Genomic DNA, 71,585 nt, shown 5'->3' with positions numbered 1-71,585 from the left:
AGTATTTCATTGTGTAGATGTACCACCGTTTTTTAATCCACTCATCTGCTGATGGCAGTTAACACTTGGAGTGGGGGAAACGAGTTAAGTCGGCTGGCGTGAATTGCGCGTACTCCGAGGGAGCCGTCTTAACTCGGTCCATATAGATTTGAGGTGGAGTGCGGGAAACGTGTAAACTCGGGCCGATTGTAACTGCATATTACCAAATATTTGTTTGTTTGCCGTTCACAAAGATACCTACCTGCGTATGCGAACCGTTTCATACCCATTGGGGTAATAGGTATCATAAAAATCCCTGATTTTGCGCGGGAAACCTAAATAATTGCCCGCGCCATCTTATATTTTGGCGGGAAATTCACCCCACACCGGAGTGTTAAGCTGTATCCAAATCTTAGCTATTGTAAACTGTGCTGCTATGAACAGAGGGGTGCATATATCCTTTTTGATTGGTGTTTCTGTTTTCTTGGGATATATTCCTAGAAGTGGGATTACTGGGTCAAATGGGAGTTCCATTTTTAATTTTTTGAGGAAACGCCATACTGTTTTCCACAGTGGCTGCACCAGTCTGCATTCCCACCAGCAGTGCACGAGGGTTCCTTTTTCTCCACATCCTCTCCAGCACTTGTCATTTGTTGATTTGTTGATGACAGCTATTCTGCAAGTGTGAGATGGTACCTCATTGTTGTTTTGATTTGCATCTTTCAGATGATTAATGACTTTGAGCATGTTTTCATATGTCTCTTGGCCTTCTGTATGTCCTCTTTGAAAAAAAAGTGTCTATTTAGGTCTGTTGTCCATTTTTTTATTAGATTGTTGATCTTCCTTTTGTTAAGTTGTATGAGTTCCCTGTAAATTTTGAGATTAAACCTTTATCAGATGTAATATTGGCAAATATGTTCTCCCATGCAGTGGGCACTCTTGTTGTTTTGTTGATGTTTCTTTTGCTGTGCAGAAGCTTTTTATTTTGATGTAGTCCCATTTGTTTATTTTCACTTTAGTTTCCATTGCCCTAGGAGCTGTACCAGTAAAGATTTTGCTACGACAAATGTCTGATATTTTACTACCTATGGCTTCTTCTAAGATTTTTATTGTTTTCCATCCTATGTTTAAGTCCTTTATCCATTTTGAGTTTATTTTTATGTAGTGTAAATTGGTGGTCTAGTTTCATATTTTTGTACATACCTTTCCAATTTTCCCAACACCATTTATTGACGAGACTGTCTTGACTCCATTATATGTTCTTGCCTCCTTTGTGAAATATTTATTGAGCATAATGACTTGGGTCAATTTCTGGGTTCTCTGTTCTGTTCCATTGGTCTATATATCTGTTCTTGTGCCAGTACTAGACAGTTTTGAGAACTATGGCTTGGTAATATAGCTTGATATCTGGTACTGTGATCCCTCCAACATTGTTCTTCTTTCTCAAGATTGCTGCAGCTATTCGGGGTCTTCTTTTGTTTCAGATGAATTTTTGGAGAGTTTGTTCTAGGTCTTTGAAGTATGCTATTGATATTTTAATGGGTGTTGCATTGAATCCATAGATTGCTTTGGGTAGTATGGGCATTTTAATGATGATGATTTTACCAATCCATGAACACGGTATATTCTTCCATTTGTTTGTCTTCCTCTATTTCTTTTTTCAATGTCCTGCAGTTTTCTGAGTACAGGTCTTTTACCTCCTTAGTTAAATTTATTCCTAGGTATCTTAATTTTTTTGTTGCAATGGTATATAGGATTGTTGGGTTTTTTTTAGTTTCTTTTTTTGTGAGTTCATTATTGGTGTATTAAGAAAAAACCATAGTTTTCTGGGTGTTTAATTTTGTATCTTGCTACATTGCTGAATTCATTTATTAAGTCTAGTAGTTTTTTAATGGAATCTTTGGGATTTTCTATGTACAATATCATGTCATCTACGAATAATGACAGTTTTACTTCTTCTTTTCCAATTTGGATGCCTTTTATTTCTTTTTCCTTTCTGATCACTATGGCCAGTACTATGTCGAACAGGAGTGGTGGAAGTGGTATCCCTGTCTTGTTCCTGTTCTTAGGGGAAATGATTTTAGTTTTTGCCTATTGAGTATGATGTTGGCTGTAGGTTTTTCATATATGGCTTTTATTATGTTGAGATGTGTTCCCTCTATTCTCACTTTGCTGAGAGTTTTATTTTAAAAAGGGTATTGGATTTCGTGAAATGTTTTTTCTGAATCAATTGATATCAGTATGTGATTTTTGTTTTGCAATCCATTTATGTTATGTGTCACGTTTATTGATTTGTGAATATTGTACCAGCCTTGCATCCCTGGAATAAATTCCACTTGATCATGATGTATGATCTTTTTAATATATTGCTTGATGCGATTTGCTAATATTGTGTTGATGATTTTAACATCTATGTTCATCAGGGATATTGGCCTATAATTCTCTTTCTTTGTAGCGTCTTAATCCTGGTTTTGGTATTAGGATAATGCTGGCCTTATAAAAAGAGTTAGGAAGTGTTCCATCCTCTTGTTCTTTCTGAAATAGTTTGAGGAGTATAGGTATTAGTTCTTCTTTGAATGTTTGGTAAAACTCCCCTGTAAAGCCATCTGGCCCTGGGCTTTTGTTTGGTGGGAGTTTTTTTTTTTATTGCTACTTCAATTTCCTTCATAGTTATCAGCCTATTCAGATTTTTTTATTCTTCCTGATTGAGTTTTGGAAGGTTGTATTTTTCTAGGAATATGTCCATTTCTTCTAGGTTGAACAGTTTGTTGGAATAGAATTGCTCATATTATTATTTTATGATTCTTTGTATTTCTGAAGGGTCTGTTGTTATTTTGCTTTTTTCATTTCTGATTTTGTTTAATTGGGTCCTCTCTCTTTGCTTCTTGGTGAGCCTGGCTAAAGGTTCATCAATCTTGTTTATCCTTTCAAAGAACCAGCATTTGGTTTCATTGACTTTTGTATTTTTCTTTTGTCTCTATTTTTTTTGCTCTAATTTTTACTATTTCTTTCATTCCACTCACTCTGGGCTTTTCTTATTGCTATCTTTCTAATACTTCAAGTTGTAGAGTTAGATAGTTTATTACCAGCTTTTCTCGTTTTTTTGAGGTAGGCCTGTAATTCTATGAACTTCCCTCTCGGGACTGCTTTCACTCTTTTCCATAGATTTTGGGTTGTTTTGTTTTCATTGTAATTTTTTTCCAAGGTGTTATTTATTTCTTCTTTAATTGCTTTGGTAACCCAATCATTGTTTAATAACATCCTATTTAGCCTCCAAGTATTTGAATTTTTGTGAATTTTTAATTGTAGTTTATTTTTAATATTGTGCCATTGTGATCTGAAAATATGCTTGATATCATTTCAATCTTCTTGAATTTGGAGAGACTTTGCCTGTGTCCTAATATGTGGCCTATCTTTGCAAATGCCCCATGTGCTCTTGAGAAGAATATATATTCTTTAGCTTTGTGTTGGAATGTTCTGAAATTGTTGATTAAGTCCATCTGATCTAGTGAGTTGTTTAGGATTGCTGTTTCTTTGCTGATTTTTTATCTAGAGAATTTGTCTAGTGATGTTAAAGGGGCATTAAAGTCTCCTACTATGATTGTATTGCAATCAATCTCTCCGCTGATATCTTCCATTTCTTTTATGTATTTGGGTGCTCCTGCATTGGGTGAATATATGTTTACCAGAGTTATATCCTCTTGTTGTATCGGTACCTTTAGAATTATGAAGTGGCCTTCCTTGTCTCTTGTTATGGCCTTCACTTTGAGGTCTATTTTGTCAGATATAAGTATTGTTACTCCAGCTTTTTTTTCATTTCCACTTGCCTGAAAGATATTTTTCCATTTCTTCACTTTCAGTCTGTGTGAATCCCTTGTTCTGAGGTGGGTCTCTTGTACACAGCAGATATATGGGTCATGTTTTCTTATCCATTCAGTCACTCAATGTCTTTTGATTGGAGCATTTAGTCCATTTACATTTAATGTTATTATTGACTAGAGGCTCGGTGCATGAAAATTCGTGAACTCAAAGGGGTGGGGGTCCCTCAGCCTGCACCCTCTCACAATCTGGGACCCCCTCAGGTAGTGTCCCTAGGTCTGGCCTGAGATCAGGGCCTATCAGGGCTTTCCTTCCCCTGGCTGTAGGCAGCTGCCCCACCCCTGCTGCTGCCACTTCTTGACATCTGTGCAGCGCTGCTCCCCCGTTTCCCCTGCCACTGGTTGCCTCCCTCTGCAGGTGTCAGGTGTGGAGTGTGATGGCTTGGCTGGCTTGGGCCTCCTCTGCAGAATGATCACTGGCCACCTGCACACCTGCCACAACATTGCCGGCCAGTGACCTGGGCCTCCCTCTTTCTTTCTTTTTTTTAAAGTAAGAATAATGTTTACAGAGCAATACAGAACTGAGTACTATTAAGGGTTTACCAAGATGGAAATGCATCACACCCTGCCCCTACCACCCCCAACACCCAGAGACTACAGTACTTAGAAGTTACACGAAATGGCCATAACTGTTGAATATCTGTCTGTAACAAACAAACCATAGCATATTTATACAGTATCACATTGAGTGATTATAGAAATCCATTTATATATTGCTTGTATACAATTTTTTTGTAAAAAATATTTTTTAAAAACATGTGCAGTTGAAAGCCCTGCCAGGACAGCCAGTCTGTAAACATTCAGTGAGTATGTGCTTTGGAAGGGTGCCCGTGCCTCATGCCCACAGCATCTCCAGCAGGGCCAGAGAGGGTGTGCCCTGGCTGCCACTCTGGGCAGGACTGAGCTGGACCACAGTGGGTGGGTACAGCAGGGCCTGGCATTGTGCCCTTCTCCAGCTTTGCATCAGGATCAGTGTAAGGATCAGGGTCAGGGCTGGAGGCAGGCAGATTGCAGTTTCACTCTGAGTTCCATACTCAGCCTAATTTTTGTGGCAACTCATGGCTTTTCCTGGCTGCTCGGAGGTCCTTTCGGTGTGCCCCAGCAGAGATGCTGGAGAAGTGCCCACAGCTGCCTGGTTGGGCATCTCTCTGGCCCAGAGCCTCTGTCCTGCCTCCTGCATGCCTGGCCCCAGGCAGAACAGCCCCCCTCAGGACTACTTTTGTCTTAGCGCTTGGTCCTGGGTTTCATCAGCCTGGATTTCTTCCCCTGGTGTGACTGATCTGAGTTTCACAAAAAAGCCCGGCCGATGCTGGCTGTGCTGAGCCTCATTGAAGAGTTTTTAATGCAGCAAGGAAGAGCCCTCTGAGACCCTCCTCCTCCCTCTGCTCATCTCCTCCTCCACCTCTTCCTTCTCCCAGTCCATGGTCACTTCTTCTCCAGCTGCTCCAGGAGTGGTTTGCCTTCTGAGTTGGGGGCCTTAACGCTGCCGGGCCTGACGATGCAGGTGCGGTGATGCTGGTTGAGCATCAGGATGAGCTGCTGCTGCTCCTGCTTCAGCTCCTCCATCTGGGTTTTCAGCTCCGCATTCATGAGCTCCAGCCACTCAGATTCCTGCTGCAGAAATTCCTTCTGCTCCTTCTTCTTGTTCCAGCACTGGGATGCCACCACATTGTTCTTTTCCCAGTGCCTTTTCCTCCACTACTCTTCCTCATCTATCTCACTTTTCACAGGTTGAGGCCTCTTGCCCAGTTTCACCTCCAGGAAGTGCAAAGGGGCGATCATGGCCCCAATGTTGTGGATGTCAGCATCCTCTGCAGTCAGGGCTGAGCTTGGGAGTCCAGTCAGGGGGCCGAGTTCTGACAGAGAGCCTGCAGTCATGGAAGGGTCCAGGATCTGCCCAGGTATTATAGCAGGAGGCGTGGCAGTCCAGCCCTGCAGAAGCTGCGGGGAGAGACTGCGACCCTGGGGCCTGGGCCAGGCTGCAGACACCATGCCCGCTTAGGAGCTGCATTGGTGCCAGCTCTGCCCTGCAGCGTCCACCACCGCCAGTGCCTCCCATCGCAGCTGCCCAGCATTCTTCCTGCTGGGTCTCGCTCTTTGAGGCGATCAATCTCAGGGCTCTGCCTGCCTACCTGATCACCCCTAACCACTCGTCTGCCTGCCTGGTTGCCCATAACTGTTTGCTGAGGGGCAGGGCCACCTCATCCAGGGGCCATAGTGGTTCTGGTCTCTGGTCATTCTGGTTGTTACGCCCTTATGGTCACTGGGCTTTTATTATATAGGACTAGAGGCCCGGTACACAAAAATTTGTGCACTCAGCTGGGAGGGGGGGTCCCTCAGCCTGGCCTGTGCCCTCTCACAGTCTGGGACCCCTCGGGAGATAACGACCTGCTGGCTTAGGTCCGCTCTTGGGTGGCAGAGGGCAGGCCCAATCCCTAGGTGCAGCCCCTGGTTGGGCTCAGAGCAGGGCTGATTGGGGAGTTGGGGCTCCGCCCCCTGTCATGCACAGAGCAGGGCGGATCGGGAGGTTGCGATGCCACCCTCAGTCACGCTCAGGGTAGGGCCGATTGGGGCGTTGGGGCACCACCCCCTGTCACACTCAAGGCAGGGTCGATGGGGAGGTTGCGGCGCCACCCCCTGTCACACACAGAGCAGGGCCAATCAGGGGGTTGGGTTGCTGCCCCCTGTCACTCACAGAGCAGGGCCCATCAGGGGTGTTGGGGCTCTGTACCCTGTCACGCACAGAGCAGGGTCGATCAGGGGGTTGGGGAGTCCCCCCCTGTCATGCACAGAGCAGGGCCGATCAGGGGGTTGAGGAGCTCCCCCCTGTCACTCACAGAGTAGGGCCGATAGGGGAGTTGGGGCACCGCCCCTTGTCACACACAGAGCAGGGCCGATCAGGGGGTTGGGGCCCCGCAACTGTCACACTCAGGGCAGGGCCGACGGGGAGGTTATGGCTCTACCCCATCACACACAGAGCAGGTCCCGTGGGGGGGGGGGGGGGTTGGTGCGCCGCACTCTGTCACACACAGAGCCGCAGGGCGATCAGGGGGTTGGGGAGCTCCTCCCTATCAGGCACAGAGCAGGGCCGATCAGGGGGTTGGGGCGCCTTCCCCTGTCACAAACAGAGCAGGGAGGATAGGGAGGTTGTGGCCCCGCCCCCTGTCACACACAGAGCCGCAGGGCGATCAGGGGGTTTGGGCGCTGCCCCCTGTCATGCTGATCCCAGTGCCGGGAGGCCTCGAGGCTCTGCTGATCCCAGTGCTGGGAGGCATATTACCCGTTTACTATATAGGATAGAGGCCTGGTGCACGGGTGGGGCCTGGCTGGTTTCCCTGAAGGGTGTCCTGGATCAGGGTGGGGATCCCGCTTGGGTGCCTGGCCAGCATGGGTGAGGGGCTGAGGGCTGTTTGCAGCTGGTCACACCCCCTTCAGGGTGGGGGTCCCCACTGGGGTGCCTGGCCAGTCTGGGTGAGGGGCTGAGGGCTATTTTCAGGCTGGCTGGTGACTGAAGCTCCCAACCACTCCTTTTTTTCTTTTTTATTCTGGGCCAGCTTTAGCTCTGAGGCTTAGCTCCAGCTCTGAGGCCTCGGCTGCTGAAAGCAGGTATCTGGTTTGTTTGGGTTCTATAATTGAAACACTGTTTCAACTCCAGCTCTGAGATCCCGGCTGGCTGAAAGCAGGTTTCTGGGGTTTTGTTTAGCTTCTATATTTGTAACAATGTTTCAAACTGCAAGCTCAGAGGCTGGCAGCGGCAGGCGGAGAACGTTGGCTTCCTCCGTCACTGAAGCAAGCAAGCCTCATGTTCACTTCAAGCTGCCTGGCTGCCTGCCGCCATCTTGGCTGGCAGTTAATTTGCATATTGCCCTGATTAGCCAATGGGAAGGGTAGTGGAGGTATGGCTAATTACCATGTTTCTCTTTTATTAGATAGGATAGGTACTTGTTTATAGCCATTTCTATTCTTTATGCCTGTGTTCCTTCATCTCTTTCTATTTCTTCTCTTTACACCAGTCCCTTTAGGATTTCTTTCATTGCTGGCTTGGTAGTGATAAACTCCCTTAGCCATTTTTTGTCTGCAAAGCTCCTGATTTCCCTTCAATTTTAAATGATAGCCTTTCTGGATAGGGTATTCTTGTATTCAATCCCTTGCTTTGCATCACTTTGTATACTTCATTCCATTCCCTTCTGGCCTGATGTGTTTCTGTTGAGAAATAATTTGATAATCTGATGGGATATCCTTTGTAGGTAACTCTGTCTCTCTTGCAGCCTTTAAGATTCTCTCTTTGTCATTAACATTTGCCATTGTAATTATGGCATATCTTCATGTGGGTCTTTTTGGTTCATCTTGTTTGGGACTCTCTGTGCTTGTGTGACTTTTTCTCCCCCATATCGGGGAAGTTTTCTGTCTTTATTTCTTCAAATAGCTTCTTGCTGCTCTTCTTGTCCTTCTGGAACCCCTAATGTTATTGGTTGACTCAGCGAGATAGACCACCGACTCAGAAATTAAACTTAGGAACCTTTATTAAGCTGGCCAGCTGTCTGCAGTTCAGCCTTTGCTTAGAACTGCAGCCCCTGACTGCAAGAGTTATAGCAATTTATTTGCAAAAACTACAAAGTTACAAAGCCATGCTTACGCAATTTGTTCCCGACACAGTATAGCATTATCACCTTCCTATCTATGTTTTCCGGGAACAGAGAGCACAGTATATATTGAGGAGGGACCATGAGACCATATCTCAAGGCCTGACCTGATGTCAGTACCTTCCTATCTGTCTGTTCCAGGAACAGACAGCACAGCGAGCTCCGATATGCAGCCCAGTACATTCCCTACTGGTCTTACTGGGAATCAAATCTTTGATTCAGCATCCTCCTCTAAGATTCTGGAGTATTGGGTGTATAAAACCATTAACTTTACAGCCTGTATTTGATTTTGTATGAAATTGAGGAGGCATCTGGCAATGCAGGGGCCAAATATGAGCCCTAGGAGGAGCAGAACGACTGGTCCTGCCAAGGAGGAGAGCAGGGTAGTTAGCCAGGGGGACCAGGAAAATAAATTCTCATACCAATTGCCTTCAGCCCTTCTAGCCTCTTCTCGGTCAGCCAGCCGTTTTCGCAGCTGGCTAAGGCTTTCCCTGATCACCCCCGAGTGGTTGGTGTAGAAACAGCAAGACTCCCCTAAAGCCAGACAGAGGCCTCCCTGCTTCAGGAAAAGCAGATCTAGGCCTCGTCTGTTTTGTAATACTACCTCTGCGAGTGAACCAAGGGAGTCCTCCAGTTGGCTAACAGATTTTTCGAGAGAGCTTAAATCTTGATCTATCTGCCTACTTAACTCTTTATAATTCTGGTGGCTGGTTGCTAGGGCGGCTGTTCCGACGGCCGTGGACCCTGCTAGTCCTATTCCCATAAGGAGGGGGACTAGGATGGGGGCCCTTTTAACCCTTCTGGGTTCGAGGTTTAAATGTTCTCGGCCCCCTTCTCCCGGATAGTAATATACCTGTGGGAGGATATGAGTTAGAATGCATAGTCCAGGGTCCATCGGATTCTGGAGGACTGGAGAGAAGATGCAAGGGGTTATACCAGTTGTACATGCCCACCAAGTCCCCTCCTGAGCTACTAAGTAGGTGGGAGTCTCTCCTGTATAATTCTTTGGAAGTATGATAGATGAATTACATAGATCTGTATAGGTGGAACTGCTAAGGGGGTAGTTCATAGGGTACACACAAGTCCCAGGGTTTAAGATGTCCCCAAGATGCCAAAACCGGTTTGGCTCAGTGGATAGAGCGTCGGCCTGCAGACTGAGGGGTCCCGGGTTCGATTCCGGTCAAGGGCATGTACCTGGGTTGCGGGCACATCCCCAGTAGGAGATGTGCAGGAGGCAGCTGATCCATGTTTCTCTCTCATCGATGATTCTAACTCTCTATCTCTCTCCCTTCCTCTCTGTAAAAAATCAATAAAATATATTTAAAAAAAAAAAATAAGATGTCCCCAAGAGTAAGTCCTTGGTGTTTGTGTCCCCACATACACAGTCCGTCTGGCAGACTTTCTGCCGAAAGGTTTCTGATGGCAGAAGCGTCCTTCCCAAGCTGGGCCCCTGCCCCTATCCAAACATAATAAGGGGGTTCAGGGTTGAGGCACAGCCAGCAATCCGCGGTCAGGTTTGGGCAGGTGCAATTTAGGAAAGAAAACATTAAGTCCAAGATTCCCAGCAGCTTCTGGTTTGGTTTTCCTGCTCCTGTATCCAAAAGCTGTTGTAGGTCCCCAAGGGCTGGCGAGGTCGTGGCTGCAGGTGGAGTAGGGCTGGGACTCCCAGAGCTTTGTGACCCAGGGGAACCAGGAAGTTTAGCTGGGGCTGGGTGCTGTGGCTGGCTCAGCCTCTCTGGCTTGTCTAGGGGACGCAAGGGGCCAATCGGGTTGAACCACCGGGGAAGAGTCCAGCGTTGAATGGTGAAGAGCTGGCCAGGGTCTCGGCCACTGACATAGAGTCTTAGTCCCCACGTCTTTCCCCCTTCCCATTGGTCAGTCCACCAGGCGAGAGGCATGAGGAGGATGGGGTTACAATTTCCGATCATGCAGTTCTTCTTCGGGGCCCCAGGTCGAACCTCTCTGTTCAGACGGAGGAGCTTGTCGGTGGGAGGTTTTTTCCATGGGGCTAGGGTCTCACAACCCCAAGAGGCACAATAGAAGTCACCCTCTCCTCCACAGTCACTACCCCCTTCCCGGGGGCAGACATAATGTCGAGTGTGCCACAATTCTTGCGCTAGGGCTAGGTCTCCGCACCCGAAACCCCTGGCTTTGGTAACCCGGGGATGGCCCCCCGAGCCATACCCAGTCGATGCAGTTTTGCTACGGGAATTTCCCCAGTTTTCTCCAAACAGTTTACAGAGATCTGTCAGGATGACAGGCGCCCCTATTCCAACAACAGAGCCTATAACAGTCCCATCAATAGTACGTGTGACCTCCCAAGAGTAATTTCTGGCCGAATGGGGATTTCCCAGTCCCAGCTGCAGGCAGATGAGGAGAGTTAGGAAGAACACCGAGTGAGTCTGACCTTCAACTGGTCTCCGGTCTTCTGGACCCGCCATCCCTCGATGCTGTCGTTCGTTTTCTTAACCTGCGTACGATGGATCCAGTGCCTCTTTCCTGTGACTTTGATGGCGGTTGGGGTGCTCAGCACCACCTGGTAGGGTCCATCCCATCTAGGTTCCAGGCTGCCAGGGTCATGACGCTTCACCCAAATGAGATCTCCCGGAGAAAAGGCAGGCTGTGTTGGACTGGATCTCAGCACATCCTCCTCCCGTACGGCTCTCACCACCCGTTGTGCCGACGAGGTGCTGCTCTGCAAAGCCTGTAAGGACTTAAGCAAATTTCGGGTAGACAGTCGGGCAAGCTCCTCCTCCCTTAGGCGGGGAAGAAGAGGTGGTGGCCTGCCAAACATAATTTCAAAAGGGGTGAGTCCCTTTATGTATGGAGTGCACCTAGCTCTGAGGAGAGCAAAAGGAAGGAGACTTACCCAGTTTTCGCCAGTCTCTAATTTTAACTTAGTTAATGTTTCCTTTAAGATCCGATTCATCCTCTCTACCTGTTCAGAACTCTGTGGCCTATAGACACAATGCAATTTCCAGGTAACCCTCAGGGCCTTAATTATGGATTGTGTAACTTTGGCGATGAACGCTGGGCCATTATCGGATCCCATGTATAGTGGCAGGCCAAACCGGGGGACAATTTCAGTGAGGAGTTTTCTAACTACTACCTGTGCTGTCTCTGCCTTGGTTGGGTATGCCTCAGGCCAGCCAGAGAAGGTATCAATGAAAACCAGCAAGTATTTATACCCTCCTTGTCCTCCTGGTATCTCGGTGAAGTCCACTTCCCAGTGTTCTCCAGGGTTCTGTCCTCGGAATCACTGCCCCGGCGCAGCCACAACAGGCACACACTTGGCACCTCCTAGCCAACTCTTGGGATATTTTCTGGAGCCCTGGGATGTAAAATTCTCTTCCCAGTAGTTCTGATAGCTTCGTTCCCCCAAGGTGGGTGCTCTGGTGGGTCTGGGAAGCGATGGTCCACCCCAGGGCTTCTGGCACTATAGGCCTTCCATCTGGCAGGATTAGCCATCCAGCCTCTCCCTCCTGGGCCCCTAGTTTCACAGCTAGCCTCTGCTCCCCCGTCACATAAGTAGGCTTCTCTGGGAGCCTTCGTGCTGGCAGGGCTATGAGAACTTCTAGGGGCCCTACTGGTCTTTTAGCCACATCCTTGGCGGTTCGGTCTGCAAGTCGATTCCCCTGTGCTTTGGGATCATCACTCTTCTGGTGCCCTCGGCAATGAATTACTGCCACTTCTTTTGGCCCCCATATGGCTGCCAGGAGGTTAAGTATCTCAGAAGCATTTTTAATGTCCTTTCCTCCTGAGGTCAGGAGGCCTCTTTCCTGATATAGGGCCCCATGCACATGTACAGTGGCGAAAGCATACTGACTGTCTGTGAAAATGTTCACTCTTTTTCCCTTTCCCCAACGGAGGGCCTGAGTGAGTGCTATAAGTTCTGCCTTTTGGGCTGAGGTGCCTCGTCCTAAGACCTGTGCCCAGAGAACCTCCTTTTGTGTCACCACTGCCGCCCCCGCATACCGGATACCTTCCTCTACGAAGCTGCTCCCGTCCGTATAGAGGGTCTCATCTGGATTCTGCAGGGGCTGGTCCACAAGGTCCTCTCGGAGGGAAGTAAGGGCAGTCAATGTCTCCTTTCAGTCATGAGAAGGGGGCTCTGCCTCCTCGTCAGGGAGGAGTGTGGCTGGGTTCAAGGCAGCTGTTTTCAGGAAGCTGACTCGTGGTGGGTCTAGCAGTAACACCTGGTACTGGGTAATGTGGGCGTTGGACATCCATCTCTCCGGGGGGGTCCTTAATAAGGTCTCAACTGCATGCGGAGCAACTACTTGGAGATTTTGGCCAAAGGTCAGCTTTGAGGCTTCCTTTACCAGGAGGGCGGTGGCTGCAATGGCTCTCAAGCTGTTGGGCCATCCCGAGGCCACCGGGTCAAGTCTCTTAGAGAGATAAGCAACGGGGCATTTCCATGGTCCTAGGGGTTGTGTGAGGACCCCTTTTGCCACCTCTTTGTTTTCAGCTACATATAGCTGAAAGGGTTTGGTTAGGTCTGGCAGGGCGAGTGCCGGGGCGCTTACCAGGGCTTCTTTCAGTCTCTTATAAGCCTCTTCTTCCTTTTCTGTCCAGACCAGGGCAGCCTCCTTTCCCCCCGTTGCAGAGTATAGTGGTCTTGCAATTTCTGCAAAACCTAGTATCCATAGCCTGCAATAACCCACTGCCCCAAGGAACTCCCGGACTTGCCTTTTGGTGGTAGGCCTGGGGATTGACAAGATGGCCTTTATTCTGCTACTGGATAAAGTTCGCCTACCCCCTTCTATGTTGTAACCCAAATATGTTACTCGGGTAGTGCATAGCTGAGCTTTCTTGGTTAAGACCCGATACCCCAAATGATCGAGGGTGGTCAGCAACTCTCAAGTGGCCTGTCTACAGTCCTGTTCCTCCTCTGTGGCCAGTAGGAGGTCATCTACATATTGGAGCAGAGTCACCCGTGGATGGTCCTGACGGAACTCCCAGAGGTCTTGGTTTAGGGCCTCATCGAACAGAGTGGGTGAGTTCTTAAACCCTTGTGGGAACCTAGTCCAAATTAACTGTCCAGACTCTCCCTCTGTCGGGTCAACCCACTTGAAGGCAAAGATAGGTTGACTCTGCTTTGCCAGGGGAAGGGAGAAAAAGGCATCCTTTAGGTCTAAAACAGTATAGAACCGGTGTTCTGGCTTGAGGAGGCTGAGAAGAGTGTAAGGGTTCGGAACCGTGGGATGGATAGTCTCAACCCTCCTGTTTACTTCCCTTAAGTTCTGCACTGGCCTGAAATCCCTGGTTTCTGTACTGGCAACAGGGGAGTGTTCCAAGCAGATTGGCAAGGAATCAAGATTCCAGCCTCGCCGAAACCGGTTTGGCTCAGTGGATAGAGCGTCGGCCTGCGGACTGAAAGGTCCCAGGTTCGATTCCGGTCAAGGGCATGTACCTGGGTTGCGGGCACATCCCTAGTGGGAGATGTGCAGGAGGCAGCTGATTGATGTTTCTCTCTCATTGATGTTTCTAACTCTCTCTCTCTCTCTCCCTTCCTCTCTGTAGAAAATCAATAAAATATATTAAAAAAAAAAAAAAAAAAAGATTCCAGCCTCTTTCAGTCTCTTAATGTGCTTGGTGATTCCCACTCTCGCCTTCTGGCTCATTGGATATTGCCGGACTCTGACTGGGGTGGCACTGCTGGTCAGCTGGACTACAACTGGAGGCCGGTGTTTAGCTAACCCTGGTGGATTGTCCTCCGCCCAGACTCCCGGGATAGCCTGTATTAATTGTTGGAGATAGGCATCTGCTGAGACTTCCCCAGGCTCCTCCTCATGTAGTAAATATTCCTCCTGTAAGGGCAATGTCAGGAGATAGATCCCCGCAGTCCCTGGGTCTTGCAACTTGACCTCTGACCCTGGCTCTTCAAAAGAGATTGTGGCCTGCAATTTACTCAGCAAGTCCCGGCCTAGCAGAGGGTAAGGGCATTCTGGCATTACTAGGAATGAGTGAGTCACTGAGCCATTTCCTAGGTCGCTGATCCGACCTTTAGTCCATGGGTAGGATTTCACTTTTCCAGTTGCCCCTTTGATGGGGATTTTGGTCTTAGAGACCGGACCCACTGGCTGTTGCAGGACAGAGAAGGTGGCTCCCGTGTCCACAAGGAAGTCCACCTTTTGGCCCCCCACTGTCAGAGTTATCCTGGGCTCTTGGGGGCCAGCTGAGCCCTGACAACCTTAATCCACCTCCTCCACCAGCATGGGAGTCGGTTCCCCCGCACATTCAAGGCACTCCCTTTTCCAGTGTCCTTCCTTTTTGCAAAGTGCACACTGATTTTTTCCAAGCCTGGATTGGACTCCTTTTCTCCCACGAGGCTTTCTTTTATTCTTATTGTCACTCCGGCCCCTTGGGCCTTTATCCTCATTTAGGGCCAGGAGGACCTTGGCCATCCGGGTGTTTAAACTTGCCGTCGGGTCCTCCCGATTGTTAAAAACCTTCTGGGCTACCTCAACCAACTCAGAGATTGATTTCCCCTCAAAGCCTTCTAACTTCTGCAATTTTTTTCTAATATCTGGGGCCGACTGGGAAACAAATGCAATAATGACAGCCCTCCGATTTTCTGGGGCATCAGGGTCAATGGGTGTATACACCCGATAGGCCTCGTGCAGCCTCTCGAGGAAAGCTGCCGGGCTCTCGTTAGGCCCCTGGACTGTCTCTGTCACCTTAGAGAGGTTTGTGGGTCTCCGAGCAGCAGCTCGGATGCCCCCCAATAGAGTCTGGCGATACTGATCGAGAGCCTCCTTTCCCCTCTCACTATTGGGATTACAGTCAGGTCGCCTGGAGGGAAATACAGCCTCTAATCTATATTGGTCAGGGGTAGGCTGCTCATCCGGACCCAGTACAAATCTCCTCCCTTCCACCTTGACTCTTTCTCTCTCCTCCGAAGTGAAAAGAGTTTGCATCAACTGTTAGCAATCATCCCAGGTAGGTTGATGGGTAAAAAACACAGACTCTAAAAGAGAGATTAACCCCTATGGGTTCTGGGAGAAAGAAGGATTCTGGTTCTTCCAATTGTACAGGTCACTGGTAGAAAAGGGGACATAGACCATGAAAGGTTGCCCATCTGGACCCAAATCTAAAGGGCCTGCCTGCTGTAGTGGCAGCATAGGAACTGCAGGACTGGCGGATGCCACTGGGTCCTGCAGGTTCTTCCCCTCTCCCTCTCTCCATATGCTGTCCCTTGCCTAGTGTGAGGAGGGGAGAACGAAGCCAGGTCCTGGACTGGTGTTTTCAGAGGAAAGGAAACCGGCTGTGGAGGAGGCAGAGGTTCTGGGCCAGGGTCTTTAGCCACCGTCGGGCTGGCGGGAGGGGGAGCATACAGGGGAGGCCTGACCCTGGGGAGTGCCTCCTCACTTGGATCCTGGAGAACAGGGGGAGTCTTGTCCTTCTGGGCCGAAGCCAAGAGGACTGTCTGTCTCTGTTCCAATTTCTTTTTCTTATTCTGACAACTCTTTAACCACCTTGGTTTTTCAGCCAAAATATCGACCCACACTTGAATATAGGGAATTTGGTCGGGGTGACCCGGCCGGCCATAGACAACATGGTGAACCCGAAAAGCGGTGGTTAAATCATAAGTCCCTACGTCCGGCCATCCCACCTGGAAAGTGGGCCACTCCCGTTCACAGAATTTCTGCAAATCAAAAGCATTAACATCATATCAGTAGCCTCCGGCTCTCTTCTTGAAGTCCTGAAAATTCTTAAGAAAACATTGCAGTGGGGTGCACACAGAAGCAGACGACGACCCCTGACCCATTTTGACAACAAACACCAAACAACAAATATCAGACAGACAAACACTAAACAGACAAACCTGTTGGGGTCCAACCCCAATGGGTCCAGGGGTCCCCAAAGGTGTGGACGGAGTCGGCGAAGAATGAATGACATGGAAACTGGTTTCAGTTCATCAGCATAGCGAGGTTCTCCCTCCAGGATCTCCAGTGAAGTTCTGGTTAGGAACTCCAACCAAGTTCTGGTCAGGATCTCCAACCAAGTTCTGGTGCCATGTTCTCTCGCTAGGTTCTCCAGCTAGGTTCTCCAGGTTCTCCAGCCAGGTTCAGTCACCAGGTTCTTTAGCCAGGTTCTATCCAGGTTCTTTTGCCATGTTCTGTCTAGGTTCTCCAGTGAAGTTCTGTAGCCAGGTTCTGTCCAGGATCTTTTGCCATGTTCTCTGGCTAGGTTCTGGTTAGGATCTGACGTTTATTGTCTTGTTACATCCGTATTTATACCAGCCGATTTTAATCCTGTCAATTTCTATTACAAAGGTTAGGGCGTTTCTTATCTCCATTCCAGGGAGTAAAGATTATGTAGCTTAACTACCCGCCTGGCACTTAATTAAGGGGTTGTATCCCCTCCCTAACCTCAGGGAAAAATTCCTACCTGGGAAAACAACCTTTCTCGGAGAGGTGACCTTGGTTAAAACACATAGCGCTAAAGGGAGCAAACATATTAAGAACAGTATGCCATATACGCCAGGTCCCTTGAAACATATGCTGTGCAGATGTTTCTTCTCTGCAGCGACTGTGTTAAGCAGCAAGGATGGACTGGCTCCCGGCACAAACCCGGTGCAGCCTAGAGCCGCACAAACCAGGACCCCGGCCACCGTCGTGGCTGAGGGTCAGGACCAGGAGTACCGCTGCGTCCAGCCCTCCGTATAGGTCCTTCCGTGGGACATCCCAATTCCTGTTTAACGACTGGTCCTTACCTCTCTCGAGAGTCCAGGTGGCTCGGTTTCCGAATTGAAAGTTTTGGGTGGACTGGAGGCCTCCTTGATAGTCGTTCTCCACAGGTGTGGGGTATCTTGCTGAGTGCCTGGCAACAAGTGGGGGAGAGCCTCCTGCCTTGAATAGGGGGTCCCTCTCCTCCCTGCTGGGTATCTCACTGGGGCCTCCAAATGTTATGGGTTGACTCAGCGAGATAGACCACCGACTCAGAATTTAAATTTAGGAACCTTTATTAAGCTGGCCAGCTGTCTGCAGTTCAGCCTTTGCTTAGAACTGCAGCCCCTGACTGCAAGAGTTATAGCAATTTATTTGCAAAAACTACAAAGTTACAAAGCCATGCTTACGCAATTTGTTCCCGACACAGTATAGCATTATCACCTTCCTATCTATGTTTTCCGGGAACAGAGAGCACAGTATATATTGAGGAGGGACCATGAGACCATATCTCAAGGCCTGACCTGATGTCAGTACCTTCTTATCTGTCTGTTCCAGGAACAGACAGCACAGCGCACCCCGATATGCAGCCCAGTACACTATTATGTGCATGTTACTTCATTTCATGTTGTCCAAAAACTCCCTTAGGCTCTTCTCCTGCTTTTTAATTTTTTCTACAATTGCTCTTCCAATTGGGCTTTTTTCTCTACCTTATCTTTTAACTCACTAACTTGATCCTCTGCTTCTCAGAGTCTACTGTTGAAACCTTCCATCATGTTTTTGACTGTAGCTATATCACTTTTGATTTCCTCCTGATTTTTGCAAAGTTTGTTGATTTTCTCATCCATCCGCTTTATGACCTGAATGACCATTACTCTGATTCTTTGTCTGACCTATTGCATGCCTCCATTTCATTTAGTTCCTTTCTTGGTGATTCGTCATTTTCTTTCCTTTGGGAGCACTGTGCAACCCAAGCATCACTGAAGAGCTTAGGCACTGAGACATGTGGTTGCTGTGTGTTGATGAGAGCAATGCATGTTGAGAGTCGGCGACTCAAGAGTTGGCCTGCTCAGGGGCAGGTGGGGTGGCAGCTGGGGGTCAGAAGTAGCTCCCCCAGGTGTGTGTGTGCCAAGAATCAGAGTCCCCTTGTGCCTGCCCTGAGAATCAGAGTCACGGGCACTCGGTTCAGTTACCTTGGGCCAGCAGGCGGCCTCTGCACTGAGAACCAGAGTCCTTGTGTGCACACGCACTGAGAATCAGTCACAGGCTTGCTAGAGGGCCAGGTTGCACTGCTGCCCTGTGTCTGTGGGAGGTCCACTTGTGTGCTGTGGGTCGCGTGGGCCCTATGCCACTGCAGTGGGCCAGTGGGAGGGGGTTGTGCTCTGTGACTCACAGGAATCTGCAGCCAGGATGGCTGGAGTATCGGTGTCCATGGGTCTGAAGCTGTGGTAGCAGGTCTTTGTCCAGAGTGGCTGTAGGGTCCCAGTTTGTGTCTGAGGCCAGTCTGGGTGGTGTTGAGGCTGGGTTCCCAGTCACCGCAGTTCTGCCTTTCAAGATGGCGTGGTTTCTGTGCTAGTGCTGGCCGCCTGGGAGTGCTAGCAGCAGAAGCAGGGTCTTGCAGTCTAAGACTGCCCAATCCACCAGCCCCCAAAGTCCTGCAGGATCTAACTGTCCCTAACTCACACACACACACACACACACACACACACACACACACACACCACACATGTCCACACACTCCCCTTTCACTTCCTTACTCTCTCACACTCTCGTCCTCACTGCTGTCCTGGCATTCACCATCTTCCTAAATCCGCCATTTCAACTTTTGTTTTCTGGTAGCTCTGTGTTTCCATTGATTTTTTTCTTTGTGTTTCTGTCTGTTGTTTTGTTTAATGGTATTATATTATCATTTTCTTCCAATTTCCTTTTTTTATGTTTTGTATCAGTTTTAGATTTTTTGAGGGGTTTCCATTAGGTTTATGCAAAAGAAAGTTTCATATATACAGTATATGAATGGTAGTGCTTTTTCTTCTGAATGCAACTTATATCCATTTACCTGTGCAAGTTTAGTTTTTGACCCTCTCCCCTTTTATGTTTTTTTTGTGACAAATTATCCCTTTTATGCTGTGAGTTTATTTCCAAATTTCAGTAACTGTTGTCTTTTTATTTTCAAAAATGTTTTTACCTCCTTAAACTTTTATGTTATGGTATTTAAGTGTTTGATACTCTATTCTGATTAATGGTTGAAATTTCCAAGTTTTGTCAGTTCATTAGTCATCTTTCTCATTGTTTTGTAACTTTTTGTCTTTTTGTTTTAGGTAGGAGAACAGCTAAATGTAACTCTTGCAGTGGTAAATTCCTTCAGCTTCTGTATGTCTGGAAAAGTCTTTAGTTCCCTTTCATACTTAAAAAAAAAAAACTTTGTTGGATATATTATTCTTAGCTGGTGATTTAACTTTTTCAATAATTTTAATATTTAATTCCACTTCCTCCTAGGTTGTAGTGTTTCTGCTGAAAAATCTAATGACAATCTGATGGGATTTTTTGGATGGGTTATAGTCTTCTTTTTCTTGACTGTCTTGAGAATTCTTTCTTTGTCATTAATTTTTGACAATTTTAATATTATGTGCCTTAGAGAAGTTCTTTTTGGGTTGAGATAATTAGGTGTTCTGTTAGCTTCTTTGAAAGGTTTGGAAACTCTTTGTCAATTATTTCTTTGAATAGGTTCTCTGTTCCCTTCTACTGTTTTTTGCTTTTTGCTTATTTGTTTTGTTTTGTTTTGTTTTGTTTTTGTTAATCCTCACCTGAGGATATTTTTCTTTTTTCTTTTTTTTATTATTAAATCTTTATTGTTCAGATTATTACATTTGTTCCTCTTTTTTCCCCCCATAACTCCCCTCCTTCCAGTTCCCACCCCACCCTCCACCCTCACTCCCCACCCACTGTCCTCATTCATAGGTGCGCGATTTTTGCCCAGTCTCTTCCTGCATCCCCCACATCCCTTTCCCCCACCAAGAATAGTCAGTCCATTCCCTTTCTATGCCCCTGATCCTATTATAATCACCAGTTCATTCTGTTCATCAGATTATTTATTCACTTGATTCTTAGATTCACTTGTTGATAGATGTGTATTTGTTCATAATTTGTATCTTTACTTTTTTCTTCTTCTTCCTCTTCTTAAAGGATACCTTTCACCATTTCATATAATACTGGTTTGGTGGTGATGAACTCCTTTAGCTTTTTCTTATCTGTGAAGCTCTTTATCTGACCTTCAATTCTGAATGATTGCTTTGCTGGATAAAGTACTCTTGCTTGTAGGTTCTTGGCATTCATCACTTTGAATATTTCTTGCCACTCCCTTCTTGCCTGCAAAGTTTCTGTTGAGAAATCAGCTGACAGTCATATGGGTATTCCCTTGTAGGTAACTGAGTTTCTTTCTCTTGCTGCTTTTAAGATTCTCTCTTTGTCTTTTGCTCTTGGCATTTTAATTATGATGTGTCTTGGTGTGGTCCTCTTTGGATTCCTTTTGCTTGGGGTTCTCTGCGCTTCCTGGACTTGTAAGTCTATTTCTTTCACCAGGTCGGAGAAGTTTTCTGTCATTGTTTCTTCAAATAGGTTTTCAATATCTTATTCTCTCTCTTCTTCTGGCACCCCTATAATTTGAATGTTGGTATGCTTGAAGCTGTCCCAGAGGCTCCTTACACTATCTTCATATATTTGGATTCTTTTTTCATTTTGCTTTTCCAGTTGGGTGTTTTTTGCTTCTTCGTATTTCAAATCTTTGACTTGATTCTTGCAATCCTCTGGGCTGCTGTTGGGAGTCTGTATAATATTCTTTATTTCAGTCAGTGTATGCTTAATTTCTAGTTGGTCCTTTATCACAACATCGAGGGTCTCATTAGATTTCTTGAGGATCTCACTACATTTATCAGCGGTCTCACCAGTCTTTTCGAGGGTCTTACTAAATTTATCGGTGGCTACTAGACAGTTCTTGAAAAACCTTAAAATTGTGGTTTTGAACTCTATATTCAGCAGTTTCCTTTCCTCCATTTCTGTCATTTGTGTCCTGTTTCTTTGTCTCCACATTTTTATGCTTCCCTGTGTTGATAAAGTAGTTTTCTGTGCTAAGTGTCCTCTAGGGCCCAGTGGTTCAGCCTCCCCAATTACCTGAGGAGGAACCTCTTGGTGCACCCCCTTGTGGTCTTTGTGCACAGTCTTGTTGTAGTTAAGCCTTGATTGTTGTAAGTAACACTGGGAGGGATTCACCTCCAGGCCAATTGGCTGTGAGAATCAGCTGTGTCTGCAGTGGGAGAACTTCTTTCCTGGATCTCTAGGGAGGTGCTAATCTAGCCTCTGCCTGAGGCTATCCAGCAAATGCCTCCGTGCAAGGCTTTGATGGGGCGGGTCCCAGGGGATCAACAGAGCGGGCGGAGCGAGCAGTTATGGCTGCTCTCAGTCCTGCCTTCAGAGGCCCCACTTCTCAGTGTCCCAGCAATTGCTGCAAGTACCTCCGAGAGAAAGCTGCCCTCGAATTCTGACCGATGCCAGACAGTCCCGCTTCTCCCGTATGAGTCTGGGTCCCCAGAGACTCGCCCAGAACTGGAGCTCAGAGCCTGAGACTCCCTCCTGATTGAAAAAGATAACCGCGCCCTCAGCCACCAGCCCGCTCCACGTGCGCCTCTGTACCTTAGTATTTTACTTCCGCACTGCACCTCCTCTGAGTGTCGGTATGCTTTTCTCTTTCCTTCTAGTTGTAGAATTTCCACTCAGCCAGCCTTCCTGTGGTTCTGGGTGATGTCCGTTCCATCTTTTAGTTGTATTTTTGAAGTGGTTGTGCAAGGCAGCAATCTCCAGTGTTTACTATGCCGCCATCTTGGTTTTCCTCGATATTTTTCCATTGATTTTTAAAGAAAGTGGAAGAGAGGGGGAGAGACACAGAGAGAGAAACATTGATATGAGAGATACACTTCAATGTGTTGCCTCCCATGCCTGACCAGGGGTCAGAATCAAGATTGCAACTGAGGTACATGCCCTGGAATGGAATTGAACCCAAGACCCTTCAGTCCTCAGGCTGACACTCTATCCACTGAGCCAAACAGGCTAGGACCTGCTTTTTGGTATACACATTATTCTTATATTTCTCTCTCTAATAGAGTTAGATAGTTCTTGTAGAGTTCTTTCTCTTTTTCTTTTTTACTCTCAACTTTCTCTCTTCTTTTACTTAAACCATTCCTAGATTGCTATATTTCATATCTCTTATTCTTTTCTCCATTTGATCTGCTCTATTTTCTAAGCTTGCTAGTTTATTCTTCATATCTCTTATTGAGTTCTTCAGCTTCATAACTTCTGTTTGGGTTTTTTTTATGTTGAGATATGATCCCTTTATTCCCACTTTACTCAGAGTTCTTATTTTTAAAAGGGTGCTGAATTTTGTTAAATGCTTTCAATTTGTTTATGTGATTATCACATTTATTATACCAGCCTTGCTTCTCCAGAATAAATCCCACTTGATCATGGTGTATGATCTTTTTAATATATTGTTAGATCCAATTTGCCAATATTTTGTTGAGGATTTTAGCATCTGTGTTCATTAGGGATATTAGCCTGTAATGTTGTTCCTTTGTATTGTCTTTATTTGGTTTTGGAATTAGGATAATGTTGGCTTCATAAAAAGAGCTTTGGATTGTTGCTTCCTTTTGAATTTTTGGAATAGTGTTAGGAGGATAGGTGTTAGTTCTTTGAATGTTTGGTAAAATTCACCTGTAAATTCATCAGGTCCAGGACTTTTGTTTGCCAGGAGTTTTTTAATTACTGTATCAATTTTATCAGTTGTTATTGGCCTACTCAGGTTTTCTGATTCTTCCTTACTCAGTTTTGGAAGATGATATGTTTCTAGGAATTTATCTATTTTGCCCAGGTTGTCTATTTTGTTGGCATATAGTTGTTTATAATCCTTTGTATTTCCGTAGTGTCCATTGTTATATAGCCTCTTTCATTTCTGATTTTATTTATTTAGGTCCTCTCTCTTTGTTTCTAGATAAGTCTGGCTAGGACTTCATCAATATTGTTTATCTTTTCAAAGGACCAGCTCTTGGTTTCATTGATCTTTTGTATTGCCTTGTTGTTTTTAGTTTCAATGTCATTTATTTCCACTCTGATCTTTATTATTTCCTTCCTTCTACTTCCTCTGGGCTTTTCTTCCTATCTTCTTTCTAATTCATTTAGTTGTAGAGTTAGATAGCTTATTAGTCCTTTTTCTTGTTTCTTGAGGTAGGCCTGTAGTGCTATAAACTTCCCTCTCAGGTCTGCTTTTGCCATGTTCAATAGGTTTTGTGTGGTTTTGTGTTCATTTTCATTTGTTTCCAGGAAGTTTTTCATTTTTTTGCTTGATCTTATTGGCCACCTATTCATTGTTTAATAACATGCTATTTAGCCTCCATGTTTTTGAGTGGTTTTTTTTATTGTCATTGATTTCTAACTTCATGCCATTGTGAGCTGAGAAGATGTGTGGTATTATAACAATCTTCTTCAATTTGTATAGACTTGTTTTGTGCCCTAATATGTGATCTATTTTTGAGAATGTTCCATGTGCACTTGAGAAGAATGTATATTCTGTTGTTTTGGGGTGAAATGTTCTGTAAATATCGTTTAGAATTCAGGGGTGGGCAAACTTTTTGACTCGAGGGCCACAATGGGTTCTTAAACTGGACCGGAGGGCCGGAACAAAAGCATGGATGGAGTGTTTGTGTGAACTAATATAAATTCAAAGTAAACATCATTACATAAAAGGGTACGGTCTTTTTTTTTTTTTTTAGTTTTATTCATTTCAAATGGGCCGGATCTGGCCCACAGGCCGTAGTTTGCCCACGGCTGCTTTAGATCCATCTGATCTAGTGTGTCATTTAAGGCATCTCTTTCCTTGTTAATTTTTGTCTCAAAGATCTATCCAGTGATGTCAGTGGGGTGTTAATGTTCCCCACTATAACTGTTTTGCTGTCAACCTCTGTTAAAGTCCATATGAGTTTTTTTATGTAATATGGTGTTCCTATATTGGGTGCATATATGTTTACAAAGGTAGTATTTTCTTATTGAATAATTCCCTTTAGTATTATGAAGTGGCCTTCTTTGTCTCTTGTTATGGCCTTTGTTTTAAAGTTATTTTGTCTAATATGAGTATTGCTGACCCTGATTTTATTTTTTCCTTTCCATTTGCATGGAATATATTTTTCTATCTCTTCACTTTCAGTCTGTGTGTATCTTTTGTTCTGACTTGGGTCTCTTGTAGACAGGGTATATGTGGGTCATGTTTTCTTATCCATTCTGTCACCCTATGCCTTTTGACTGGAGCATTTAATCCATTTACATTTAAGATTATTATTGATAGGCATTTATTTATTGCCATTTTTATTTTCTGTGTGCCTATGATCCTCTCTCCTTTTCTTCTTCTTACAGCAGTCCCTTTAACATTACTTGCATTGCTGGTTTGGTGGTAATGTACTGCTTTAGCCTTTTTTTAAAAAAATATTTTATTGATTTCTTACTGAGAGGAAGGGAGAGGAATGGAGAGTTAGAAACATCGATGAGAGAGAAACATCAATCAGCTGGCTCCTGCACACTCCCTACTGGGTATGTGCCCGCAACCAAGGTACATGCCCTTGACCAGAATCGAGCCTGGGACCTTTGAGTCCGCAGGCCAATGTTCTGTCCATTGAGCCAAACCGGTTAAGGATTTTTTTTTGTCTGAAAAGCTTTTTATTTCACCTTCAATTTTTATTGATAGCCTTGCTGGATATAGTAATCTTGGATATAGACCCTTGCGTTTCATTACTTTGTATACTTCATGCCACTCCTTTCTGGCCTGAAATGTTTCTATTGAGAAGTCAGCTGACATTCTAATGGGAACTCTTCCTGTCTCTCTCTTGCTGCCTTTAAGATTTTTTCTTTGTCTTTAATGTTTGCCATTTTAATTATGATGTGTCCATGTGTAGGTCTCTTTGGGTTCCTCTTGATTGGGACTCTTTGTGCCTCCTGAACTTGTGTGACATTTTCCTTCACCGGGTTGGGGAAGTTTTCTCTCATTGTTTCTTCATACAGGTTTTCTGTTCCTAGCTCACCCTCTTCTTATCTGGTATTCCTATAATGTGGATGTTATTACATTTCATGTTGTCCCAGAGCTCCCTTAAGCTATCTTCCTGCTTTTTAATTCTTTTTTCTATTTGATGCTATAATTGAATACTTATTTCTACCTTGTCTTTCAAATTTCTGACTCTATCCTCTGCTTCATCTGATCTACTTTTAATACCTTCCAGTGTTTTCTTGATATCAGATATATCATTCTTCATTTCTGTCTGGTTCTTGTTCATGGCCTCTATTTCTTTTTTCATGCTGTTGTAATTTGCACTAAGTTCCTTAAGCATCTTTATAACCATTGCTTTTAACTCTATTACTGATAGGTTGCTTCCCTCCATCTCATTTAGTTCTTTTTCTGGAGATTCCTTCTTATCTCTCATTTGAAGGTTGTTTCTTTGTGTCTCCATTTTAGCTGTCTCCTTGTATTTGCTTCTATGTTTTAGGCAGAACTGCTATGCTTCCCAGGCTTTGTAGGATGGCCTTATGCAGAAACTGTCTTGATGGGTCCAGTGGTGCAGTCTTATTGTTCACCTGAGCTGAATGCTCTAGGAATGCCCCTTATGTGCATTATTTGGGCTCTCCTGTCATAATTGGGACTTGATTGTTGATATCCCATGTGTGGGAGGGATCTCTCCTCCAACTTGCTGCCAGTGAGGTTCAACCCCAATGTCATTGTGTCAGCTGTTATACATGTGCTGATAGAACAGAATAAGACACAACAGGGCCAAACCAAAAACACCATGAAAATCAAGCTACTCTACGCAACAATAACAGGAAAGACCAAGAAGGAAAAGGAATAAAAATCAAAGCAAAAAAACAATAAAAAGAGTATTATAAGAATATGACAAATGACATAGAGGGGTTATAAAGAACAAAGGAGAAAGAAGACCAAAAAATGGTTATATGAAAGAAAGGAGGAAGCTAAAGGAACTAGTGTCAGAGGAAAAAGGAAGAGGAGACAAAAAAATAAATGAAATTAAAACATAGTAATAATGGGTTTATTAACATAGGAAAAGTAAAAAATGAGGAAAAAAACAAAATAAGAAAAATTAATAATAATAGACTAAAGTAGAATAGACTCAAATAAAATAGATAAATTAAAGATATGCAAGAAAAAACAAATAATAAAAAATGGGGAAAAGAAATAACAAAAAAATTCACTCATACACACACCAAAAAACAAAACCACACACTCAAAGATTTTTGGGTCCGCTATTTGTGGGGCTTGCTGGATTTTGCTCTGATGTTGTTTTTTCTTTTTTTAATATATTTTTATTGATTTTTTTTTTTACAGAGAGGAAGGGAGAGGGATAGAGAGTTAGAAACATTGATGAGAGAGAAACACCAATCAGCTGCCTCCTGCACACTCCCTACTGGGGATATGCCCGCAACCAAGGTACATGCCCTTGACTGGAATCGAACAGGGACCTTTCAGTCCACAGGCCAATGCTCTATCCACTGAGCCAAATCGGTTAGGGCTGCTCTGATGTTGTTAAATCTGGTCCCCTGGTGTGTTTATCCTGGGCCTCCTGGGAGCTTCTCTAGTGTAGGTGAATGTGAGTCAATGTCCCTTTCTAGACTGAGGCAACCTGATTGAGTATGAGAGGTTGGAGTCCATAGTAGTCCAGTGGTCAGGGACTCCTTACCCAGAGTCAAGGTCTGCCTTGAGTCTCATGCCTTCATTGTCCCTCTTCTGAGTTGTACTCCATTCTCCCATGGAGCTAGTCCCACAGGTGTCAGCTGCAGGCACTTGTGGTCACACTGGCATTTGCCTTGCTTTGTGGTCCAGGGTGGTGTCTGTGGCAAGGGGGGGAAGGGTTTCAGGATACAGTGGGGCATGTGCAAGGTCTCACTGGCATTCACCTCCCTGCACCATCTGGGGCAGTGTCTGTGGCCTGGTCCCCAAAACTGTTTCTGACTAATTAGATCAGACAAAGACTCAAAACCTCCAGAGACCTGCCGCTGCTTGCAGACTGATTGGATTCAATCTTGAATAGCCTCAGTCAATCATTCACAGGTTGGGTGAGAGGTTTTCCAACAGGAAGGGGCAATTGCTTCTGCCTGGAGGCTAATTGTCTTAATGGGTATCAGAAAGGATAGGGCAAGGGGTTTTCCAATAGGGTGGGGTAACTCTCTTTCCCCCAGGCAAAAAATGCTTGGATAGCAAAGGTCTTCCTGAGAAAGATGACCTTTGCAGTGTGTGGGAATGACTCAGCACAGGAAAACAGGTGTCTGCCTACCAAGCTCTAACCTGAGAGCCCCCAACAGTGGCTTATGCTTACACAGCTCCACTCCATTCTGCCCTCCCTCTGCTGGAGCCCAAGGTAAGTGACTGCATACAAAATTTTATGCATTGTCTCTTTAAGAGGGTGCCTGCATTTCCAGCCATCTCTTGCTGGCAGACAACAACCCTACTGCTTTTCACAGTTAGATGTTCTGCAAGCACCTTTCTCAGTTCTGATGCTCTCTGCTGGGGGGACCAGCTTGGAGGTTATACCCCAGTGTTCTCAGTGACAATCCCCCAAAGATGAGATATCTCTCCAGAACTTTAGCTGCTGTCTGTGCATACAGGGCCAGCCCTTTTGCACCTCTGCCCTTGCTACCAGTCTCTATATGATCTCTACTTTCCATCCTTGGTTATCAGGATTCTCTCCAGCTAGTCTTCAGTTGATTATTCAGGATTTTTTTGTATTTTGGTTGTAATTGCTGTTTGGTCTTGGGAGTGTGTCTGTGTATCCTTCATTTACTCCACCACCATTTAAAATCTCCCAGTGTAGATCTTGAAGGGGAGAATGGCCTCTTCTAGGAACTCATCAGCACCACCACCCAGGCAGGCCTTGGATACTACCCTCGACCCAACAGCCACTCCAGCCAAAATCCTGCTGCCCGACCCACAGACCCGTGGACCCTGGGACTTCCACCTCCTAAGGTGCACCGCTCCCACAGCAGTAAGTGCAACTTCCCCCCTCCCCAGGGGCAGAACAAAGGCTTCCACATTCGTGCGTTTCAACATTCGGCGCATTCCCAATGCACAGATTTCCAGGGCACACCACTCCACAGGCAGCTCTTGGATGCTGCTATGAACCCCTGCTGGGTATGATTTTGAACAGACAAGGGCGCGCTCTCTGCAGTAGAAATTCTGAATTCCCTCTTCCTGAATAACTGCCCACAGACAACCAGCTGGGCATCTTTAGCGCCAGGGCCCCTCAGAGTGCATCAGAGCTCTGTGCCGGCAAACTCAACGCCACAGTTGTGCATTTCCAATGAGCAGGCACCCAGAGCCCATCTATCCACAGGACGCTCCTGGGAGCTGCTGCAAACCTCAGCTAGGTGCGATCTTGCACAAACAGGGATGCACTCCCCCCAGCAGTAGAAATTCTGAATTCACTCACCCTGGATACCTGCCCACAAATGCCTCAAATACGTGCCTTCAGTGCCAGGACCCTTCAGAGTGCTTCAGTATGCCACACTGGCAAATGTACCACTGGTGCCCTTGTGAGCTGCCACTGGGAGCATGTGCCTATTCACCATAGGTGCAGCAGTAAAAATTGAGTCTGCCCACCCCACAGCTGCAGAACTCTGGACACTACAGTTGCATGCTTTTCCAGTGCCACTGTGAGTCCCCGCTGGAAACGTGCAACTTCAACCAAGGGCTTAAGATAGCAAAAATTGGTACACCCCCCTCCATGGCTGCTGCTGACTTCTAGACACCGCAGTTGCGAATTTCCAGCTCACGGGCCTACATCAAAAGAACCCAAATAGCTCAAGTAGGGAGCTACACTAGATTGCCAAGCCCAAGAGACCTGAGAGATCACACCAGTAGCACCATCCCCAAAAGAACCTGGGTAGCAAAACAATCGAATCTATAATTAAAACATTACAGCAAAACATGGGAAGGCAAAAAAGCAATCCCCAAAGGAAAGAAAAAGAATAATCACCAGAAAGGGAGTTAAATGAAACTGAGGCTAGCAACATATCAGAAAAAGAATTCAGAGTAATGGTTATAAGGATGCTCAAATGGCTGGATGACAAATACACACAACTCAATGAGAATTATAAAGAGCTGAATGAGAATGTCACCAACATGAAAAAGAATCAAGAGGAGATGAAGAATGACATAGTTGCAATAAAGAACACAATGGAAGGCTTAAGCAGTAGACTACAAGAGGCTGAGGACCGCATCAGCGAATTAGAAGACAAGGTAGGAAAAAACACACAAACACTGCAGCAACTGGAAAGAAGATTTAAAAAGCAAGAGGAGAGCCTAAGGGTGCTTTGGGACAACACAAAACGAAACAATATTCGCATAATAGGGGTACCAGAAGGAGAGGAAGAGAAGTAAGGAATAGAAAAACTGTTTGAAGAAATGACAGAAAACTTCCCTGATATTGGCAAGAAAAAAACTATGCAAGTCCAAGAAGCACATAGAGTCCCAAACAAGATGAACCCCAAAAGACTGACACCAAGACACATCATAATTAAATTGGCAAACACCAATGGTAAAGTAAGAATCTTAAAGGCTGCCAGAGAGAGAGAGAGAGAGAGAAAGTTTCTTACAAGGGAGTTGCTATTAGAATATCAACTGATTTTTTTCAACAGAAACCACACCAGGCCAGAAGGGAATGGAATGAAATATACAAAGTGATGCAAAGCAAGGGACTGAATCCAAGAATACTATACCCAGCAAAACTATCATTCAAAATTGAAGGTGGAATTAGGAGCTTCATAGACAAAAAAGGGCTAAGATAGTTTATTACTACCAAGCCAGCAATGCAAAAAATGCTAAAGGGACAGCTGTAAAAAGAAGAAACAGAAAGGCTAGAAGAAACACAAACATTAAGAATAAAAATAACAACAAACAAGTACTTATCAATAATAACATTAAACGTAAATGGATTAAATGCACCAATCTAAAGTTATAGCGTAGCTGAATGGATAAGAAAACATAACCCATATATTTGCTGTCTGCAAGAGACCCACCTCAGAACAAAGAATTCACACAGACTGAGAGTGAAGGGATGGAAAAAAAATTCAGGCAAATGGAAATGAGAAAAAAGCTGGGGTTGCAATACTTATATCTGACAAAATAGACCTCAAAGTAAAGGCCATAACAAGAGACAAGGAAAGCCACTACATAATACTCAAGAGAGCAATTCAACAAGAGGATATAACTCTGATAAACATATATGCACCCAATACAGGAGCACCCAAATACATAAAACAACTTCTGGAAGATATCAAGGGAGAGATAGATAGCAATACAGTCATAGTAGGGGACTTTAATACCCCACTGACACCACTGGATATATCCTCTAAACAAAAAATCAGCAAAGAAACAGCAACCCTAAATGACTCACTAGATCAGATGGACTTAATTGACAACTTTAGAATATTTCACCCCAAAGCCACAGAATATACATTCTTCTTAGTGTACACGGGACATTTTAAAAAATAGACCACATATCAGGACACAGGCAAAGTATCTTCAAATTCAACAGGATAGAAATCATAACAAGCATCTTCTCAGATCACAATGGCATAAAACTAGAAATCAACTACAATAAAAACAATGAAAAAAATCCAACACTTGGAGGCTAAATAGCATGCTATTAAACAATGACTGGGTTACCAGAGAGATCAAAGAAGAAATAAAAGCATCATGGCAACAAATGACAATGAAAACACAATCCAAAACCTATGGGACACAATGAAAGCAGTCCTGAGAGGGAACTTTATAGCTCTACAGGCCTACCTCAAAAAACAAGAAAAACTGGTAATAAATTATATAACCTTACAACTTAAAGAATTAGAAAGAGAGCAATAAGAAAAGCCCACAGTATCCAGAAGGAAGGAAATAGTAAAGATCAGAGCAGAAATAAAAGACATAGAGACCAAAAAAATACAAAAGATCAATGAAACCAAGAGCTGGTCCTTTGAAAGGATAAACAAGATAGATGAACCTCTCACCAGGCTCACCAAGAAACAGAGAGAGAGGACCCAAATATACAAAATTAAAAATGAAAGAGGTGAAGTAACAACTGACCCTACTGATATACAAAGGATTGTAAAAAAGAAAAAAAAATACTATGAACAACTCTACTCTAAAAAACTGGACAACCTCGACGAAATGGACACATTCATAGAAAAATACAAGCTTCCAAAACTCAATCAGGAAGAATAAAAAAACCTGAATAGGCTGATAACTACTGATACTATTGAAATAGTAATCAAAACACTTCCAGCAAAAAAAGCCCAGGGCCAGATGGCTTCAAATGGGAGTTTTACTGAACACTCAAAGAAGAACTAAAACCAATCGTTCTCAGACTATTCCAAAAAATGCAAGAGGTAAGCACACTTCCAAGCTCTTTCTATGAAGCCAGCATTACCCTAATCCCAAAACCAGATAAAGACACCACAAAGAAAGAGAATTACAGGCCAATATCCCTGATGAACATAGATGCTAAAATCCTCAACAAAATTCTAGCAAACCGGGTTCAGCATTACATTAGAAAAATTATACACCATGACCAAGTGGGATTTATTCCAGGGATGCAATGCTGGTACAATATCCACAAATAAATAAACGTGATACATCACATAAACAAATTGAGAGACAAAAATCACATAATCATATCGATTGATGCAGAAAAGGCATTTGACAAAGTCCAGCATCATTTTCTGATAAAAATGTTCAGCAAAGTGGGAATAGAAGGATCATACCTCAATGTAATAAAACCCTTATATGACAAACCTACAGCCTACATAATACTCAATGGGCAAAAACTAAAACTATTTTCCTTAAGAACAGGAACAAGAATAGGCCACATATCAGGACACAGGCAACATCTCTTCAAATTCAAAGGGATGCCTGCTTTCACCACTCCTGTTCAACATAGTAGTAGAAGTACTAGCCATAGCAGTCAGACAAGAAGAAGAAATGAAAGGCATCCAAATTGGAAAAGAAGAAGTAAAATTGTCTTTATTTGCAGATGACATGATACTGTACATAGAAAACCCTAAAGACTCCATCAAAAAATTATTAGACTTAATAAACGAATTTGGCAATGTAGCAGGATACAAAATTAACACCAAGAAATCTGTTGCACTTTTATACACCAACAAAAACAATCCCAGTTACCATTGTACACAAAAAAATTAAGATACCTAGGAATAAACTTAACTAAGGAGGTAAAAGACCTATACTCAGAAAACTACAAGACGTTCAAAAAAGAGATAGAGGAAGACATAAACAGATGGAAGAACATACCGGGTTCATGGATTGGTAGAATCAACATAATTAAAATGTCCATACTACCCAAAGCAATCTATAAATTCAATGCACTCCCCATTAATATACCAACAGCATATTTCACGGATCTAGAAAGAACTCTACAAAAATTCATCTGGAATAAAAAAAAATAAAAAATAAAAAAAAACCACCCGAATAGCTGCAGTGATCCTGAGAAAGAAGAACAAAGAACAAAGTAGGAGGGATCTCAATACCAGATATCGAGATGTATTACGAAGCCATTCTTCTCAAAACTGCCTGGTACTGGCACAAGAACAGACATATAGACCAATGGAATAAAACAGAGAACCCAGAAATTGACCGAAATAACTATGCTCAATTAATATTTGACAAAGGAGGCAAGAACATACAATGGAGTCAAGACAGTCTCTTCAATAAATGGTGCTGGGAAACTTGGTCAGATATATGCAAGAAAATGAAACTAGACCACCAACTTACACCATACACAAAAATAAACTGAAAATGGATAAAAGACTTAAATGTAAGACAGGAAACCATAAAAATACTAGAGGAATCCACAAACAGCAAGATCTCAGGGAGAAGACAAGATGGCGGCGATATAGGCAGACATGTCCCAGGTCTTATCCCAGAGCAAATGGAGTAAGCAGCTGAAACTAATAACACCCACCCCGAATTGGCGAAATTACTCAGCTGGTGAGACGGTTTGCAGCTGGGAAGGGCAGAGCTCCCCTGGAAAGGTAAAAAACCAGGGATCTGGGCAGGAAAGTTTGCCAGCCCTCTGAGCCCACAGACAGCCGCATCTCTTGGGACAGGCACAGCCCCTGACTGGGGAAAGGAGATCCACGGGATTGCTGGCGCCGGGGGATTTGAAACTTGGGTTCTGTGATTACGGAGGACTGAGCCTAAAGGGGGCAGCCTGAAGAGCTGACCAGACCATGCAATGCTGGTAAGAGAGGAGCTTACAGAATCTCAGCCTTCACCGTTTTCGCGGCCGGTGTTTGTTTGTTTTCACTGAACCCTGTTCATAGGACATTTCGGATACAGACACTCACCTGTGCTGAAGAGAGGGAGAAGGTGCGGACGAGTGGAATCTTGGGAGAGGCTGAGGAGAGAGGGGGGGGGGCGGGAGAGGTGGCAGCGAATTGAGTGCTGAGACACCCCTGGGCCCAGGACTGGGGCAGCCATTCTCTCTGGAGAGTGGAATTCCTCCCCCCATCCCCCAGGCAAGGAGCACAGCCACACCCAGATTCCACCCTGTATGAGATAAAGGATCAAAATAATCTGATTAGTCCCTGGGAGTTACCAGGGTCTGGCCTATAGAGGGACTTTCAGTGCCAGCAACAACACAGAGCAGGGTAACGATTAAAGAACCAGCTCTGGGCAGTTGACCTCCCCAAACCAGTTTTAAGTGCAATAGAGAAAACAAACCCTTGCTACTGGATAGAGAAGCCGTATAGCCTCAGAGGCCAACTCAAAAACACTGCCACCCAGAGGCTGAGCACAAACTGACTCTTAGGTAAACACAAATTAAGGCAGTCTGGGACACAAATACGGCCTGCTTTAAAATCAGGACTGTGGTTTACAACACGGAGGACCAGTGTATTGCAGGAAAATTGAACACTCTCCTGAATACCTGGCAGGACTAAGGCGAGCCAGACTGAAGAATAGAAGAACCGAAGGAACTTCACTACTGCAAATTTTTTTTCTTCTTTTTTCACCTTTTAACTAAAAAACCAATTTTATTATTTTTTTCTTCTTTTTCCATCACCTAATTTTACCCTTTTAATTACTACATTTTTATTTTTAACCGGTATTATTACTGCTACCATTTTGCCATTTTTTTAAAGTGCCATTTTATTTTCTCTTTATTTTATTTTGGGATTAGTGTTCTCCATTCTATTTTCATCATTCCTTTAGCATCAATTTTCCCTACCTCAATTTTACCTCTATGCTAAAACCCTCTTTCTCACTTTTCCCCTTTTGATGTCCTGTTTCTCTTACCCTATTCCTGCTTTAGATTTTCCCTATTCCTTCTTTTTACCCCCGTCAAAATTTCACCCTACTTATATATCCTATTTCCAATCCACTGCTCTAAACCCTTAAACACCTATCCCTTATCTTTCTTCACTATCCAAAATTTTTTTTCTCTTATTTTATCTTTCTATTGTTTTGTTGCTGTTGCTTGATTGTTGAGTATATTGGTTTTTGGGTTTTTTTTTGCTTTGTTTTGTTTGTGGTTTTTTTTTTGGACTGGTTGTGAGGTTGTTTTGCTTTTTCTTTTTATTTTTTTCTGCTGGTTTTTCCCCTCCCTCCACCCCCCTGGTTATTTTTGTGCTTCTGTTTTCCCTTGCCACTCTTGATATTATTGGTTGTTTGTAGTTTGGATTCATCTCCAGGGATCTGTTGCTAGAATTTGTTGGGATGAGTGGCAGTTCTATCGGAGTTTTCTCCTCATATAAATATTCTCTTCCCCTCTTCTACTTCATTCTCTCTTTTTTTTCTTTTTTTGCCCCTCCTTTTTCCCAATTTCATTTTTGCACACCTTTTTTTTCTTATTTTTTTTTCTTTTCTTTTTTCTCTTTTATCTTTTTCTCTTCTTTATTCCATATCCCCTAATTCTCTTAATTCGGGTGGTCACCTTTATTTGGGGTTATTAATATCATGAATATATTTGTGTTCAGTGCCTGGTACGTTGTGCCTTGTTGTGTTGTATTTTGTGCCTTTAAATCAATGCAACAGATCCAAGCAACAGCAGCCTACTGATCACCACACCCTCTGTCTGAGGAACAGCAGCTATACGTGAAGCCTCCCCCCACCAGCCAGAAAAACCACCACAGCTGTGAACAGCACCCAACAGAGGAGCTGCTGCCAACTGAGGAGCAGCTGCTACCACAACCGCCCAAGGAGTAACCACAGCCCAAGGAGCCACTGCCACCCAGGGAGCAGCCACTGAATGACTCAACATCTAGATATGTCAGTGAGATCAAACATGGGCAGGCAAAGAAACCCCCAAAGGAAAGAAAAGGAGAACTCGCCAGAAAAGCATCTAAGTGATACAGAGGCATGCAGCATGACAGAAAAAGAATTCAGAATAAGGGTCCTAGAGTGCATAAACCGGGTGGAGGAAAAAATCAACAACATATGCAAGAAGCAAGAAGAAACAGATGAAAAAATCAACAACTTATGCAAGAAGCAAGAAAAAACAGATGAAAAAAATCAATAACTTATGTAAGACCCAAGAAGAAATGAAGAGTGATATAGCTGAAATAAAAAACATCATTGAAAGCAGCAACAGTAGACTAGGAGAAGCAGAGGACCAAATTAGTGAATTAGAAAACAAGGAAGCAAAACACACCCACACTGTACTGCAATTGGAGAAAAAAATTAAAAGACAGGAGGAGAGCCTAAGGAGCTTTGGGACAACATGAAACGAAACAACATATGAATAATAGGGGTGCCAGAAGAACAGAAAGAGGAACGAGGGTTAGAAAACCTATTTGAAGAAATAATATCAGAAAACTTCCCTGAGGTGGGGAAGAAAAAAGTTACACAAGCACAGAGAGTCCCAAACAGGTGAACCCAAAAAGACCCACACCAAGACACATCATAATTACCATGGCAAATGTTCAGGATAAAGAGAGAATCTTACAGGCTGCAAGAGAGAGACGGAAAGTTACATATAAGGGATCTCCCATTAGATTATCAAATGATTTCTCAACAGAAACACATCAGGCCAGAAAAGAATGGACAGAAATTTACAAAGTGATGCAAAGCAAAGGAATGAATCCAAGAATAATCTATCATTCAAAATTGAAGGGGAAATAAGAAGCTTCACAGACAAAAAAAAGGCTAAGGGAGTTTAACACCACCAAGCAAGCAATGCAAGAAATGCTAAAGGGAGTGGTGTAAAAAGAATAAATAAAAAGCTCAGAAAGGAAACAGCCACACAAAGAAAGAAATGGTTACAAATAAGTACCTTTCAATAATAACTTTAAATGTAAACGGACTAAATGCTCCAACCGAAAGACATCGAGTGGCTGAATGGATAAAAAAAACATGACCAATACATTTGCTGTCTACAAGAGACCCACCTCAGAATAAGGAACTCACACAGACTGAAAATGAAAGGATGAAAAAATATCTTTCAGGCAAATGGAAAGGAAAAGAAAGCTGGGGTAGCAATACTTATATTAGACAAAATAGACCTCAAAGTGAAGGCCATAACAAGAGATAAGGAAGGCCACTTCATAATACTAAAGGGATCAATACAAATAGAAGATATAACCCTGGTAAACATATATGCACCCAATGCAGGAGCACCCAAATACATAAAAAAACTCCTGGAAGATATCAAAGGAGAGATCGACAACAATACAATCATAGTAGGGGACTTTAATACACCAATGACATCACTGGATAAATCCTCTAGACAAACCATCAGCAAAGAAACAGCAATCCTAAATGACTCACTAGATCAGACGGACTTAATGACATCTTCAGAACATTTCACCCCAAAGCCACGGAATATACATTCCACTCAAGTGCTCATGGGACAGATTCAAAAATAGACCACATATTGGGTCATAAACAAAGTCTCCCCAAATTCAAGAAGATTGAAATCATACCAAGCATCATCTCAGACCACAATGGCATAATATTAGAAATAAACTAAAATAAAAACAACCCAAAATACTCAAACACTTGGAAGCTGAATAGCATGTTATTAAATATTAATTGGGTTACCAATGAGATCAAAGAAGAAATTAAAAGCATGCTGGAAACTAATGACAATGAAAACACAGCAATCCAAAACCTATGGGACACAATGAAAGCAGTCCTGAGAGGGAAGTTTATAGCTCTGCAGGCCTATCTCAAAAAACAAGAAAAAATGGTAGTCAATCATCTAACTCTACAAGTCAAAGAATTAGAAAGAGAGCAACAAGAAAACCCCAGAGTGAGCAGAAGGAAAGAGATAATAAAGATTAGAGCAGAAATAAATGACATAGAGACCAAAAAAACAATACAGAAAATCAATGAAACCAAGAGCTGGTTCTTTGAAAGGATAAACAAGATTGATGAACCTCTAGCCAGGCTCACCAAGAAGCAAAGAGAGAGAACCAAAATAAACAAAATCAGAAACGATAGAGGCGAAATAAAAACAGACCCCACAGATATACAACTGATAGTTAAAAAATACTATGGACAGCTCTACTCCAAAAAACTAGACAACCTGGAGGGAATGGACAAATTCCTAGAAAAATACAACATTTCAAAACTCAATCAGGAAGAATCTAAAAATCTCAATAGGCCAATAACTATGGAAGAAATTGAAGAAGTCATCAAAAAACTTCCAGCAAACACAAGCCCAGCACCAGACGGCTTCACAGGGGAGTTTTACCAAACATTCAAGAAAGAACTAAAACCGATCCCCCTCAGACTACTACAAAAAATTCAAGAGGAAGGAAAACTTCCAAGCTCATTCTATGAAGCCAGCATCACCCTAATACCAAAACCAGGTAAAGACAACACAATGAAAGAGAATTACAGGCCAATATCCCTCATGAGCATAGATGCCAAAATCCTCAACAAAATCTTAGCAAATCGGATCCAGCAGTGCATCAGAAATATCATACACCATGACCAAGTAGGATTTATCCCAGGGATGCAAGGATGGTACAGTATCCTCAAATCAATAAACGTGATTCATCACATAAACAAATTGAAAGAAAAAAACCACATGGTCATATCAATTCATGCAGAAAAACCATTTGACAAAATCCAACATCACTTTTTGATAAAAAACTCTCAGCAAGGTGGGAATAGAAGGATCATACCCCAACATAATAAAAGCCATATATGACAAACCCACAGCCAACATCATACTCAATGGGCAAAAACTAACACCATTTCCCCTAAGAACAGGAACAAGACAGGGATGCCCACTCTCACCACTCCTGTTCAACATAGTACTGGAAGTATTAGCCATAGCAATTAGACAAGAAAAAAAATAAAAGGCATCCAAATTGGAAAAAAAGAAGTAAAATTGTCCTTATTTGTGGACAACATGATATTATCCATACAAAACCCTAGAGACTCCTTCAAAAAACTACTAGACTTAATACATGAATTTGGCAATGTAGCAGGATACAAAATTAACCCCAAGAAATCTGAGGCATTTCTATACACCAATAGTGAACTTGCAGAAAGAGAGATTATAAAAACAATCCCATTTACCATCACACCAAAAAAATTAAGCTACCTAGGAATAAACTTAACTAAAGAGATAAAAGACCTCTACTCAGAAAACTACAGGACGTTGAAAAAAGAGATAGAGGAAAACATAAACAGATGGAAGAACATACCGTGTTCATGGATTGGTAGAATCAACATCATTAAAATGTACATACTACCCAAAGCAATCTATAAATTCAACGCACTTCCCATTAAAATACCAATGGCATACTTCAAAGATCTAGAACGAACTCTCCAAAAATTCATCTGGAATAAAAAAAGACCCCGAATAGCTGCAGCGATCCTGAGAAAGGACAAAGTAGGTGGGATCTCAATACCAGATATCAAGCTGTATTACAAAGCCACTGTTCTCAAAACTGCCTGGTACTGGCACAAGAACAGGCATATAGATCAATGGAATAGAATAGAGAGCCCAGAAATCGGCCCGAACCAATATGCACAATTAATATTTGACAAAGAAGGCAAGAACATACAATGGAGCCAAGATAGTCTCTTCAATAAATGGTGCTGGGAAAATTGGACAGATATATGCAAGAAAATGAAACTAGACCACCAACTTACATCATACACAAAAATAAACTCAAAATGAATAAAGGACTTAAATGTACAACAGAAAACCATAAAAATTCTAGAAGAATCCAAAGGCAACAAAATCTCAGACATATGCCGAAGCAATTTCTTCACTGATACAACTCCTAGGGCACTTGAAACTAAAGAGAAAATGAACAAATGGGACTACATCAAAATAAAAAGCTTCTGCACAGCAAAAGAAACTGTCAACAAAACAACGAGAAAACCCACTGCGTGGGAAAACGTATTTGCCAATGTCATATCTGATAAGGGCCTAATCTCCAAAATTTATAGGGAACTCATACAACTTAACAAAAGGAAGATAAACAATCCAATCAAAAAATGGGCAACAGACCTAAATAGACACCTTTCAAAAGAGGACATTCAGAAAGCCAAGAAACATATGAAAACATGCTCAAAGTCACTAATCATCCGAGAGATGCAAATCAAAACAACAATGAGGTACCATCTCACACCTGTCAGAATGGCCATCATCAACAAATCAACAAACGACAAGTGCTGGAGAGGATGTGGAGAAAAAGGAACACTTGTGCACTGCTGGTGGGAATGCCGACTGGTGCAGCCACTATGGAAGACAGTATGGAGTTTCCTCAAAAAATTGGAAATGGAACTCCCATTTGACCCTGTGATCTCACTTCTAGGAATATATCCCAAGAAACCAGAAACACCAATCAGAAAGGATATATGCACCCATATGTTCATAGCAGCACAATTCACCATAGCTAAGATCTGGAAACAGCCTAAGTGCCCATCAGTGCCGGGAGCCGGTCCATCCTTGCTCCTTGACACAGTCGCTGCAGAGAAGAAACGTCTGCACGGCATATGTTTCAAGGGACCTGGCGTATATGGCATACTGTTCTTAATATGTTTGCTCCTCTTCTTGGCGCTATGTGTTTTAACCAAAGTCATCTCTCCGAGAAAGGTTGTTTCCCCAGGTGGGGATTTTTCCCTGAGGTTAGGGAGGGGATACAACCACTTAATTAAGTGCCAGGCGGGTAGTTAAGCCACATAATCTTTACTCCCTGGAATGGAGATAAGAAACGCCCTAACCTTTATAATAGAAATTGACAGGATTAAAATCGGCTGGTATAAGTACGGATGTAACAAGAAAATAATCATGAGATCCTAACCAGAACCTAGCAAGAGAACATGGCAAAAGATCCTGGACAGAACCTGGCTACAGAACTTCGCTGTAGAACCTAGACAGAACATGGCAGGAGAACCTGGCGACCGAACCTGACTGGAGAACCTAGAGAACCTGGCTGGAGAACCAAGACACAGAACCTAGAGACAGAACTTGGCTGGAGATCCTGGAAGGAGAACCTCGCCATGATGATCACCTGAATGCAGCCTCCAAGTCCTTCCTTCTTCGCTGACTCCGTCCACACCTATGGGGAACCCCTGGACCTGCTGGGGTTGGACCCCAGCACATCAGTAGATGAATGGATTAGAAAACTGTGGTACATCTACAAGATGGAATACTGTGCTGCTGTAAAAAAGAAGGAACTCTTACCTTTTGCAACCGCATGGATGGAACTGGAGAGCATTATGCTAAGTGAAATAAGCCAGTCAATGAAGGAAAAATTCCACATGATCTCACTCATTCATGGATAATAGAGACCATTATAAACTTTTGAACAATAATAAATACAGATGGGCAGAGCTGCCTCAAACAAATTGTCAAAATGCAGCGGGAAGGCCAGGGAGGGTTGGGGGGCAGGAGGGAGGGGGGTAAGAGATCAACCGAAGGACTTGTATGCATGCATATAAGCATAACCAATGGACATTGAAAGGGCGAGGGCTAGGCCCTCCACCTTGCCCCAGGGTAAGGGCTACGCCCTCCACCTTGCCCCAGGGTAAGTGCTCCATCTTACCTTGGCCACGTGCTTGGCAAGGAGCTTCTTCCCGGAAGTCTAAGCCTCTGCTAGCCACACCCAGGAACAAGACACAGACTTGTGCCTGGCCAATCGGCAGAGCACAGTCCTTTCTCCTCCCCTTCCTCCAACTCCCCCTATATAACCCGTCTCCACACAGAGTTATCTCTCTCTGCTTCCTGCTGCTGTGTCGGCAAGGTGGGGGAGCCGAGCTAGCTCGAATAAAGACTCTTATGCTTTTGCATCGAACATGGCTGGCTCCCTGATGTGGTTTCTTGGGGATCCTGAAATCTGGGCATAACAGACATAAGACACTGGGGGGTAGGGGAGGCCAGGGGATTGTCAAGGGCTGGGGGAAAAAAAGGTCACATATGTAATACCCTTTGTAATACTTTAAGCAATAAAAAAAAGAAAAGAAAGAATTCAGAGCCAAGAACTCTGGCATAAGAAATTTATTTAGAAAATCAAGGAGGAAGAAGTAATGAGCCAGCTGGTCTGCAAGGACTCAGGAGATAAGTTACAGAGGCAAAAGAAGGGACTTTGGAACTTATGAGAAAGCAAGCAAAGATAACACACCCAAGGGAAGAATAGGAAAGGCACAGGCATGAGAAGAGAGAGAGAGAGAGAGAGAGAGAGAGAGAGAGAGAGAACAAGAACTGTGTCCTTTGTCTTAAGGGCTTTTATCTGTTTTCCAAAGGTGGGAATTTTAGGGGAGGATCTCAATAGAATATTCATCATCTTTCCAGGGTGTGTCCTTTCAGGGTTGTGGTGTCTACTGATTGATTGGCAATAGGGTAGGGGCTCATTAGTCATTGCATCTGGTCCTGATGTCAGCATCCGGTTTTGCTGCTTTTCTGGGCCTGGAGCTGAAACACAACTGAGACCTAGATGTTATCTCTAGTTGGACCAGAACTATATCTCCATAGTCAACAGACCTGAGGCTTTGTTCCCGATTATTTGATGTAGGTCAGAACCTCACTGTTCTGGGAACTTAATGCTTAAGGGAGTGGTTATGCAAGGGCTTCTATGGGAGTCATCTGAGGCTGTTCTCTAGCCCCCTTGTTCCTCATCTAAGGGGGTCTAAACCTCATGACTAGAGACATCTAGGGGAGAAAGTCACCCTGGCAGTAAGTTCTTTTTTTTTTAAATTAAATCTTTATTGTTCAGATTATTACATTTGTTCCTCTTTTTTTTCCCCCCATAACTCCCCTCCTTCCAGTTCCCACCCCACCCTCCACCCTCACTCCCCACCCACTGTCCTCATCCATAGGTGCACGATTTTTGTCCAGTCTCTTCCCGAATCTCCCACACCCTTTTCCCCCCCAAGAATAGTCAATCCATTCCCTTTCTATGTCCCTGATTCTATTATAATCACCAGTTCATTCTGTTCATCAGATTATTTATTCACTTGATTCTTAGATTCACTTGTTGATAGATGCATATTTGTTGTTCATAATTTGTATCTTTACCTTTTTCTTCTTCTTCCTCTTCTTAAAGGATACCTTTCAGCATTTCATATAATACTGGTTTGGTGGTGATGAACTCCTTTAGCTTTTCCTTATCTGTGAAGCTCTTTATCTGACCTTCACTTCTGAATGATAGCTTTGCTGGATAAAGTACTCTTGCTTGTAGGTTCTTGGCATTCATCACTTTGAATATTTCTCGCCACTCCCTTCTGGCCTGCAAAGTTTCTGTTGAGAAATCAGCTGACAGTCATATGGGTATTCCCTTGTAGGTAACTGAGTTTCTTTCTCTTGCTGCTTTTAAGATTCTCTCTTTGTTTTTTGCTCTTGGCATTTTAATTATGATGTGTCTTGGTGTGGTCCTCTTTGGATTCCTTTTGTTTGGGGTTCTCTGCACTTCCTGGACCTGTAAGTCCATTTCTTTCACCAGGTAGGGGAAGTTTTCTGTCATTGTTTCTTCAAATAGGTTTTCAATATCGTGCTCTCTCTCATCTTCTGGCACCCCTATAATTCGAATGTTGGTACGCTTGAAGCTGTCCCAGAGGCTCCTTACACTATCTTCGTATTTTTGGATTCTTTTTTCATTTTGCTTTTCCGGTTGGGTGTTTTTGCTTCTTCGCATTTCAAATCTTTGACTTGATTCTTGCGCTCCTCTGGTCTGCTGTTGGGAGTCTGTATAATATTCTTTATTTCAGTCAGTGTATGCTTAATTTCTAGTTGGTCCTTTATCACAACATCAAGGGTCTCATTAGATTTCTTGTAGATCTCAATAAGTTTATCGGCGGCTTCTAGACAGTTCTTGAGGGACCTTAAAAGTGTGGTTCTGAACTCAATATCTTCCATTGACAATTCTGTCCTGTTTCTTTGTCTCCGCATTTTTTATGCTTTCTTGGTGCACCCCCTAGTGGTCTTTGTGCGCAGTCTTGTTGTAGTTAAGCCTTGATTGTTGTAGTTAATACTAGGGGGATTTGACCTCCAGGCCAACTGGCTATGAGAATCAGCTGCATCTGCAGTGGGAAAACTTCTGTCCTCTGGGGAGGTGCTAATCTAGCCTTTGCCTGAGGCTATCCGGCAAATGGCTCTGAGCAGGGCTTGGGCGGGGCAGGTCGCACAGGATCAACAGGGCGGGCGGAGCAAGCAGTTATGGCTGCTCTCAGTCCCGTCCCCAGAGGCTCTGTCTCTCAGAGTCCCAGCAGACGCTGCAAACCTTGGAGAGAAAGCTGCCCTCGCGTTCCGACCGATGCCAGACAGTCCCGCTTCTCCTGTTTGAGTCTGGGTCCCTAGAGACTCGCCCAGAACTGGAGCTCAGAGTCTGAGACTCCCTCCCGATTGAAAACGACAACCGCGCCCTCAGCCACCAGCCCGCTCCGCGCGTACCTCCGCACCTTTGTATTTTCTGCACTGCGCCTCCTCTGAGTCTCAACCCGCTGTTCTCCTTCCTTCTAGTTGAAGAATTTCCCCTCAGCCAGCCTTCCTGTGGTTCTGGGTGATGTCCGTTCCGTCTTTTAGTTGTATTTTTGTAGTGGTTGTGAGAGACAGCAAACTCCAGTGTTTACCTATGCCGCCATCTTGGTTTCTCCCTCATTGTTGTTTTGATTTCCCAAATTTTGCCTATTGCTAGGCACCTGGGATGTTCTACCCTGGTGACATTCTGTACCTAGCCTATCATTCCTGGTCTGCTCATGCCTGTCTAACTGCCTATTCTATCAACTACATCCAGCAGAAATGTATAGGAATTGAAACTTGGAAATTGAACTGGAACCTGTGGTGTTCCTCTGGGTGGGATGATTCCTGGGTCCTTGTCCAAGTGGAGTCGAAGAATGAAACCACAGACAAAAGGTAGTATAGGAAAAGATGGAAACTTATTGAGAAACAAGCACAAACTCCCATGTGGGGAGGGGGAGAGAGTCCCACTAAGTCCCTTTTTCTAAGGTTTATAAAGACTGCAGTTCTTTATGTCTTGATATCCCCTCTGATTGGTCACTATAGCAACTTCAGAGCTCAAACCCCACATGAGGTTTCCCTCCTCTTCTCCCTTATTGTTTTTCTATTCCCTTTGGCCTTCCTCTTCCCTCTCTGAATGAGTGGCTTCCTTCCCTTTATTCTGTAAATGTATACCTTCTGGCAGCTCCCAGCTTTGCAGCCCTGTGGTTTTCCCAAGGACCCCCTAATTCTTAAAATTTCCTAAATCTGCCTATTTTATCCCTAAAAACTCCTTTCAGAATGTTATACAAAATTTCTCTTCAGGTGCCCTTTGTTTTTATGATTTTTACATGGGAAAGGGTGTGGCTGAAAAACTGGTTTCTGCTCACACCCACAGGGTTCAGCTGTACCTCCCCTTTACATTTCTCTCTAGTAGTCAGTCCCTAACTGCCTAGCTAGCTGCTTATAACTGCTCAGGGACCAAAAAGACTCACAGAGGACTTCTCTCCCAACATTAAGTATCTTAAGAAGAAAGTTGCTGTGTCATTCTAAGGCAATGATTAACATAAGCAAAGAACTAGTATGGAAAGGTTAAGGAAACATGTAAGACAAGTTATCATATTTTATTGAAACTAGTAGCCCTGAGCACGAATCCACGCACCAGAAGGTCGCTGCCGCCCTCCTGTAGCTCTCCGCCCACTGCCCCCCCTCCTGCAGCTCCCCCCGCCCCCCCTCATAGCTTGTTGCCCTGCCCTCTCCTGTAGCTCTGCCTCCCACTTGCTTGCTGCCCTGCCCAGTCCTGTAGCTCTCTGCCGCCCGCTTGTAGCCAGTAGGTTGCTGCCACCCTCCTGTAGCTCTCTGCCCACTGCCCTGCCCTCCTGTAGCTCCCTGACCCCTTCCCCCCCACCCCCCGCATAGCTTGCTGCCCTGCCCCCTCCTGTAGCTCTCCACAGCCTGCTTGTACCTCACTGGCCCATCCTTCTGCTGTTCTGTGATCTTGGTTGTGATGCGCTTGGTCTTTACACCTCAGGGCATAATGGCTAATTAGCATATTCCTCTCTTATTATATAGGACTAGAGGCCCGCTGCACGAAATTCGTGCATGGGAGGGGTCCCTCAGCCCGGCCTGCACCATCTCCAATCCGGACCCCTCTCGCAATCCAGGACTGCTGACTCCTAACAGCTCACCTGTTTACCTTCCTGATCGCCCCTAACCACTCTGCTTGCCTGCCTGATGCCCCTAACTGCTTCCCTGCCTGCCTGATCACCCCTAACCACCTCTGCCTGATCGCCCCTAACCTCTCTGCCTGCCTGATCACCTCTAAGCGCTTCTGTCTGCCGGCCTGATCACCCCAACTGCTGCCCTGCCAGCTGGATCGCCCTAACTGCTCCCCTGCCTGCCTGATCACCCCTAACTGCCTCTGCCTGCCAGCCTGATAGCCCCTAACTGCCCTCCCCTACCAGCCTTGTCACCCCTAACTGCCCTCCCCTGGCGGCCTGGTTGCCCCTAAGTGCCCTCCTCTGCCAGCCTGATCACCTGTAACAGCTTCTGCCTTGGCCCCCAACACAGTGGCTTTGTCCAGAAGGATGTTTGGATGGATGTCTGAAAGATGTCTGGTCTAATTAGCATATTACCCCTTTTTTAGTATAGATAACATATATGACCTAAAAAGTTATATTTTTTTACATGCTTTAAATTATACAGTACATATTCAACCTCTTTTACCTTTTTTTTCCCTAAATATATCAATTTTTTTAATGAAAAGGAAGGGAGAGGGATAGAGAGTTAGGAACATCAATGAGAGAGAAACATCAATCAGCTGCCTCCTGCACATCCCCAACTGGGGATGTGTCTGCAACCAAGGTACATGCCCTTGACCACAATCGATCCTGGAACCCTTCAGTCTGCAGGCTGATGATCTATCCACTGAGCCAAACCAGTTAGGGCCCCCCACTTTTTTTTTTTTTTAGATTATCCACGTTTGTAGATATGGCATTAGTTCATTTTTCCATTGATTTTTAGAGAGTGGAAGGGAGAGGGATACAGAGAGAGAAACATCAATGTAAGAAACATCCCTGCAGTTGCCTTCCTTAGGAGCCCCGACCAGGGATCCAACTTGAAACCCAGGTATGTGCCCTGACCTAGAATCAAACCTGCAACTTTCCATGCACAGGACCACGCTCATGCTCAACCAACCTGTCTACTTCAGCCCGGCCATTATACGATTTCTGGAATTTTATTTCAATTAATTCTTGCAAAGTCTGTGGGTTAGGTAATATTCACATTTTGCTGATGAGAAAAAAAACAACCTCTGCCCTAACTGGTTTGGCTCAATGGATAGAGCATAAGGGTCCCAGGTTCGATTCCAGTCAAGGGCATGTACCTTTGTTGCCAGCACATCCCCAGTAAGGGATGTGCAGGAGGCAGCTGATCGATGCTTCTCTCTCATCGATGTTTCTAACTCTCTATCCCTCTCCCTTCCTCTCTGTAAAAAATCCATAAAATGTATTTTAAAAAATAAATAAATAAAAAAATAAAAGCCTAAAAAAAAAAATAAAAAATAAAAAAAAATAAAATGTATTAAAAAAAAAAACACCTCTTCATTTTGAGACATTATTCTTCACTCATTGCCGCGTTTTCCTGCCAGCCCTAGAAAGGCTCCTGACAGCAGTTTCACTGGGTATCCAGAGTCAGAAGCATTCTCCTCACCACCACCCTTTCCAAAGCCTCCTCTGCACTGGCACTGAGGCTGCTCTGGAGGGCGCCGAGGCTAAGTAATGCAGACAATGACAGGATTTGGACCACTGGAGCCACCGTACCCACCTCTCCTCTCTCAGCCTTTCTCTGCTGTGCTGGAGATAGGCCAAGATTTGCAGTACTAGCACTTTGGACACAGGAAGTGCTGCAGTTTTTCCCTCTCCAGAGCTGCTGTCACTGCCTGGAGGTTATAGGGCTGCCCTGGAAGTCCTCCACACGCCTCCCATCGGGGCAAACATGGTGGTGGACTCCACAATGGAACTGCTATTTTTAGATACTTTTAAACACCCCAGGGCTGAGGTAAGACTCCACTTCTTGATTCTGACTCTGCTTCTAGACTGTGGGTCATGTACAAAAAATCCTTAGGCATGCCTCGACTTTCGCGATCAGGATCACGGGCCGCAGGCAAAGCGGCTCCTGGGTCCCGGGGGTGCCACCTTGCCTGCGCCCGGCTTTCTAATCGCGATCACCAGCTGGGGGGGCAGGCAAAGGCGACCCTGGCTCTTGCCTGCCGCCTGGATTTCTGATCACCGTTCTTCCATCCTTCCCCTTTTGCCTCCCATCATTGCGCCTATGTATGCAAATTAACCACCATCTTTGTTGGCAGTTAATTTGCATATCGCCCAGATTAGCCAATGGGAAGTGTAGCGAAGGTACGGTCAATTACCCTGTTTGTCTTTTATTAGATAGGATTAGAAAGCCTATGAATAAATAGTGTGAGATAAATTAACTTGAACATTTACTAAGTGCCAGACACCACTATAGGTTCTGGGATATTATTGACATCAACTTCCAAACCCGTAAAAAATTTTATGAGTTTGAGCCAAACTGATGACCATTGCCAGGAAGCAAAATCCCAATGGATTGATAAAATGCTCCAAAGAATGGCAGTTTTGCAGTTTATTTTATGCATTATAATAAAAGATGGAGGCATAAGGAAGGTTACATTAAATTTACTGGTGGTAGATTAGGGAGATGGGAGAAAGTAAAGTGGGGAAATTTCTAAAATTGGGTTAAAGTCAAATACTTCTTTTACATTGCTAGGTATGTGATATGTTGTGATCTATAATACGTATTTTGTTCTTTGTCTACAGTTCCTGGCTCCCAGCTCTCAACCCCCCTGAAATTTCCTAACCACATAAGATGATCTGAAATTAAAACTTCCTAACTAAAAGTGAGTCATGGGGAGTAGTCATGTCCTAGGCCAGTATCTCCCTTGACAAAGGTCGATTTTTACCTTAACTGAGTCTGTCTATTTTCTTTTTGCATCTACGATATTAAACTTTTGAAATATCAGAATAATTTCCTGGGCTAAGTAAAGTGGGGATAACAAAGTTATCTCCGTTAAAGAAAACCTTTTGAGGAGAGAAACCAAGATGGCGGCATAGGTTAACGCGGGAGTTTGCTGCCTCGAACAACCACTTCAAAAATACAACTAAAAGACGGAACGGACATCATCCAGAACCACAGGAAGGCTGGCTGAGGAGAGATTCTTCAACTAGGAGGAACCGAGAATCAGAGGAGACGCAGTGCTGAAGTAAAATACTAAGGTGCGGAGTGCGCGTGGCTCGGGCTGGTGGCTGAGGGCGTGGTTGTCTGTTTCAATCCGGAGGGAGCCTCAGACTCAGAGCTCCAGATCCAGGCGAGTCTCTAGGGACCCAGACTCAAACAGGAGAAGCAGGACTGTCTGGCTACAGTCCCTCCGAGGTCTGCAGCTGTTGCTGGGACAGAGAGGCAGAGCCCCTGGGGACGGACTGAGAGCAGCCATAACTGCTGCCTCCTCTGCCCTGTTGATCCCGTGGGACCCGCCCCGCCCAAGCCCTGCACAGAGGCATTTGCTGGATAGCCTCAGGCAAAGGCTAGATTAGCACCTCCCCAGAGGACACAAGTTCTTCCACTGCAGACACAGCTGATTATCACAGCCAGTCGGCCTGGAGGTCAAATCCCTCTAGTATTAACTACAACAATCAAGGCTTAACTACAACAAGACTGCGCACAAAGACCACTAGGGGGTGTACCAAGAAAGCGTAAAAAATGCGGAGACAAAGAAAAAGGACAAAACTATCAAGGGAGGATATTGAGTTCAGAACCATACTTTTGAGGTCTCTCAAGGGGCTTCTAGAGTCTGTCGATAAACTTGATGAGATGTACAGGAAATCTAATGAGACCCTCGATGGTGTGATAAAGGACCATCTAGAAAGTAAGCATACACTGACTGAAATAAAGAATATTATACAGACTCCCAACAGCAGACCAGAGGAGCGCAAGAATCAAGTCAAAGATTTGAAATGCGAAGAAGCGAGAAACACCCAACCGGAAAAGCAAAATGAAAAAAGAACCCAAAAATATGAAGATAGTGTAAGGAGCCTCTGGGACAGCTTCAAACGTACCAACATCAGAATTATAGGGGTACCAGAAGATGAGAGAGAGCAAGATATTGAAAACCTATTTGAAGAAATAATGACAGAAAACTTCCCCCACCTGGTGAAAGAAATAGACTTCCAAGTCCAGGAAGCTCAGAGAACCCCAAACAAAAGGAATCCAAAGAGGACCACACCAAGACACATCATAATTAAAATGCCAAGAGCAAAAGACAAAGAGAGAATCTTAAAAGCAGCAAGAGAAAGAAACTCAGTTACCTACAAGGGAATACCCATATGACTGTCAGCTGATTTCTCAACAGAAACTTTGCAGGCCAGAAGGGAGTGGCGAGAAATATTCAAAGTGATGAATGCCAAGAACCTACAAGCAAGAGTACTTTATCCAGCAAAGCTATCATTCAGAAGTGAAGGTCAGATAAAGAGCTTCACAGATAAGGAAAAGCTAAAGGAGTTCATCACCACCAAACCAGTATTATATGAAATGCTGAAAGGTATCCTTTAAGAAGAGGAAGAAGAAGAAAAAGGTAAAGATACAAATTATGAACAACAAATATGCATCTATCAACAAATGAATCTAAGAATCAAGTGAATAAATAACCTGATGAACAGAATGAACTGGTGATTATAATAGAATCAGGGACATAGAAAGGGAATGGACTGACTATTCTTGAGGGGAAAGGGGGTGTGGGAGATTCGGGAAGAGACTGGACAAAAATCGTGCACCTATGGATGAGGACAGTGGGTGGGGAGTGAGGGTGGAGGGTGGGGTGGGATCTGGAAGGAGGGGAGTTATGGGGGGAAAAAAGAGGAACAAATGTAATAATCTGAACAATAAAGATTTAATTTAAAAAATACTAAAAAATAAAAAAAAGAAAACCTTTTATGCCTGAAGTCTTTTCTGAAAGAAAGGGTTTATTGAGCCAAATGCTAGCCCAAAAGGACAGGTTCTGGAGCATGCAGTCTAAACCACCAGCAGCACAGTTAGAGGGGGAAGGCAACATGTCTTCTGTCCTGGAGTTGATGAACTCTTTTAGATATTACTAGAGGCCCAGTGCACAAATTCATGCACAGGTGGGGTCCGGACAGCCCAGCCCCAATCAGGGTGGATTGGGGCTGGGCCAGCTGGGGGGAGTGGACAAGGGTGATTGGCCAGTGGGCCCACCCCCGATTGGGGTAAGTGGCCAATTGAGGGCTGGCAGGGCCAGCTGTATGGAGGGGCTGTAGGTGGTGGGCCAGCCAGCCCCACCCCTGATTGGGTTTGGGGGGCCAATCTGGGGTGGGGCCGGGTGGGAGGAGGGGCTGCAGGAGGTTGGCTGGGCAGCCCTGCCCCCTATTGAGGTGGGGGGAAATCAGGGATGGGGCGCCTAGGAGGGCAAGGAGGAAGGGCCTTGGGGGGTTTGGCCAGCTTCCCTGACCTCGATTGGGGTGGGAGAGGCCGATCAGGGGTAGGGCCAGCCGGGGGGAGGGGCCGCAGGCTCTGCCCCCCCATCAGGTGGGTTCGCTGGCTGCAGTGGACGTCATAGCGACTGGTCATTCTGGCCATTATGACATTACAGTCACTGGCTTTTTATATATAGATGTTTCAGGGAAGAAAGATGTAACTTGTTTTGAAAGAATTTACGTTGGCTACAGATAAGGAGGTGGGAAAAGGTGAAGGGGGGGCAGTTCTAGAATAGATGTATAGTCCTTAAGGAATAAATATTTACCACTTTTGATCGGTGCTGGACAAGTTCTGCAAGTTCATGCATAAGCAGTATGTTGCAGTGTCTAGTGGTCCATTACTTCTTTTCAGATAACCCCCTGAAATTGATTCAAAACTCCAAGGTACATTCAGGAATGTGAGCACTCTATTGTTAGTTAGCCCACAACTGGCTAAATACTCTTGTCTTTTCTCTCACTCTCCTGCCTGCAGTAATTTAATTTAGCACACCTTAGAATTTTTCTCGTCACCTTTATTGTGAAGTTGTTCTGAAGATCACTGACTCAGTCCATATACATACCAAACAGTTAGTGTTAGCTATGTGGGTCTGTATGGGCAAGTGGCAGGTGAAGGCTTTAATGGTCCATGTTCATCACAGACACAGGACAGCTTTTCAATAACCTGGACAGGGTACTGTGTTGGGGAGAGATAGCTGGCAGTCTGCCTGGATGAACATGGCATTGTCAGATAGACAGTGTTGGGAAGATCACATGGGAAGGACATCTCACAGAGCAGAAGCAGGATTTTAGAACATCAAGTATATTTACTCTTGTCTTTCTATTTACCTGCAGTGCTGGCCAGCTTAAAGATCTGGATGGGAAACTGTTTCCTGGCTGGGTGACTCATCTGTCTATGTGTACAGATAGAGATTTGTCTGGCTTCCTGTGTGTCTACCTGTCTAGATAGAGGAGTGGGGTGGGGTGGAGGGGTGTCTTTTGTCTTTCTGGCCAGGGGTCTGCATGTCTACACACACAGGGGTTTGTCTGAGGGTCTTATGAAGCTGGGAGTCAGTCTATCTGGAGCTCATTTTTCCAGTTGAATCAGTCTACTTAAAGGTTCATGAGTCTGTTTGGCTAGGAGCTGGTATGTCTGCCTGGGTCAGTCTATTTGTCTATAAGGCTAGAGATCTGTCTTGCTGGATACCGATTTGTTTGCCAAGATGACAATGTGTCCATCTACTCAAGGGTTGGGGATCTATCTGGCCAGGGGTCTGTGTGAACAGCAAGGAAACAGTCTGGTTGGGGAGGGTCTTTCTCTCTGGCTGGGCTCTAAATAGGATCTGACTTACTAGAGATCAGTCATCTGTCTAGATGAGGGTCCACCCATTCATCTGGTTTGAGGTGACTGTCTAGTTTGGAATTTAACTAACCAATTGGCTTGAAGTCCACTTATCTCTCTGGCTGAGGATAGTCTCACTGTAGAAATGGGAGTCCATCTGTCCAATTAAGGGTCATTGGGGTCCTATTTTTCTGAGGGGCTGGAGGTCCCTCTGGCTAGTAGGAAGTCTGTTTGAAGGATCTGCTGATCTACAATGTATGCCTAGCTGGGAGGTAGTCAGGATTCTGTCTGGCTCATGATGCTCATGTTGACTGCCTGGGAGTTGACCTGATTGTCTTCTCATCAGGAGGTACAGCAATTTGTCTGCCAAAATGTGGGTTCTGTGTAGTTAGTGACTTAGTGGAGTTTGTCCACCTGTCTGGAGGTCCACCTATCTGCCTAGTTGTGAGTCTAGCCGGCTGATTGGGGTATCTGTGTATTGAAGGGTCTGTCTATGTGACTGTTGTCTATTTGGCTGGGAATCCATCTAGCTAGCTGGGAGTCTGTCTGCCCACCGGGGGGAGGGCATATCTGGCTAGCTAAGAGGATGCCTATGTGTCCATCCAGCTGTGTGAACTGTCCCTCTGAAAGTCTACTGGTATGGCTATCTTCCTGTCCAGCTTGGGGATCTCTCTCTCTCTCTCTACTCATCTGAAGATCTTTTCACCTGTCTAAAATCATCCTACTTGCCCTAGCTGGTTTGGCTCAGTTGATAGAGCATCGGCCTGCAGACTGAAGGGTCCCAGGTCCAATTCTGGTTAAGGGCACATGCCTGGGTTGCGGGGTCAATGCCCAGTAGGGGGCATGCAGGAGGCAGCCGATCAATGATTCTCTCATTGTTGATGTTTCTGTCTCTCTCTCCCTCTCCTTTCTTCTCTGAAACCAATAAAAATATATATTAAAAAATAAAATAAGCCTACTTGACTGTTGTCATGCCTAGCTTGTATCTGTCTGAATAGTGGGGGATAGTCTTTCTCAAGGTCCATCCATCTTTCTGTATCATCAGCTGAATATCTGAGGAAGGAAGGCTTAGATACTGAGATGAACTGGTCTATTATGTGGTGATGGGGGCAGTCTCCAGAAGCCTATCTGTTCATCCTCCCCTTCACAACTGGGGGGCCCTTGGGGTTGAACCCATCCCTAATGTTCATTCTTGAACTACCCAGTGCTGTCTCACCAATCATTATCTCCCAGCTACCACCTCAAGCCTTGAATGCTATAGTTACTGGGACAAAACCCCCACATTTCCCACTCTGAGAAATTTTATTTTGATCCAGGCCCAGTGTTTCCATTCCCAACACTTCACAAAGCAGAGCATAACCTTCAGCAGTCCAGGCACCCATGTTGGGTAGCAGGCAGGCTGGGCGCAGCATTCACACCCGGGTCCACTCCGCAGGAGGGTCCCGGGGCCCTTTAGGCCTCCCAATGCGCAGGTTGAAACCTGGGAAAGGAAGGGCACCATGGGTCTCAGGGAGAAGCTAAGATGTGGAAAGGTAAGCAACTTAGGTAAAGCCATCTTCAAGCCTTCAGGCTCTCCTGGTTCACTGCAGCCCCATCCACAGAACTCTGAGACCCAGAGCCCCATGCCACCATCCTTAAAACACCAAACTTCTGGAATTCAGTGAAAGCTGCAGAGTCCCAGAAACTTGGGCTTTGTCTGACTTACCTAGACCACTGGTCTGAGATCCACCAGCCACGTCCTCGTATGTGCCAGGCCCAGTAGGGCTCGGGTCAGCAGGAACTGCAGGCAGGAAACCAGTCTTCACGCATGGGCTCCCGTAGAGGGTGGGGGTGGGAATGAGGGAGAGGGGAGGAGGGGGCAGGTCCCAGACCTCTGCTCAAACAAGGTGACTTCCGGAGAAGCGCACCCAGTGCAGGCCCTGCGGTTTGGCCTGGGACACTTCCGGTCGTGACCAGCAAGAGGACAGCAGCCAGGCGGTGGCCAGATCTGCCTGGGGCAGAGGGTCCAGCTGTGGGGGTCCCAGAAGGAGATGGGGCCGGCCCTCCCCAGCCCCTCCCCCGGCCTGTCAACTCACCACCGCCCAGTTGTGCCCCCTCCTCTGTGGGTGCCTGCGGCCAGCGGGTGCCCGGCGTCACATGGCTGTAGAGCGGTGCTCCCTCCGTGCTGCATGCCCCAGACCCTGACCCGGGGCCTGAAGTAGCCCTGCGCTTCTGCACCACCGCATATGTATCAGCCATGGCGAAGGCTGTGGGGCATTGAGATACTCCTGCCTGAGGGGAGTTCGGGAGGAAGTGAAACAGCTCACCAGGGGGAGGGAGGGTTTGAGAGGGAGGCCTGGTGCACAAACCGCAGGCTTCCTTCCCGCCTCAGGCAGTCAGGCAGTCCACAGTTGTGGGGAGAGGAGTGGAGGAGGAGGGAGGGGTCTCTGGGTAACGGGCTTTCCTTTCCTGTCCCCTTTGCCACTGGCAAGGTCAGTGGATGGAGGGGTGGCCAGTTTGGCAGGTGAGTGGGACAAAGTATTAGTATTGAGGAGTGGTTCTTTCTGTGTGTGATCGCTGAGAAAGAAGATGCCAACTAAGAAGGGCTTCTGGTGGCTCAAACTTAAAAAACAAAGTGCTTAGAAGGCATTTCTACACAGAGGTCTCTTACTGCAAACTGCACTTCAGGAAGAAGCCTGCACTGAACTATGTTCCTGCTATCTGAGCAAGCCCTTATAAGGGAGTTCCTGGAATCCTATTTCAACCAATAGGACTGAAGCTTTTCCCATCCAATCAGAGTTGTGGCAGCTACAATCAACCAGAGCAGCTCTGTTCTGACCCATCAGGACTGTGCCTTTTGGACCAAACTGTGAGGATTTGAAGTCCTAATTTGCATGACAACAGACTAATTAGGGACCAGAGGTGGAGACTTCTGTCCATATAGCCAGCTCCCCTCTGGCTCTGAAAGGAATCTTTCCCTTTCCACTGAAACTCAAGACTGCATCTCCCCCTCCTTAGTCTGGAGCTGACTACTGCAGAGGGGCTGGCCCTAGGCCTGCCTGGCCCTAAGGCTGCCTCACAGTGGTGCTATTTTCATAGCTGTGCTATATCACACTTTAGCTGTTCTGCATGAAAAAAAAGTTTCCTTTTTCACCACACCCTTAATTGGGGATTCCTGTTGGAGATGAACTGGTGCCAGACAATTGATTGACATGTGTAACTGTTTATCGAATAAAAGAACAAGGAAGAGGCATCTAAAGAAAAGGGGACCTTGCCAGTGTTGATCAGTGGTTAGAGTGTTGGCCCATGCACTGAAGGGTCATGGGTTTGATTCCTGATCAAGGGCACATACTTGCTTTGCAGGTTTGGCCTCCACTGATACGTAATTTTTGGACTGGAACCCAGATTCTTTGTCTGCCAGAGTCGAAGAATGAATCCACAGACAGAGGGCAGTATAGCAAAGGTGGAAATTTATTGAAGAACAAGTACAGACTCCCACGTGGGGAGAGGGAAAGAGTCCATTCTGTTCTTCGACTCCAGCGGACAAAGAATCCAGGTTCCAGTCCAAAAATTCTGTTTCAAATGGTGCGTTGGCCAGGAATTTCTCAGTAAGTCAGTCAACCCTCTTCATGTCGAATGGTGAGTAGCCATAGAGTCTGTCCCTCTGTCCCTTTTCTGTCTCTTGTATGACTTTGGAGGCTGATGGATGCCTGCCAGCACTTAAACTTAGCTGTCGTCTAAAAAGCGGGCATTTCTCTCTTTCCTTCACTGCTCCTTTCATCTGCCTTTTTCTTCTGCTTTCTACCTCAATCAGGTCAAATAGTATCCAGCCAAAACCACTGCATCCGCAGTCCAGATCCCACTAAGCTTAACTCCTCAGTCTCCATTTGTGCAGGCCTTTATAGTAAGGGTACTGGGGAAAAACTTCTAGGTGAGAGTTAAGAAATGGGGGGCCAGCTAACTGTTTCCCACTCCTGGCATACGAGCGTGACTCTAGATCTTCCCATCAGGCATAATAGGAGTTATTCACAGCCCTTAGCCACTTCTGCCACCACCCGGTAGAAGTTTTAGCCTTTTAGAGAATTCAGCATTACAGCCAGGCACAGCTGTTAAGTTAGCCCATTAATTACTAGGTATCTTGCCTCTCACCTTTATTGTGATTCTGTAAAATGGTTGCACACTCTCGGGAGTGTTCTTAAAAGTCTCATTTTCACCATGTTTTTATTTCCCAGTCCCTCATTCGAAATTTGGATAGATGAGCCATTTCTCACAAATTAGGGATGCTTCCGGGACTCTCTATACCCATGTAGAGGGAAAGGCTAGTTCAAGGGGTCGCGCCCCACCTGATTTTGGTTGGCCTCTTGGCCTGAGCCCAATCACTTCGTGGATGCTATAGAATAGGCCCGAGACAGTTTTTCTTTAGAAAATGGTGAAAATGACACAAGGGGAATATATGCGAGGCAACCAGGCAAGCCACATGGCCAAAATAGTCCATTGGAAAAATATTGGGAGGGTCAGTTCCCCAAACCAGGGGCAAGAGACATTGCTTTTTTTTTTTTTAATTAAATCTTTATTGTTCAGATTATTACAGTTGTTCCTCTTCTTTCCCCCATAGCTCCCCTCCACCTGGTTCTTACCCCACCCTCTGCCCTTACCCCCGCCCCCCCCACTGTCCTCATCCATAGGTGTACGATTTTTGTCCAGTCTCTTCCCGCACCCCCTACACCCTTTCCCCCACACCCCGAGAATTGTCAGTCCATTCCCATTCTATGCCCCTGATTCTATTATATTCACCAGTTTATTCTGTTCATCAGATTATTTATTCATTTGATTTTTAGATTCACTTGTTGATAGATATGTATTTGTTGTTGATAATTTTTATCTTTACCTTTTTCTCCTTCTTCCTCTTCTTAAAGGATACCTTTCAGCATTTCATATAATACTGGTTTGGTGGTGATGAACACCTTTAGCTTTTTCTTATCTGTGAAGCTCTTTATCTGACCTTCAATTCTGAATGATAGCTTTGCTGGATAAAGTAATCTTGGTTATAGGTTCTTGCTATTCATCACTTTGAATATTTCTTGCCACTCTCTTCTGGCCTGCATAGTTTCTGTTGAGAAATCAGCTGACAGTCATATGGGTACTCCCTTGTAGGTAACTGTTTTTATCTTGCTGCTTTTAAGATTCTCTCTTTGTCTTTTGCTCTTGGCATTTTAATGATGATGTGTCTTGGTGTGGTCCTCTTTGGATTCCTTTTGTTTGGGGTTCTCTGTGTTTCCTGGACTTGTAAGTCTATTTCTTTCACCAAGTAGGGGAAGTTTTCTGTCATTATTTCTTCAAATAGGTTTTCAATATCATGCTCTCTCTCTTCTTCTGGCATCCCCACAATTCGGATGTTGGTACGCTTGAAGTTGTCCCAGAGACTCCTTACACTATCTTCATATTTCTGGATTCTTTTTTCTTTTTGTTTTTTTCCGGTTGGGTGTTTTTTGCTTCTTCGTATTTCAAATCTTTGACTTGATTCTTGGTATCCTCTAGTCTGCTGTTGGATCTCTGTATAATATTCTTTATTTCAGTCAGTGTGTGCTTAATTTCTAGTTGGTCTTTTTTCATATCCTTGAGGGTCTCTCTAGATTTATGGAGGGTCTCACTAAATTTATCAGTGGTTTCTAGAAGATTCTTGAGTAACCTTATAACCATGGTTTTGAACTCTATATCCTGTAGTTTGCTTTCTCCCATTTCTGTCATTTGTGACCCTTTTTTTGTCTCCTCATTTTGACTGCTTCCCTGTGTTGAAAGAGTGGCTTTCTGTGCTAGGTGTCCTATAGGGTCCAGTGGGTCAGCCTCCCCAATTACCTGAGGTGGACACTCTTGGTGCACCCCTTTGTGGGCTGTGTGCACAGTCTTGTTGTAGTTAAGCCTTGATTGTTGTAAGTATCACTGGGAGGAATTGACCTCCAGGACAATTGGCTGTGAGAATCAGCTGTGTCTACTGTGGGAGAACTTCTGTGCTAGAGACACCCTTATGGGGCAAGACTTGCTTCAGTGGGGCTTTGGTGCTCACTGAGACTGCCCCCTGAGTGTGTCCCTTATGGATCTGAGGAGTTGTAATCTGGATGGTCCCACTCTGACCACTGGGTACATTGGCTCTTGGATCTCTAAGGAGGTGCTAATTTAGCCTCTGCCTGAGGCTACCCAGCAGGAGCTATGGAGAGATCAGCAGATTCCTCTTCTTTGTTTGGGATTTGGAGGTGCCCAGATGAGGCCCAGGTGTGAAGCAATGCAAGCTGCTGTGGGGCCTTGAGCCTTCTTTTGGATGTTCTGGGTCTCTCTGACCCAGCTGCAGTTTGTTAGGTAATTTTAGATTGCAAAGGGCCAGGTCATTCATATGCAAAAGCCTCTGAGCACAGCTCGGGTTGGGTGGGGTCTCAGGGAATCAACAGGTTGGAGCAAACAGCTATGGCTGATCCTCAGTTATGCCCTAAGAGGCCCTGGGTCTCAGTGTTCCTCAGTATTTGCTGCAAGCACCTCTGAGAGAAAGCTGCCCTCGAGGTCCAACCAGTGCCAGACAGTCCAGTTTCTCCCCGTATGAGTCTGGGTCCCCAGAGACTCCCCGGGAATCAGAGTTCATGGCCGGGAGCTTGTGTCTCCCTCCTGATTGAAAAAGATAACCGTGTCCTCAGTTGCCAGCCCTTTCCATGTGTGCCTCCGTACCTCTGCACTTTACTTCCGCACCTCCTCTGAGTCTCAGTGTGCTTTTCTCTTTCCTTCTAGTTGTAGAATTTTCACTCAGCCAGCCTTCCTGTGGTTCTGGATGGTGTCCGTTTTGTCTTTTAGTTGTATTTTTGAAGTGGTTGTGCGAGGCAGCAATTTCCGGTGTTTACCTATGCCGCCATCTTGGTTTCCTTATGGAGTGCTTTGTGGAGTGTCGGTGGATTGTGCGAACTTGTAAATATTGTGTATAAGAATGTTTCTATTGATGGTTGAATCAATGTTTAAAGATAGAGCACGTCCCACCTTGCTGGGGCCCAGCTGTTTGTGGATAGGCTGAACATGTGGCAGGGTTTGAATCTTGAGAGTCTCTTTGTCTGTGATGTACCTTGGTTACTGATTGCTTTGCTAGCTTAGTTTGCTCTTCACTGTCTTTGTGAACATAGAAAGCCCTCTGTCTCTGCTCTGTGTAGGGTCTGTGTTACTCAGAACCAAAGGTTATTTTATTGGGTTAAGATTTTAAGATTCTAAGGCTAATTTGAAAGTGTAAAATTTGTGAAGGTTACATATATGTTAACCCAGGGAAGTTTAAACAAAGACTACTAGCTGAAGTTGTAGTTGACAACTGTGGTTGACAAACCATTGTCTTCCCCGCCTGGGGCGAAGTGGGAGAAGGAAACAAAAAAGGAAAATAAAAGAGCAGTTTTACTCAGACAAGCGGCTTTTGGTTCTAAAAGTGGCAGAATAAGAGACAGCACTGGCGAAACCTGTGCAGGTGCTTAGAAAAGAGGCAGGGCCCCGCCCAGCATCATGTCCATTAAACATCCGGTAGGCAGCATAAGTAATGGGGACCACGTGGTCCGTGCCTGCCTGTGACGCCTGTGCTGGAGACACCCTTATCCACTGGTCTAAGCTGAACTGAGGCTGGCTAAAGAGCAGCCTGCTTCTTTTCCCCTTGGGGGCACGGCAGCAAGGGAATAGGCAGAAGGTAAGCGTGTCCTCCCAGCATTTTCTCTACAATTCAAAGTATACTGTGGAATTATTAAAATATAACAATTTATTAGCCAGATTGAGAAGAATTAAGTCAGTGGTCTGGACCACTGAAAAATTTATTAATTGTTAATTCAACAATTGTTAATTCAACAATTAATTCAGTGGTCTGGACCAAATCTTTAATGTTAAAGCCAGTTTAAGGGTTTTTTTTTGTTGTTTTGTTTTTAAATATATTTTATTGATTTTTTACAGAGAGGAAGGGAGAGGGATAGAGAGTTAGAAACATCGATGAGAGAGAAACATCGATCAGCTGCCTCCTGCACGCCCCCTACTGGGGTTGTGCCCGCAGCCAAGGTACATGCCCATGACCGGAATCGAACCTGGGACCCTTGAGTCTGCAGGCCGACGCTATATCCTCTGAGCCAAACCGGTTAGGGCGAGTTTAAGTTTTAATAATCTTTAAATTGGGTATATTTGACAGCTTTTCCAAGTGTAATATTTCAAGAATTTAATGAGAGACAGCTTTGTGACATCCCAAGGGCCCTGAGATGATACAAAGATTTATTCTCTCTCCCTATAAAGAAATATTTTTGAACTAAATTAAACCAATACAATATACTTGAAATTACATGAGGGAACTCGGTCAAATAAAAATTAATAGCAATGTTCTATTTAAATACATATACGTTGAATGTCATAAAGGTTTCAGTCTACTTCAGAAAAGAACTTACACAGATTTAAAGCCAAGTTCAAAACGGAAACTTTCAGTCAGGGAAAAAGGGCAAGTGTAATAATTCTCTGCAGCTGCCAATGACACTCTGGGTATTTTATATTTCATTTATTGGGATTTATAAATTGGTTTCAATACTTAATATACGGTCTGCAATAAGCCATGTGCCACATGTTATTTTTTTATATACAAATTGTTTGTGTACTAGAAGGTTGTTGTCTCAGAATATTATAAAGTAAAGGTTTTATCCATTGCATTTTTAAACAAATATATAACCATGCCACTTTTAAATTTTGTCATTGGACAGCCATTGCCTTACTTTGGTGCATTTAAGTCTTCAGAAAAACCCATGGAAAGGACTCTAACTTACTCTAAATTGCAGGCTTCTAAGCAGGTCAGATCTTTAAATTAAATAAGGATTTGTAAAACTTCATGGAATTATTAGATATATAGAAGGTAGTAACCCCTTTCTAACATACCTGAGTAAAATGTACAGATGAACACTAAATATTCAGGGATAAATTTAAGTTTAAAAAGGGGGAAATAAAAATTTTTTCCACCAATATTCACCATTAATAAAAACTAAGAACGTGTGCCTTTTACCTAAACTGTTCCCTGCAAAGGCAACTAGCATGTCCCTCTCCCAGGCGTTTGTCAGGGGAGCAACCAAGTTGGTTGCCCTGTTTAAAAGGAGATCAAAATCTTTAAGATGGCATTTTTAAGGTTTGGAAATAAAACAACAGAAATTAAGGGTCAATAAAAATTAAAAATTAAGCCAATAAACAGGGAGTTTAAAATATAAAATCAGGCCAGAAACAAATTCCATCCTTTTCCCAAAAATCAGACAGAGGATAAATCCTTTAATACTGAGGGCATACAAGGGGCGGGGACCAGAGCTGTTTATACTTTCCTGGATACTGGCCGAACCAGGGTTCCGGATACTGTGTAAACTCTCTTAAGTCCTCATCCTAGAGTAGACCCCTTGGAAATTCAGTTCAGCAGGTACTTCAACCTATCCAGTTCAGTGGGTACTTCAAAACATTATGGTCAGCTCAGGCCCTTTTTAATCACAGACAAGGGGCCTGAGAGCAAGACACAGTTTATACACACTTCCCCCAGGAGACAAGGGAGGAACCCACGACCTCTACGTAAGCTTGGGTAGTCGGGGTGCAGTGGTAAAGTATGGTTATTCCACCCGACTATGACTGTATGCAGTAAGGGCCACTCACTCCAGATTTACGCGTGAGGTCTTAACTCCAAAATACACCCTTGGCCAGGAGAGGAGGCGTCTCACTGGCAAAGGTACCCTTGGTTGGGAGGGGGACGTGCCCTTGCCCCCATAAAAGAGGCGTACACAGTGGATGCAGGATGTCATTTGTGGGTACAAGGATGCTGGTCATCCTTGTATAATTTCTTTCTTCTTTTCTTCTTTCAGATGAGAAGCATGTTATCTACTTTACCTAAAAGACAGCCCTTAGGATACATCCTCAAAGTTGCGATAATATTGACCCACAAATCTTTTTTTTTTTTTTTTTAATATTTTAATAATTTTTATTTCTTAAAGTATTACAAAGAGTATTACATATGACTCCTTTTTTCCCTCCCTTGACATTCCCCCAGCCCCTACCCCCCGCCCCCCCCCCCCCCGCCCCGTGTCTTGTGTCCATTGGTTAATCTTATATGCATGCATATAAGTCCTTCAGTTGGTCTCTTAATCCCCCCCCAACCCTCCCCAGGCTTCCCACTGTAGTTTAACATTCTGTTCAATGTTGCTCTGCTTCTGTATCTACCCCTGTTCATCAGTCCATACTGGTCCCCTTTATTTGTCCCAACCTCACTGGAGTAATCTCAACCTCACCAGGGCCGTCTGAGCCTCACCAGGGCCATTTCAACCTCACCGGGGCCGTCCCTACCTCACGGGGGCCGTTTCAACCTCACCGGGGTCGTCCCTACCTCACCGGGGCCGTTTCGACCTGACCGGGGTCGTCCCTACCACACCGGGGCCGTTTCAACCTGACCGGGGTTGTCCCTACCACACCGGGGCCGTTTCAACCTGACCGGGGTTGTCCCTACCACACCGGGGCCGTTTCGACCTGACCGGGGTCGTCCCTACCTCACGGGGGCCGTTTCAACCTCACCGGGGTCGTCCCTACCTCACGGGGGCCGTTTCAACCTCACCGGGGTTGTCCCTACCACACCGGGGCTGTTTCAACCTGACCGGGGTTGTCCCTACCACACCGGGGCCGTTTCGACCTGACCAGGGTCGTCCCTACCTCACGGGGGCCGTTTCAACCTCACCGGTGACCCACAAATCTTAAAGAAATAACACCTGATCTCTATCTGCCCTCAGGTTTGGCCTCAAATGCCAACTAGAAAATAGTGAAAACTAGCCCCAGAAGGAAGTTTTAATCTTTTCAGTAGGAAAAATGGGAAGTAGTTGGAAGTCCCATATATCCAGGCTTTCTTTATTCTAGGGGCCAAGTCAAAGGTAGGTGGGAAACTATAAATTTAATCCTTTGCTCCTGGCAATAACAACCCAAGTCTACTGAGAGAGAGGGCGGAGACTGCACCCCCACCCAGGGCTGAGCCAAGCTTAGCTTACCCCAAGACAGAAGAAGGATCTGGCCATAGTTTAGCCCAGATCCCCTTTTTACCCCGGGACATGAGACAAATTAAAAGTGATCTAGGAAAGTTCTCAGAAGACCCTGACAAATATATTGAGGTCTTCCAAAACCTCATTCAAGTATTTGATCTCTCATATAGAGACCAAATGTATATCATGCTCATATTGTTACAGAAAAACCGGACCAGAACCAAACAGTACTTTGAGAGTTTGGAGTTACATTTTATTCACCGCGGCGGGCCTAGGGAAATGAATCCAAATCTAAGCAAAGCTACAAGCAGAATTTCCCTTTTTATAGAAGAGCCAGTCCTTTGTGTGCTTACTGGCGGCGGCCTTGAAAACTACACAGTTCTATCAATTAAAAAATGCATCTGGCATGGCATTGGGTGTATCTAGTCTCTGGCCTACAAGGTCAGATAGCTAAGTTTATCTCCCCCACTATTCAAGCAGGCTTAGAAAGCAAAGTTACTTTTTCAGAGTAAGAGGCCGTCTAAAGAATAGTAGAGAATTCCAAACAGTAGTTTTACAGAATAGGGGTTTTCCTTCACATCCCCCCCCCCCCCCCCTTGTTTCACAAGCTTTTCAGCCTTGTGGTACAACAACCACGGGATGTTAAGGTGAATAGGGGCGTTGATCGATCTTTTATTACTTCCTGCTGAAAAAGGGCGATGTCCAAGGGGTTAACATCCCGTTTCTTCCTCTTGGAGAGTTTTGTAGGGAATTCTTCTGGCTTGTAGGACCATTTGAAGTTTAAAGGCATCTAGACGGGATGAGATAAAGCGAGTTAACAGAATTAGAAGACATGGTTCTAGGATTAAGGCCATGAGTAGCATTAACAGTGGTCTTGTCAATGGAAGGAGTTATTTCCAGACCGCCCCCCCCCTGCAGCCCAGGTCTCAGATAACTTCTGTTTTATTCATCTTGTTCCTTTTTTTGTGTGTAGGAAGTAGTAATTTTATGGTGCTTCTGTATTCCAGCAAGGGCAGAAGAGTTCTCCTCCTGGGACTAGCCTCGGGTTCCTGCGGCACTCATAAAAAAATAAAATGAGAATTACTAGAAAGATAAAAACAATTATTATCCAGAAATACTAGATAATTTTGCCTTTAAGAGAAGATAAGAAAGAAATTGTAAGGAAAAATTCAGCAGGGTGTTCTCTGAATTCTTTGGAGCAGGTTGATTGGCCAGGTCCGTTGTCTTTTTGACGGTGATCTGCAGCAGGTGTGTCTGGTCAGAGGTCACCTTCCAGTCAGGCTCCTTGCTGTCCTGGGCACAGAAGGAGCTGGGCTTGTGACCTGGCAGAGATAAACTATAACAAATGGTCCGGTGGAAGGGAAAGAAAACATTTCAGTTTTAACAACCTCTATTGAAATAGGATTTTTCTTCTTAAAATTCCTCTATGGTTATCAAAAAACCAAATCAAGACTAATTTATCTACTGTATTCAATTTGGCCTGATGTTTGCATAAATACAACAAGAATGGTAACTGACTACCTTTGCTGGAATTTCATGATTGAATCTTAATGTGCCCCGTAGGGCCAGGAAGCCAAGCCATCCAACTGCCATCAGGCCTGCCTGCAGTATCTGTTAAGTTAGGTGAATCCCTCACCTGTAGCAACTCCACCTGAGCCCATGCTCTTGGCTTTAAGGCCCATCTCAGTAGCCCTCCTACTCATTGCGGCCCAGAGTGAGTGGGGGTTCTGCAGGGACACAGAGGCGTCCTTATTGCTCCCCTTTTACTCTGACCAACCGCCAGTGATGGTAGGGCATGGGCCTGATGCTCCAGCGCCAGCCATTTTCAGGGCTCCCAAGCAGGATACCAGGCTTTTCCTGTGGCACTCTTATTGGCTTCAAGTCTTCAGAGTCCAGACAGTTCTCTTTAAAACATGATACTCCGGTCAAAGTTTTCCGTTAATAAAACTACTATTAGGAACCAGTCTTATTGAATCTATGCAAAGAAATGTATTGCCATGATTTATTAAGCATTGTCAAATTTCAGAGGAATTATATAAGGAGAAAAACATACCTGACCTGCTCCAAGATTTTCTGATTTTCCCTGCCAGTCCTTTTTCATGGACTCTTTAGAGTAATTTAATTGTCTTTAAATGGCAAGAAGAAATTTACAATATGTCTATATTCAAATAGATAGTTATAGCTCCCCCTGTAGTAGGGCTCCCCTCACTTGACTTGTTTTCTCAGAACGGACTAAGGGAGCTTAATTTTCTTACAGCGTCTGTAATTCCTGTAACAGAGGGCTAGTACTTACCACCTCACTACTTCCTTCTGTTTCAAACAGGCCTTTCACAGTTTTCTACAGTTGAGGTTTGTACCATCCCTGACATGGGCATGGTCACACAGGCCTGAAAGACAGTATACAGGCTGCCAACTGTTAGCTATCTCTTAATAGAGACCAAAACCTGACGGATATTCTTCTTTGCCCAGTTGGGCACCTACCCTCTTGGCAGCTAGACACTTTTTACTTTTTGGGTTCACCCCACATAGCCTCCTTCCAGGACAGCTAACACATAGCCATAACAGTGGCCTTCAGTGTGGGAGACTGGACACTTGCTAGTTACTCCCGAAGACTACCAAGGACTGTAGACTATCACCGGTCTACAGCAATTGCTGGCAGCTACAGCTATATTCAAACCTGTAAGAGAATTGAAGGTTAATAAAACATATTAATACAATGAAACATAATATTGGCACCATGGCCGCTTCAGGCAGCTAAATCTCCTGCTACTAAACATGAGCTATGGTAGGGCTATGCAAACATCTTAGGGAGGTGGCTAAAGTCTACTTTGACCTTCCTATATAAGGCAAAATTGTCCTTGTCTATTTGGAGCCATGTCCATGAAGACGCAGGCATCATTTAAGTCTATTATACAGTTTTCTGCAGGTTACTGTCAGGGCTGTGCACTGCGGCCAGTTCTTCTTTCTAGCGATAAACACAGTCTGTCCAATTTCCTTAAAATGTATTCTGGCACAGGAGAAGGTTGTTTTGCTGTATACAGGTAGCTTAACCCCTATATAACTGGGCTTGGACCTTTGCCTAGCAAACTGCAGTCTATAAGTTCAATATGCAGTCTCTGGTCCTCCTAACCCAACGAAGTTCCGGCCAGTCTCTGAGTCAGACTCCTCCTCTCTTGGAGAATTTCAAAGTTTTAGTGGCTTCCAGGTCTAGGGAGAATGCCCTTTTGTTAACCCTGTTTATTAGTTACAGGGCCACGCTATCCTTGTCTTCCCACTAGTCCCATTTGTGGCAGAGCAACAACCAGGCTTCTTCCAAGGGAGTGCACTAGAAGGGGATATCAGCCCCTCCTCTTCCAGCAGCAATAGGTACTGAACCCTTTCAGTACATTTGCAAACAGGGAGCTTTTGCTAGCTCTATCCATAGCTTTTATAGATTCCAGGCTTGCTGCTCTATTCCTGGGGCTCTAGGATGGCTAGTAGTAGTTACTGGCTTCGGTTTTAACTGCTGTAGCCAGTAAGCTAAAGGCCTAAATCTTGTATTGCTTGCTATAAATACTCCTTACTCTCTGGGCAATAGAGGGGCAGCTTTAGTGGTAGGTAAATTTCTGCTTTCCCCACTTCTCTCGCTGCTGCTTCTTCCTTCAGGGCCGCAGCGGGCAGCTCAGGCATCCAGCCCCACTTCTTTGACCTGGCTCTCAGGGGCTGAGTCTGCCTAGCAAATCACCAGGGCAGCTGCAGACTTCAGCTCTGTTTCTCCTCCTCTCTTCTCCTGGGAGTTTAGTTGTTTTTAACATATTAGAATTCTTTATTCTTAGAAACCTTAATCTTTTAATGATTACCAAAAGTGAACAGTTAGCAATTTTAGATTAATATTTATGAATACATTTTAAAGTATTTTTAAGATATATCTAAACCTTTTGTGATAAAACTAAGAACAGGTATCAGTTTAATTTAGCATTGGAAGGGTTAAAAGAATAAACCAGGGCAGAGAAAGATTGTGCTTACAGAAAACTTGTTGTGACCTTGAAGCTAGTTGATAATGCACCTGCTAGCAGTCTGCAGCCAGTAACATAACTGTTAACACCCCCCTTCTTTGTCTCAGCCCAGGCCCGTTGCTTTCCCTCACAGATTTTCCTTTTTACTTTTTATCTCTCCGACCAATTCCCCTGTCCTCCAGTTCAGGTGTTTGTCTCCCTTTAAACAGTGGGAGTTTCAGAGAAAACTATAGACTGCTCCTATAGAGTCCTCTATGAGGATTCTAATAGATAACTGAAAATGGCAAGTCAAATAAAACACATAATCACAAAGACAAAGACAACAGACCACACGAGACACACAATCAGGGGTTAACGGGGTCTATAGATAATAATAACTTCAGCCTTAGGTGGCTCATGTTGGACTATGATGTCAAAGGCAAGGTCAGGGCCAGTAAATCTCTCTTCCCTGACGAGGGGGCCTCTTTGTGTCCACCAAAGAGATAAGTAAACCATAAATAACAAGTTCTTTGAAATTTACTACTTTGTTAATTTGCTAAGCAAATAGTTAACTTGAAAAGACTTCTCTCTTGCTTTTTTACAAGCAATCTTGGAACCTAACCAGCCTTTATTCTAGCCTTTAAATCTACCCTAGCACTTCAAAATTTCAATTTAATATAGTGAATTTACAACCCAGGTAAGAGCAACTGATACACAGAAATTTTTGTTAGCGAAGTGGGCTGATTCCTTCTGTAATGGTGAGCAAAAGACTCTGAGAACTGCTAGAGATTCCTGCAGCCCATCGCGGGTCCAGTCCAAACGTTCAGCCAGATGAATTAACAGAAATGCAAAATAAATCAAAGTAGCTTTAACTTTACACAGACTAGTTAATAAGCAGCCAAACACTCGTATTCACACTCTCTCAGTAGACTAGCCCAGACTGGAGCTGAGCAGATAAACAAAACAATGCCCAACTCCCCAAATGGGCGTGGGGGCACTACTGGCACCCAGGTCCCAGAACAGAATTCTCGACCAACATCTTGGTGAGAACCTACCGGAGGAGTTAAGACTGCATCCAGTCCCCCCTTCTCGGTAGCAAATTGGCTAGTCCCACACAAACAGCTGTTCACTCAGAGCCTAAACAAATTCCAAATTTAAATAAATTCCAAATTCCAAATTCCTAACAAATTACAAATTCTAACAAATTACAAATTCAAAACAGATTCCCAATTCCTGAGGGATTCCCAAAACCTGGGGGAGCTCTATGGCTCCCCGGGAGGTGATCAAGCTCCCCTTCCACTCATTCCGAGCGGGCCAGACAGTAGGGGATTGGGACCCCTACCTTACAGATTCTGCAGACAGGTCCAGAAGTGTCCGTCCACGCTCTCCAGATGCCGGCCAGGTCCTGGGCTGAGGTCCGGGAGTGCCCGGAGTTCCCCCGGTTCAATTCTGCTAAATCAGCAGAGTGGCGCCTCCCGGGGGCCTATCCGGCTCCCCAGGTCCTAACCCAGTCCACACCGGAGGCCAAGAGGCCACGATGGGTGGTTCTCCAGTCTTCCCGGTCAGGGAACCAATTATGTTATAGAAAAACCGGACCAGAACCAAACAGTGCTTTGAGAGTTTGGAGTTACACTTTATTCACCGCAGCGGGCCTAGGGAAATGAATCCAAATCTAAGCAAAGCTACAAGCAGAACTTCCCTTTTTATAGAAGAGCCAGTCCTTTGTGTGCTTACTGGCGGCGGCCTTGAAAACTACACAGTTCTATCAATTAAAAAATGCATCTGGCATGGCATTGGGTGTATCTAGTCTCTGACCTACAAGGTCAGATAGCTAAGTTTATATCCCCCACTATTCAAGCAGGCTTAGAAAGCAAAGTTACTTTTTCAGAATAAGAGGCCGTCTAAAGAATAGTAGAGAATTCCAAACAGTAGTTTTACAGAATAGGGGTTTTCCTTCACAATATTACACCTGACCCTCTCTGCCACTGAAAAGCCAAATATACTAGAAAATAAAGCATTGCCAGTTCTGTATTAAAGAAGGCCTCAAATGTAATAAAACAAAGCCTGTTAACTACTCTAAATTAACCACCATTAATCAAGGGGATAACAAAAACCCCTCAGCTTTTTAGAAAGGCTCAAGAAGGCTTTTGGTTAAGCGTACCAACATTACCCCAGATTCAGAATTGGGACAGCTAATTTTAAAGGACAAATTTATCACTCATGCTATCCCAGACATCAGGAGGTTGCAAGAATTGGCTATTGGTCCCAAAAGTACTTTAAAAAAACTCCTGAAAGTTACCACTTCTGTGTTCTATAATAGAGACCAGAATAAGGAAAAAGGAGAAACAGGGGAAGCCAGGCCAGAACCAAGGTTCTTTGTGCCACGCTTTGGCAAGGCAAGAGCCCCCAGTCAGAGCCTAGAGGCGAATGGTCAGTCCCGGTCACCTGCTACAACTGTAGACAGGTTGGATTTATGGGCCGGAATTGTCGCAAGGGGCATGGTGAACTCCTGAAGCCCTATTCTGTCTGTCAAGGAAACCACTGGAAGTCGGACTGCCCCTGGAGACTGAGGTCCCTTGGGACAGGGCTGGTGACCAGCTTGCCCAACAGGACTGATGGGGCTTGGGGTCTCTTAATCTGGCTCCTCAGAGGACTACCTTCTCCTCCAAGGAGCCCCAAGTAAGCCTGACAGATTTTTATTCACAGAAAAGCCCTCGATTGGGCAGGGCAAAGTCTGTGCCATGAATAACACTCTTTACTGCAAGCAGCTTAGCTAAAAGGAAGGCCTCTGTTAACGTAAAAAAACTATTGAAACCTGTAAAGAATTTTTGTGAGTTTATTTGAGCCAAACTGTCGACATATGCCGGGAAGCAGAACCTCAACGAATTGAGATAGTGCTCCGGAGAATGGCAGGGTTACATCCGTATTTATACATGAAATTCATTGGTGACAGATTTAAAGAGGTGGGATTAAGTGAAGTGGGGAAACCTCTGTGATAGGATAAAAAGTAAAATGATGGACACATACTTAGGTGGGTGCAGGAATAATTAACATGATAAATGAAAGAATCTGCTGCATCTGTCCTGGACCCAGCACACCTGGTTGTGCCCCAGGGGCTCCAGATTCAGGGAAATCACAAGTTACCCAGACATTTCAAGGGTATGTTATCATAGATGCAAAAAGACAGATAGGCTCAGTTAGGTAAAGGTTGACCTTATCAGTGAAGATATCGGCTTAGGACGTAACTGCCCACCATAATTGCTTTTAGTTAAGGTTTAATTTCAGACCATCCTTTGTGGTTACTTTAGGTCTCAAGTCTGCAAAACTGCCATGCAGGCCTCTCCTGAGCTTGTCAGGTCAGCATGTGGCCCCTTTCGGCCACACCTCATAGCCTCTTGCCCCAGAAGTCTGGGCACCAATCTACACTAATAAAAGAGAAACATGGTAATTGGCGTACAACCACTACCCTTCCCATTGGCTAATCAGCATATCCTTATGCAAATTAACTGTCAGCCAAGATGGCGGCCGGCAGCCAGGCAGCTTGAAGCGGAACATAAGGCTTGCTTGCTCCAGTGACGGAGGAAGCCAAGGTTCCCCACCTGCTGCCGCCTGGCTCTGAGCTCCTGAAGCAACAGCTCCAAAAGATACAATGTTTCAATTATAGAAGCTAAAAATGGCGGTTAATTTGCATATACCAGTTGCGAGGGAAGACTGAGGACAACATGGAGGCCAAGAGGTACAGAAGGGAGCTAAGTAGAGGCCTCGAGGACAGAAACGGACCCAAGGCTTACAGAGGTGGGAGGTGGGAGGTGGGAGGGCAAGCCCAGCCACAGCGGCTGCGAGGAGGGGCAGTGGCTGGGAGGGGAATGGGCAGCGCTTGGGAGCGGGAGGGGAAACCCGCCACTGCGCCCCGGAGGGGGAGGGGAAACCCGCCACAGCGCCCGGGAGCGGGAGGGGAAACCCGCCACAGCGCCCGGGAGCTGAGGGGAAACCCGCCTGAGCGCCCGGGAGCTGAGGGGAAACCGGCCACAGCG

At 44.8% G+C, this 71,585-nt stretch overlaps 1 protein-coding gene and 1 pseudogene across 1 annotated transcript; both read right to left on the bottom strand.

Annotated features, from left to right (window-relative positions):
- Window positions 1–5,282: 5,282 nt before the first annotated feature.
- LOC139006261 (jun dimerization protein 2 pseudogene) lies at window positions 5,283–5,849 on the bottom strand (annotated as a pseudogene).
- A 48,005-nt stretch (window positions 5,850–53,854) lies between these two features.
- On the bottom strand, window positions 53,855–54,852 carry PTPN18 (protein tyrosine phosphatase non-receptor type 18). The gene is made up of 3 exons (XM_070409217.1): window positions 54,647–54,852; window positions 54,277–54,351; window positions 53,855–54,051 (listed from the first exon to the last, which is right to left on the bottom strand). Exons 1-3 carry the CDS (start codon window positions 54,807–54,809, stop codon window positions 53,984–53,986), a joined length of 306 nt encoding a protein of 101 aa, XP_070265318.1. The 5' UTR covers window positions 54,810–54,852; the 3' UTR covers window positions 53,855–53,983.
- Between the last annotated feature and the right edge of the window lie 16,733 nt (window positions 54,853–71,585).

Source organism: Myotis yumanensis, unplaced genomic scaffold (assembly GCF_028538775.1).
Source record: "Myotis yumanensis isolate MYYU_CA2020_CCGP unplaced genomic scaffold, mMyoYum1.0.hap1 SCAF_3, whole genome shotgun sequence".
Lineage (NCBI taxonomy): Eukaryota > Metazoa > Chordata > Mammalia > Chiroptera > Vespertilionidae > Myotis > Myotis yumanensis.
Note: the sequence above shows the minus strand (reverse complement) of the source record. Positions and strands in the feature narration are given on the sequence as shown.

Bases quoted from the DNA above. Each gene is read 5' to 3' on its own strand.
- PTPN18 (XM_070409217.1), bottom strand. From the start codon at position 54,809: ATGGCTGATACATATGCGGTGGTGCAGAAGCGCAGGGCTACTTCAGGC. The intron at 54,352-54,646 runs GTGAGTTGACAG...TCCTGCCTGCAG, and splicing joins GGGGGCACAACTGGGCGGTG to TTCCTGCTGACCCGAGCCCT. The intron at 54,052-54,276 runs GTAAGTCAGACA...TTCCTTTCCCAG, and splicing joins ATCTCAGACCAGTGGTCTAG to GTTTCAACCTGCGCATTGGG.